This window comes from Arachis hypogaea, chromosome 14 (assembly GCF_003086295.3).
Source record: "Arachis hypogaea cultivar Tifrunner chromosome 14, arahy.Tifrunner.gnm2.J5K5, whole genome shotgun sequence".
NCBI classification, from domain to species: Eukaryota; Viridiplantae; Streptophyta; class Magnoliopsida; order Fabales; family Fabaceae; genus Arachis; species Arachis hypogaea.
Genome location: NC_092049.1, coordinates 28,341,374 through 28,413,462, shown reverse-complemented (window position 1 = coordinate 28,413,462; position 72,089 = coordinate 28,341,374). Strand labels below are relative to the sequence as shown.

The 72,089-nt window shown below is 33.3% G+C and overlaps 5 protein-coding genes across 5 annotated transcripts in view; 4 read left to right on the top strand and 1 right to left on the bottom strand.

Annotated features, from left to right (window-relative positions):
- Positions 1–864, top strand: part of LOC140178554 (uncharacterized) — a 4,262-nt gene extending 3,398 nt beyond the window's left edge. Inside the window, exon 4 of the mRNA XM_072215739.1 lies at positions 307–864. Within this exon, the coding sequence (XP_072071840.1) occupies positions 307–864 (558 nt within the window). The remainder of the gene's footprint in view (positions 1–306) is intronic.
- Positions 865–29,441: 28,577 nt separating this feature from the next.
- On the bottom strand, positions 29,442–31,119 carry LOC112742465 (protein FAR1-RELATED SEQUENCE 5-like). The gene is made up of 4 exons (XM_025791702.1): positions 30,814–31,119; positions 30,277–30,732; positions 29,714–30,213; positions 29,442–29,610 (listed from the first exon to the last, which is right to left on the bottom strand). The coding sequence occupies exons 1-4, from the start codon at positions 31,117–31,119 to the stop codon at positions 29,442–29,444; spliced, it is 1,431 nt and encodes a 476-aa protein (XP_025647487.1).
- Positions 31,120–43,997: 12,878 nt separating this feature from the next.
- On the top strand, positions 43,998–46,058 carry LOC112742464 (uncharacterized). The gene has a single exon (XM_025791700.1). The coding sequence runs from the start codon at positions 43,998–44,000 to the stop codon at positions 46,056–46,058; it is 2,061 nt and encodes a 686-aa protein (XP_025647485.1).
- A 78-nt stretch (positions 46,059–46,136) lies between these two features.
- Positions 46,137–46,709, top strand: LOC140178553 (uncharacterized mitochondrial protein AtMg00860-like). The gene has a single exon (XM_072215737.1). The coding sequence runs from the start codon at positions 46,137–46,139 to the stop codon at positions 46,707–46,709; it is 573 nt and encodes a 190-aa protein (XP_072071838.1).
- Positions 46,710–51,093: 4,384 nt separating this feature from the next.
- On the top strand, positions 51,094–52,053 carry LOC112742463 (uncharacterized). Its single transcript, XM_025791699.1, has 2 exons — positions 51,094–51,381; positions 51,892–52,053. Exons 1-2 carry the CDS (start codon positions 51,094–51,096, stop codon positions 52,051–52,053), a joined length of 450 nt encoding a protein of 149 aa, XP_025647484.1.
- Positions 52,054–72,089: the final 20,036 nt, after the last annotated feature.

Genomic DNA, 72,089 nt, shown 5'->3' with positions numbered 1-72,089 from the left:
ACTGTTTGGTGCCACAGTTTTTTCGAAGCTGGATTTACGGTCGGGTTATCACCAAATTCTGGTCAAGCCTAAGGATCGCTTCAAGACAGCTTTCTGAACTCATCAAGGTCTTTATGAATGGTTGGTCATGCCCTTCGGCTTAACCAATGCGTCGGCTACATTTCAAAGCTTCATGAATGATGTGTTTAGGCCATTTTTGTGAAAATTCGTATTGTTTTTTTTATGACATTTTGGTATATAGCTCATCTTGGAATCAGCATGCACTTGTAGCATCTTGAATTGGTCTTGAAGCTGTTGCATCAGTAGCAATTGTTTGCCAAGCTTTCTAAGTGCCTGTTTGGTACATCCGATGTTGATTATCTTGGACACACTATATCTGGCAATGGGGTTCACATGGAGCGTGCCAAAGTGGAGGCGGTTACTGAATGGAAGCCGCCACAAAACCTCAAGCAGTTGCGTGGGTTTTTGGGCTTAACTGGCTACTATCGCCGCTTTATCAAAGGATACGCGACCATTGCTGCACCACTCACAGACCTTCTAAAAAAGGAAGCGTTTGAGTGGAGCCATAGGACTGATTTAGCTTTCAACCAACTAAAACATGCTATTTCTTCTAAACTGGTGCTAGCATTACCGAACTTTGCCTTGCCTTTTGAGGTTGAGACTAACGCTTCCGGTTCAGGAATTGGAGCCATTCTGGCTCAAGGTAAGCACCCCATAGCTTACTTTTCTAAGAAGTTGTCTCCTAGTATGCAGCAACAATCTGCGTACACTAGAGAGTTCTATGCGATTACTGAGGCGATTGCCAAGTTTCGACACTATTTGTTGGGTAAGAAATTCGTGATCTGCACAGACCAGTCTGCTTGAACAAAATTTGTACACTCCTCGGGTATGACTTTGAAATCCACTATAAGCCTGGCTCCAAGAACGTCGCCGCAGATGCTTTATCACGCTCCTAGCTATCTCGCGGCATGGTCAATGCTTAAATCTGAATGGTTGCAGAGTCTTAAGGAAGAGATTGCGATGGACACCTTCCTTAAGGATCTTGTACACCAGTGCACCACTGGTACGGTATCAGACAAGAACTATACTTATCGTCATGGCATCTTATTGTGGCGGGACAAAGTGGTAGTTCTACAGAGCAGAAAGCTCATTGGTCTCATCATGAAAGAATTCCATGATAGTGCTGTGGGAGGGCATGCGGGCATTGCTAAAACAATGGAATGCATTTGCTCTACATTTTACTGGCCTAAGATGCAGTAGAAAATACGAGAATATGTCCTCTTTTATGGTACTTGTCAGCGAGCAAAAGTAGAGACAAGATTGCCAGCAGGTTTGTTGCAACCGCTGCCTATTCCTTCTAGAGTTTGGGAAGATATTTGCATGGATGTTATTATAGCTTTGCCTCTAATTCATAGTTTTTATGTGATCTTGGTAGTGATTGATCGTTTTACTAAATCAGCACATTTCATTGCACTTAAGAATGACTTTAATAGTAAGAGCGTTGCTGAGGCTTTTATTCAACATGTTGTGAAGCTGCATGGTTATCCCAAATCAATAGTCTCAGACAGCGACAAAGTCTTTGTTAGCAAATTCTGGCAGCACCTCTTTAAGCTACATGGGACCACCTTGGCCATGAGCTCCGCTTATCACCCGCAAACTGATGGTAAGAGTGAAGTGTTGAACAAAACGCTGGAAATGTACCTTCGGTGCTTTTGTTTTGATACCCCGAGACGATGGCTGGATATGCTCCCTTAGGCATAGCTTTGGTACAATACTTCTTGGCATAATAGCATTAAGATGTATCCCTTTAAGGCTCTATATGGTTGGGATCCGCCATCTCTGGTTCGGTATGAATTTTGCCATGCGGATGATCCTTCCTTACAAGAAATGTTAAATATACGGGACTAGACTCTGGAGCAGCTGAAGCACAATCTTACTCGTTCTCAACAGTTCATGAAGTACCATGCCGATAAGCACCGTCGTCAGGTTGAATTGGAGGAGGGTGACTTAGCTTTAGTAAAGCTCCAACCCTATCGATAACATTCGGTGGTTTTACGTAAGCAATTGGGCATGCATTATTTTGGACCATTTAAGATCCAGCAAAAGTTTAGTGCTGTAGCTTATAAGTTGGCACTTCCTCCGGAGGCAAAGATTCACAATGTCTTTCATATCTCTGCTCTGAAGAAATTCTGTGGTAACTAAGAGACTCACTACCTTCCTCTTCCTCTACGTACCACTGAAATGGGTCCAGTTTTAGAACCTCATGCAGTTCGAGCCAACCGAACGGTGATCAAAGATGAAAAAGAGATTCATCACCTCCAGGTCCAATGGGGCGAAGGTCCAGTGGTAGAATTGACATGCGAAGTTGCTGATAATTTCTGCCGTGCTTTTCCGGGTTTCAACCTTGAGGGCAAGGTTGATGTTGATCCGGGGGGTAATGTAACGAATATTAGTGGGCCTGGGCACGTAAAAGAAGGCCATGCTGCCCATTCATAGAGCATTCCTAATACTCACTCTGTAAATTCACAATTGTTGGAGGGAGAGTTACTTACAAATCAAGGATAGATGGCAAGCAATCCGATAAATCAGAGACCACGTAAGAGCACAAGAGTGAAAGCTACTAATAGGAGACTTGAGAACTATGTTCGTTAGGGTATTGTGGTATGAACTTGTTCTCTCTCGTAATTGTGGATTCAATCTCCTTCTATTTCCCCATTCTCTTCCCTCTGCTCTTGTACACAAAATTCCCCTGCTAATTTCTATTCTGACATTCTTGACAGGTTCAATTGATTGGAAGAATGTCGGGATGCAGGGTGTAAACTGACACATGAGCTCATGGCCTGCATAGGACAGACATGCATCATACTTGGTTGTGTATTTCCTCTGTTATGATTGTTGAATGAATGTATGCTTTGTTTGTTTGTATTCTATTCTTTGTATTTGCGTTTTATTTTCTTGTATTCTTTTGTTTGTGTTCTGCTTTCTGTTTTCTCTATTTTCTCTATTTATCTGTATCTTTGTTTACTCTTTCTCGGTATTCTGCTATTCATCAGCAAAACAACATAGAACTAATGAACTTAACTAATAACCCCCGGCCCTACTAAGAACTCCCTAGTTCTTATCCCTTCTCTCTCCCTTCCCCCTTCATATAGAAGCATGAGTACCCTTCCGTAGTTCACTGACGATCGTTCGCAAAAAGGATTCCGCTCTAGGTAGTCTTCTGAGTCTAGGGTGAATTTTGTTCTCTGTTTATATGTATATATTGTAAGACCATCCAACGTCTGCACCCCGTTTGTATGCACACTTTAGCCTAAATCCTGTGTACGAGACTCCTGTAGTGTGGCTACTTGATGGAGTACCAGTGGGACGTCATATGGCAATGTATGATCGTGCAGAGGAGTAGTAGACGAACTTCCACCTTTTGATGACATTCGACCTGACTTGAATTTTGAAAACTTAGAACGTACTTTCCGTCGCTTTAGTAGCCTGGGCGCCAGCTTAGGTACTTCTTGAATAGGTCAGGGCCTGGGATGTTGTATGTATATATAAGTATATAGTTATTATCTAGCTATATCTAGGGGTGTTCTAACTAAATGTCTATACTCTAATAAAGGCTAGATCACCGAATATTGTCAACTGCTTGTGATGTATTTATTTGTGGTTGTTTATAACTATTTTATCTATTATCAGTTGTGAATTGATTATGAATGATTCTGTTTGTTAATCCAAACGTTTAAAAAAAAAAGTACCTCGCAAAATAACTACGCTTTTAACAACGAATAAGGCTCATATAATAAATAATAGATAATAATTAGGAAGACAAGTTGGTAGCGCTCAGTTTCTAGTATGATCATGACGTACCAGAAATTAGGTCGTTACAATTTGGTATCAGAGCAGTTCGTTCCTAGTAGAGCCTGGGAAGTGGACTGACTATGCTTCATTGCATACTCTACTTGTGTGTCTCATGATGTTAGGGTATCTTCAAGATACATTTGGCATGAATGTCTATGAGTGCTCATTTTGGGAATGTTCATGCCTAGCTTGAGATATTAAGATTGATCACCTTAATGTTGATTGTTTGGTGCTGATAAGACCAAAATGACTGTGAATAGGCATGGTTTAATCGAGTTTCGAACGACGAATTGATGTGAGCAAAAACTATTCTTTAAATCTGTTATGATCTCCATGACTATGACTTTGTGAGATTTGGATGCTGTAATGGACGAACCGATCTCTTCGTCTGGATGGCTTGATGAAAGTAGACCGCTTGAAGATGGATTCTTGCACGTGGCTGAAATTTTGAGGGCAAAATTTTCTTTTAGGAGGGTAGAATGTAACAACCCTGATTTTTGAGTATGCGAGATCTTTTCTGAAGGTACTGATGCACGAAAAACTTGTCTCGTAACAAATTTCCTTCGGCAAGTGTACCGAATTTATCGTCAAGTAAAAACTCACAATAGAGTGAGGTCGAATCCCACAAGGATTGATTGATCAAGCAACTTTAATTAGAGGAATGTTCTAGTTGAGCGAATCAGAAATTGAGTTGAGAATTGCAGAAAATTAAATGGCGGAAAAGTAAATGGCAGAAAGTAAATTGCAGAATCTTAAATGGAAATGGGGGAATTGCTCATAAATGTAAATGACAGAAATTAAAGAGAATGGGTAAGATCAGAAATGGGGAGTTCATTGGGCTTAGGAGATGTTGCATTCTCCGAATCAATCTCATTTACATCTCTTCCTCAATCAATGCACTCATTGATCTCCTTGGCAATCTTAAGTGATTGAATTACAATTTCTTGTAATCCAATCTCTCAAATCTTGATCAATAGCCAATTCCTTAGTCAATTGCTCATGAGAAGAGATGAAGTATGGTCACTGATTATACCACATGCATTTCCCAAATCAAGCATTGAGAGGATTATAGTCACGTATCCATCCTAACCCAATTTGGTCCAACATGAGAAAGCATTTCTAGCTTGATCTCTTCATTCCTCTTCCAAGGTTCAGAAGAGATCCAAGTATGAATAGTTTCTTTTCCAAGATAACTACCCAATTGGATGAAGATCGAAAGCTTTCAAGTAAAATCAAGAGAAAAGATAGAAGAAGAATAATGAAAACTAGTATTGATCCATCAAATTACAACAGAGCTCCCTAACCCAATGAAGGGGGTTTAGTTGTTCATAGCTCTGGAAAATGAAAACAAAGATGGAGAATACATGATGAAAACTAAAAGAGCAAAGAAAGTAAAATACAGGAAGTAGTTCTATGCTATTTTCCAACTCCCAGGGACTCTCTAAATAATTCAAAGCTACTCCTATATATACTACTCTTCTCATCTTCTAGTTGGTTCTTCAAGTCTTGGGCCTTTGGATCTTGAGTTTGAAGCAGTTCTCTTCTTCATTTGAGCTTGGCTTTACCTGCAAAGAGAAAGTGTGAAGTGGGCAGAGACTTTTGCTCAGGACGTTAGGGGTGTTAACGTTTAGTGAAAATATGAGTTCGAGAACGTTAGTAACAATCAACTTTCTCACTAACGTTTCCTAAGTAAAAGCCACGTTAACTTCAACGTTAGTGGCACAAACGTTGCCACTAACGTTGCCTCTAGGTCCTTCGCACACGTTATTGGGACTCAACTTTTCCAATAACGTTGAAAAGCCCCATTTGCTCCTACGTTAGAGCCCAGGTTAACTTAGTTAACGTGGCTCTTTAACGTGGGCTTGCCATCCTTTGAGAATATTAGTGACACTCAACATTTTCACTAACATTCCAATGTGCCCCCATGTCTCACGTTAGAGTCTACGTTAACTAGGTTAATGTGGCTCTTTAACGTGGCCATGCTTAGCCATCCCCAACGTTAGTGACAATGTTGAGTGTCACTAACGTTGGCTCATTATTTACTCATCCACGTTAGCTTCCACGTTAACTAAGTTAACGTGGGAGTTAACGTGGCTCATGGTGGCTTGTGTGGTTCCTTCCAACGTTAGTGACAATGTTGAGTGTCACTAACGTTGGCCATCACCTTCTTCTTTCACGTTAGCCTCCACGTTAACTAAGTTAACGTGGAAGTTAACGTGGCTCCTTGGGGTTGTGTGGTTGCTTCCAACGTTAGTGACAATGTTGGGTGTCACTAATGTTGTCGACCATCCTTTCCTCTTCACGTTAGCTCCCACGTTAATCAAGTTAACGTGAGAGTTAATGTGGCATTGTGCACTTAGGCCAACGTTAGTGACAATGTTGAATGTCACTAACGTTTGCCTCCTTTCCCCCTTTTGACGTTAGAGGCCACGTTAACTAAGTTAACGTGGACTCTAACGTGGCCACTTATGAGCATTGGCCAACGTTAGTGATAATGTTAAGTGTCACTAACGTTGGCTCAAATTCCCTTCTTCACATTAGAGTTCACGTTAACTTAGTTAACGTGACTCTTAACGTGGGTAATGATGGCTTCGAGAGCGTTATTGGCAGTCACTTTTCTCATTAACTTTGCAAGTTACCTCCCATTCCTTGCTTCCTTTGGTCCTGAAATCAAGCAATAGAGTGCATCAAAGTTCTAGTCCAAGTCATGGGTAATGCAGCATACAATTTGTTACTAAATTCATGCAAAATCCTCATGAAATCATGTAAAATGCACAATGTATGCTTGAATCCAGGTGTAAGTGAATATCTACCCAAAACTAGCTTATTTCCTAAGAAAATGCATGAAACTACCCTAAAAACAGTAAAGAAAAGGTCAGTGAAACTGGCCAAAATGCCCTGGCATCACAACACCAAACTTAAAGCTTGCTTGTCCCTAAGCAAGTACTGGAACAAGAGAATGATGAATGGAATGCCAAGAGAAATGAGTCATTCTTGTGGAAGTCATGTCCCTGGTTTTATGGTGGTTTCATGCATAGCAACTTAGGTTCATTCCTGACTTTTAGACCTTTATCATGTCCTAGAATACTCACTGTGATTGCATCCCATGAGACTTTTATTCATTGATCCTTTTGTTGTCATTTCAGGGCTTATTTTTGTTCTTAAGCTAAGTGTTCTGTAAGGGGGCAACTCTTTAAAATAAGCTTTCAGCCAACACTCCCGAACCAGTTGGTTCAAGGTGCTAGGTGTTGAAGCACCCCTAAGGACTTACCTGCTCAAGTCTCTCCCCCATACATACACACCACAGACACATAGTTTATTTATTTTCTTTTCTTGAGACCTTGGTGTCCAGCACCTCTTTGGGTTACTAAATGCTCTGTAGTGAGGGTTACTCTTGATAGTGGACTTTCAGCTGATAATCCCGAGTTAGTTAACCCAAGTTACCAAGTGATAAGGCACCCCTAAGAGCTTATTCATCCAAGTAGATCCCTCATACAGGCACACCACAGACACATGCCTCAAGATTTAAAATCATTGGTGCCTAGCCTTATTGCTTACTATTTTTCTTTTATTCCTCAACCTTGATTATTCTTTTCCTTTTTCTTATTAGGATCTTCTTACTTAGCTAGTCTCATGGGGTGTGTCTCAAGCATAGTATTCATGACAGATAGTTGTCTTCCCACCTTGTGGTTGAACCAACTTAGCTAACTTATGATCACACTAAAAACTCATGAATGCACTTCCTAGTATGAACTCTTCTCTGGTCTTTTGAAAACAATCATTCTCTTTTCATTTGATTCAAAAGGGGACAAACATACAATTAAGTAAGGAGATGGTGTAGTAACATAAAGACTAGCACACAGAGACTTTCTTCAATACCAAACTAAAAAAACATAATTCAAAAAGGTTTAAACTAACATGGAAGAAAGTTCTATTTCATACAAGATCTTCCTTATTTAAAGCATAGAAAAAAAAATGGACCAAAGAAGGAACTCCACCACCTTTTACTCTAGTGGATGTCCATGCTCTCCTTCTTGATTGCTTGTGCTCCCACTTCCCTTGCCTTTTCCAAGAAGCTTCTTCCAGAAACCACCATCTTCCATCTTCTTCTTGAGTGTCTCCTTTTGCTGTTTCACTTTCCTCTCTTCTTGTTCTACAAAATCTTTTTGGACCTCATCATATGTAGGGATGGCATAGTGTAGCTGATGCATATTGCTGGACATGTAGTTCAACTTGGCTTGAGTGTTGATGTTGAACTCCTCCCGATGTAGTTGTCGTCCTTCATTAAGTACAGTGAACTCATTGAATGCTTTCATCTGGGCTAGTTGTCGCTGATTGAGTTCCTGCAAATGCTTATCTTGACGTTCTTGCCTCTCGGTAACTTGGTGGATGGTTTGAGTGAGCTGGGAGTATTGTTCTTGTTGCTGCTCCATTTGTTGTTTCTTCCACTCTTCTTGTTGACTCATCCAGTTCAATATTTGCTCTTGTCCTTCCATATGTCTCACCCCCAAGTCTTCAATAGCTCTTAGAAGGTGATTCATATTCAAATCGGCTGGGTAAGGATGCTCTCCCTGTTGATATTCTTCCTGATGAGACTCCTCTTGGTGAGCTGCTTCCTTTGCTTTTAGTTTCCCTATTTGTGGCCTTCTTTGTTACTGAGCAGGTGTGGTATAGGCCATACGCTGGGTTGTCATTAGCCTCCCTGGGTTAACCCAGTCTGGATTACTATCCTCAAAAACTACTTTGGCCTTTGTGCACAATCGGAGAATGGTGCTGGGGTACCAAAGCCTGGCACCTGATTCAAGCTTCTCAACTGAATCTTGAATTCCCTCAGCTATAAGTTTATGCACGTTGATTTCTCCACCTTGTACTAGGCAATGTACCATAGTTGCTCGATTAATATTTACCTCTGAATTATTAGCAGCTGGGAGAATAGACCTCCTCACGAGTTCAAACTACCCCTTGGCTTCTGGGCTAAGGTCTCCCCTCTTGATGAACCGGGGTCTTTGTTGGATAATCTTGATGAATGGTATGTTCACATGCAGAGATGCAAACACGTCCAGAAATCTTGAGTATATTCTCTTCTCCACAGCACCATTGAGCAGCTGGGGAAAAGGTGCATAAAGTCTCAGCAGCTCCTGTTTTGATATTTCTGGTTCTTGGTATTCTTTTCCCTCCTCCTCTGTTGGGGTATCTTCAGGTTGTTCTGACAGCTTGATTGGCTTGTCCTCAATCTCCTTATCACTTATAGTGACCATCTTGCAATCTTCCCATCTTACTTTCTTTGTTTCACCTCTAGGATTCTTCTCTGTGTCACTTGGGAATCCATCTGTGGCTTTGGGAATTTGCTCAGAGAGATATCCTACTTGAGATTCCAACCTCTTGATTGTGTCTCCCTAGTTCTTGAAACTGGCTCGCACTTCCTCCTTGAACACCTTGTTGTCTTGGATATCCTTGCATATGCCTTCAAGTAGATTTTCAATCCTTGAGATTCTTTCATCAAGTGATGATAAGTCAGGCTGAGGAGGGTTGTTCTGGCCTTGATATGAATGTGGAGAGGTATTGTTATGGTGGTGTTGATATGGTCTAGATGTGAAGTGTTGGGTGGCTGCATCGTTTGGATTTGGGCGTCTTTGATCACGGCTTTGGTCTTGTTGATTTCCCCACCCAAAGTTTGGGTGATTCCTCCATCCAGGGTTGTAGGTCTTGGAGTATGGATCATGGTTTTGCCTTGGTGAATTCCCAATGTAGTTGGCCTGCTCCTGGCTACCCTCTGCTTCTTCATTCACTCCTTCTTGGGTTGTTGACGAAGTGGAAATTGCTGCTACTTGGTTTCTCTCCATCTTCTTGGTGAGGTCAGCCAGCTGTTGGGTAATGAGCTTGTTTTGGGCTAACAGAGCATCTACATTGTTTAGCTCCATTACTCCTCTTATGTTCCCTCTTTCGGAAGCATAGAAGTAGTCGTTCTCTGCTACTGTTTCAATGACATCTATAGCCTCCTCAATGGTTTTCTTCTTGTTCAAAGATCCTCCGGATGAATGGTCTACGACCTTCTTTGACTCATAAGAGAGCCCTTCATAGAAAATGTGCAGCTGCACCCATTCATTGAACATATCTGGTGGGCACCTCCTTGTTAGGTCTTTAAACCTCTCCCATACTTCATATAGAGTCTCACCATCTTGTTGCCTGAAAGTTTGAACCTCAGCTCTCAGCCTATTGATTCTTTGAGGAGGGTAAAATCTTGCTAAGAATTTGTTCACCACGTCTTCCCAAGTTGTCAAGCTTTCCCTTGGGAAAGATTCCAGCCACTTGGCTGCCTTATCCCTGAGTGAGAATGGAAATAAGAGCAGTCTATAGGCGTCAGGATGAACACCATTAGACTTCACTGTGTCACATATTCTCAAGAAGGTGGTTAAATGTTGATTTGGGTCCTCTTGGACACTTCCTCCGAACGAACAGTTGTTCTGCACAAGGGTGATGAGCTGTGGCTTCAGTTCAAAATTGTTGGCATGGATGGTTGGCTTTTGAATGCTACTTCCACAGTTTCCTGGGTTTGGATTGATGTAAGAGCCTAAAACTCTTCTATCCTCCCCAGCATGATTTGCTCAACCTTTTTCGCCATGGTTGTGAGCCTCTTCTTCATGATGGTTTTCCATGTTTTCTTCCATGTTTGGTTCAAAGTATTCCTCAAAGTGTTCCTCCTCTTCTTCAGCACCAACTACACGTTTGTCTCTTGCCTCCCTCCTTAGTATAAGGAAGGTTCTCTCAGGTTCAGAATCAAAGGAAGTTGAAGCCCCGCTTCTTCTCCCTGTCATACAACCAACAAGTACAAGCAAAGAGAATAGGTGCAGAAAGTATATCTGTCAGAATTACTGTTAGTGTGAGTGATGCAATATATCAAACAGTTAGTGGGTTAGTGCGATGAAGTGTAAATAACAAATGAAAAGTAGGGGTAAGGGAAGAAATTAACTAAAATAGGAAGTAAATAACTCAAACAGAAATTTAAATCAAACAAAAATAAAATGCTCAATCTAGTTATCCTCCAATCTAATCATTGTTGATGCACAATCAATCCCCGGCAACGGCGCCATAAACTTGATGCACGAAAAACTTATCTCGTAACAAATTTCCTTCGGCAAGTGTACCGAATTTGTCGTCAAGTAAAAACTCACAATAGAGTGAGGTCGAATCCCACAAGGATTGATTGATCAAGCAACTTTAATTAGAAGAATGTTCTAGTTGAGCGAATCAGAAATTGAGTTGAGAATTGTAGAAAATTAAATGGCGGGAAAGTAAATGGCAGAAAGTAAATTGCAGAATCTTAAATGGGAATGGGAGAATTGCTCATAAATGTAAATGACAGAAATTAAAGAGAATGGGTAAGATCAGAAATGGGGAGTTCATTGGGCTTAGGAGATGTTGCATTCTCCGGATCAATCTCATTTACATCTCTTCCTCAATCAATGCACTCATTGATCTCCTTGGCAATCTTAAGTGATTGAATTACAATTTCTTGTAATCCAATCTCTCAAATCTTGATCAATAGCCAATTCCTTGGTCAATTTCTCATGAGAAGAGATGAAGTATGGTCACTGATTATACCACATGCATTTCCCAAATCAAGCATTGAGAGGATTATAGTCACGTATCCATCCTAACCCAATTTGGTCCAGCATGAGAAAGCATTTCTAGCTTGATCTCTTCATTCCTCTTCCAAGGTTCAGAAGAGATCCAAGTATGAATAGTTTCTTTCCCAAGATAACTCCCCAATTAGATGAAGATCGAAAGCTTTCAAGTAAAATCAAGAGAAAAGATAGAAGAAGAATAATGAAAACTAGTATTGATCCATCAAATTACAACAGAGCTCCCTAACCCAATGAAGGGGGTTTAGTTGTTCATAGCTCTAGAAAATGAAAACAAAGATGGAGAATACATGATGAAAACTAGAAGAGCAAAGAAAGTAAAATACAGGAAGTAGTTCTATGCTATTTTCCAACTCCCAGGGACTCTTTAAATAATTCAAAGCTACTCCTATATATACTACTCTTCTCATCTTCTAGTTGGTTCTTCAAGTCTTGGGCCTTTGGATCTTGAGTTTGAAGCAGTTCTCTTCTTCATTTGGGCTTGGCTTTACTTGCAGAGAGAAAGTGTGAAGTGGGCAGAGACTTTTGCTCAGGACGTTAGGGGTGTTAACGTTTAGTGAAAATATGAGTTCGAGAACGTTAGTGACAATCAACTTTCTCACTAACGTTTTCTAAGTAAAAGCCACGTTAACTTCAACGTTAGTGGCACAAACGTTGCCACTAACGTTGCCTCTAGGTCCTTCGCACACGTTATTGGGACTCAACTTTCCCAATAACGTTGAAAAGCCCCCTTTGCTCCTACGTTAGAGCCCACGTTAACTTAGTTAACGTGTCTCTTTAACGTGGGCTTGCCATCCTTCGAGAACGTTAGTGACACTCAACATTGTCACTAACGTTCCAATGTGTCCCCCATGTCTCACGTTAGAGTCCACGTTAACTAGGTTAATGTGGCTCTTTAACGTGGCCATGCTTAGCCATCCCCAACGTTAGTGACAATGTTGAGTGTCACTAACGTTGGCTCATTATTTACTCATCCACGTTAGCTTCCACGTTAACTAAGTTAACGTGGGAGTTAACGTGGCTCATGGTGGCTTGTGTGGTTCCTTCCAACGTTAGTGACAATGTTGAGTGTCACTAACGTTGGCCATCACCTTCTTCTTTCACATTAGCCTCCATGTTAACTAAGTTAACGTGGCTCCTTGGGATTGTGTGGTTGCTTCCAACGTTAGTGACAATGTTGGGTGTCACTAACGTTGTCGACCACCCTTTCCTCTTCACGTTAGCTCCCACGTTAATCAAGTTAACGTGAGAGTTAACGTGGCATTGTGCACTTAGGCCAACGTTAGTGACAATGTTGAATGTCACTAACGTTTGCCTCCTTTCCCCCTTTTGACGTTAGAGGCCACGTTAACTAAGTTAACGTGGACTCTAACGTGGCCACTTATGAGCATTGGCCAACGTTAGTGATAATGTTAAGTGTCACTAACGTTGGCTCAAATTCCCTTCTTCACATTAGAGTTCACTTTAACTTAGTTAACGTGACTCTTAACGTGGGTAATGATGGCTTCGAGAGCGTTATTGGTAGTCACTTTTCTCATTAACTTTGCAAGTTACCTCCCATTCCTTGCTTCCTTTGGTCCTGAAATCAAGCAATAGAGTGCATCAAAGTTCTAGTCCAAGTCATGGGTAATGCAGCATACAATTTGTTACTAAATTCATGCAAAATTCTCATGAAATCATGTAAAATGCACAATGTATGCTTGAATCCAGGTGTAAGTGAATATCTACCCAAAACTAGCGTATTTCCTAAGAAAATGCATGAAACTACCCTAAAAACAGTAAAGAAAAGGTCAGTGAAACTGGCCAAAATGCCCTGGCATCAGGTACGGATTTCTCCGGAAGATCAGTAAAGGAAACACCTCTGATATATCATCAAGCATCTCAATCCTCATTGTCATTATGTCATCTTTAAGCTAGGACCTTTTCTGAGGCAAGCTCGATAACGCAGTCACGAAGAACCTAGTTTTTGAACCGTATCGGTTAGGAGTTTTGATTCTCTTTTCCGTAAATAGTCTCAGTTTGATGAACCAGACTCGATTCATGAGAGAAGAGAGATAATAGTATAATATTATCATTATATTAGTATTAGAAGCTGCTTGAATGATATTATAAGGTTACCTGGTCAGTTTTAGTTAAAAACAGGAAATCGGTTTAACCGAATTCACAGTTTACTGGTGCAGCTTAACACCAGCAATCTTTGATGACTTTAGCAATGTTAAGAACTCATCATACATGTTTTATTCTCATAATAAATATGTTACTAGTGTTATTTATGCTAGTAGCTCAGAAAATAATTTTTAGAGATGTTTTTACAAGTGTTCCGATACATCTAGTTTTAGTAGTTACACACCTGAGATATTTTAATATTATTTTAACCCACCTCCAATTCAACCAATCACAACTCACCCTACACCCCCCAAAACCCCCAAGGCTGCCTCATTTGCTTATTGTGGCCGAAAATCATCAAGAGAAAAAGGAGAGAAAGTTCTTGGTCCATAAATCTTCAAAGCTTGATTTCTTCTGAACTAAAACTCAAATCAAAACTCCGATTTTACCAAAATGATCCTCTCTTCTTCCTCTACATAACCATGTAACTTATCGAGGCTGGAAATAAGGTGAGATGGATGTTCCTTTCCCTTTTGAATTCAGTTTTCAAGGAAACATGCTTAACTTGACTTGAGGGCCAAGAAACGTTAATTTCCAGCAAGTCTAAGGTGAGATATCCCTTCCTAACATGCTGAGAGAGATTTGATCAGTTGAGGGTTTGTGGATTTAAAGTTGTTCTTGTTGTGATTTAGGAGGAAAAAGTGCTTAAGGACTACCTGAAAGTATAACTGAATTTGGAGCAGCAAAACCAGGTAGGGTTTGATGAAATTAATCTTGATTGATTATGTTTGAGTTGTGTGATTATGTTATGGTTTGGCTGTGCTAGAAATTGATGATTTATATGAGTGATTCTTGTTGAAAATTTGGTGAAATTTTGATGAAATTTGATGATATTCAAGCTTTGAGTTCATGTTCTTGGAGCTGCTGGAAAAACGAAACCCTAGGCCTAAATTGGGGTTCAATTTGTGTTAAAATCATATGGAAAAGATGGGATTTTAGTGGCTGAAAATTTATTATGAATTTTGGTGAAAATCGGTTGTTGAAAAGATTGAAAAACGGGTAAAAACAGAGAAAGAATCTGAAGAATTTACGAAGAACACTTTGAGTATGGTGAAGAACATTGAAGAACACCTTTTATATCTTAAAAAGGGCAAGGTTGTAATTATTTTGGTGTTTGAGGGGTTATTTGGTAATTTCTGAAAGTTAGGGTGGTTAAAGTAGAAATATTAAAAGTTACGGGTGGTAAAAAGTAACTTTTAAAGGTTAAAAGTTAAAGTGGGGTAATTTTCAAAAATTTAATGATAAAATAACAAATAATAATAAAATAATAAATAATAATATTTAATTAAAAATAATATTTTAATAAAAATAATAAAATAATGCAAAAAATGCAGTTTTCTGTAAAAACATTTAGAAAGACAACTTTAAGCGTAGAATCTCATAATTACCTTCATAAAACACTTAGGGAGTGGTAATAACATATTATTGAGGCAAAGATAAAGGAAAGATAAAAAGTTAAAGAAGAGATGAAAATCGGAGAAAAAGTCCGTAAAGTTTTAAGGACAGAAAACAACAGAGATTAGTGAACAAACTAGGAGCAACATAGTTAGTTCTTAAGTTGCGCCTAGGGTTAGATATAATATGAAAAGTTAAACTGTTTTAGTATAGACTTAATGAACCTACACGTGGGGCAGGCTAACTATTCATACCGAAATTTACATAAGCTTTAAATACATACATTAAGCAGAGAAATCAGAGCAGAATAGAGAAACACGAAAAATAGAGTAACTAGACCAGAGTAAAGAGGTAAAGAGAAAAAGAGTAATATAGATACAAAGAAAAGAGTAATCATATCAGAGCAGAGTAAAGAGACAGAGAGAGAAGAGCAGTAAAACACACGAACTGATAATGTTAAATACAGGAAGTACCCACGAACTATTAACTATTTCGTGTGCGGGAAAAACCCATGAATTGATAATCATTGATTACGGAAATAACCCTTGAACTGTTGATAATCTTTGATCTCGGGGAAACCCACGAATTGAGGATCTCTGTTTTGTTTATGTGTTGATCTCGGGGACGCCCACGAACTGAGGATCACTGTTTCCCCTTGTGCGTATATTATGGGGTCGAGCTTTGTGTAGACTACCGGTAGTCACGAAGGAGTGGTATTCTTACCACCGACACGTATGCACGAAGGACACAATGGGAAGCCATATCTAGGACTAGTTCCTAGGTAATGTCGGGATGCAAGGTGTAAACCAACACATGAGCTCATGGCCTGCATAGGACAGACATGCATCATACTTGGTTGTGCATTTCCTCTGTTATGATTGTTGAATGAATGTATGCTTTGTTTGTTTGTATTCTATTCTTTGTATTTGCGTTTTATTTTCTTGTATTCTTTTGTTTGTGTTCTTCTTTCTGTTTTCTCTATTTTCTCTATTTATCTGTATCTTTGTTTACTACTTCTCTGTATTCTGCTATTCGTCAGTGAAACAACATAGAACTAATGAACTTAACTAATAACCCCAGCCCTACTAAGAACTCCACAGTTCTTACCCCTTCTCTCTCCCTTCCCCCTTCACATGGAAGCATGAGTACCCTTCCGTAGTTCACTAACGATCGTTCGCAAAAATGATTCTGCTCTAGGTAGTCTTCTGAGTCTAGGGTGAATCTTATTCTCTATTTATATGTATATATTGTGAGACCAGCCAACGTCTGCACCCCGTTTGTATGCACACTTTAGCCTAAATCCTGTGTACGAGACTCTTGTAGTGTGGCTACTTGATGGAGTACCAGTGGGACGTCATATGGCAATGTATGATCGTGTAGAGGAGTAGTAGACGACCTTCCACCTTTTGATGACATTCTAACTAAATGTCTATACTCTAATAAAGGCTGGATCACCGAATATTGTCAACTGCTTGTGATGTATTTATGTGTGGTTGTTTATAACTGTTTTATCTATTATCAGTTGTGAATTGATTATGAATGATTCTGTTTGTTAAACCAAACGTTTTTAAAAAAAAGTACCTCGCAAAATAACTATGCTTTTAACAACGAATAAGGCTCATATAATAAATAATAGATAATAATTAGGAAGACAAGTTGGTAGCGCTCAGTTTCTAGTATGATCATGACGTACTAGACATTGGGTCGTTACAATTTATTTCAAGATGGAATGGTTAACATTCTTTGACATTCTACTAAACTTTTTAAGTCACTTATTTCTAGCCCTCGTCTTTATTCGGGTATTAGTGCTCTTAATGTACTCAATGGCTTATTCTTTGTTTTCAAATATTTTAATAACGAAAAACAAATGACATTAGTTTATGGGAGTCATGGAAATTTTTCACCCACCCCAACATAAGGGTAATGGTACTTTACGAGGTTGTAGTAACATTTGATTAGACAACAAATCACTGCCTAAAAAATGAGCAATTTGGAATTTTTTATTTTTTAAATCATCATGTCATATCCAATTTAAAATGGGTGCACAAAAGGTCCCATGTGGCAACTGACCTGTTACTATTGTCAAAAAGTCTAAAAAAGTGTTCACTTACCACTGACCTGTTACGACGTCGCCTTTCTAGAGGATTCAACTGAGGTTTCTCGCTTTACTCCACTACAATTTTTGTTGCTAATGTTCTTTGTGCCTGAAAAATGAGTCCTCGTTGACTTCCTGCAAGGTCGATGACATTGGAGTACAAATTAAAGAATAAAAACTACTAGCTATGCATGAGTAGCCAAAGTATCTATTCAAATCAAATATTGATTGCGATTGAAATAGCCATAGGTGTTTAAATTACACTACACAATGTAGTAAGAAGTCTTAAATTTAATTATGTAGTTTTTATTAAATTTCTTACGAAGATTTGTCACCATTAGCCGTGAAAAGAGCCTTTTGTTGGGCATATTGACACGATACCATACCTATTGCACTAAGGCTACAATTGAAGCATCAATTATAATCATCATAAACATATATTTGAGTTACCTGGCTTAGTCTGAGTGATTCTAGTTGTACTCGTTGATGAACCGAGAATTTGTAAATCCAAGTAATTTATACATAACTTTAACTCAAAGTTGTAGACTAACATTGCAATAAGAAAGATAAGCTTAAAATCTAAAATCACAATGAAGTAAATAAAATCTAACTATGCAATAATAATTAATACAAGCAGAAGAAGTTAGATTTTTTTTTATAAATTTTATCATCTTAGAAAACTTTCATTCAAATAAATTTTTTTCCCAACTGTTATATATAGATAAGAGGTCATCAACATATGACATTACTGTTAAAATATGTTGCACAATATAATATCTGGTATTAATATCCAAAAAAAGTTATCATATTTTAAGTTTATCATTTTATATTTCTTTATTGATCTTAACTTTTCTTAAAAAACCATTGATTTCAATATATATATATATAGTTGTTTTTTTTTTTGAATTATAGCCTCCTTGTTGTAATAATTTATTCCCATGGTTATAAATTTATGATGACCCAAAAAATAGAAAATTACTATATTTAACTTGAACATAAGAAATCTTACACAATATAAACAATGAATCTTAAATTTTAGTATCCTAAAATCTTTTTTCAAGAATAGCAACTAAGCTCATCAGTGAAGAGTTACACTAAAATTCATTTTCAACAGCATGCAGAGAAAATATATCAGCACCATGGCAACCTAATTTGTTAGGAAAAGAATGGGTCCAACAAATAACAACCTGAGTTTTGGTACTAAGTGAAAGCTGGGACGAAGATGTGAAGGCAGGACACCTAGGAGGGGAAGTCGCGACTTTGGGAAGACGAGGACAAGATGATAGCGGAGCTTCGAAGAGAAGAAAAAGGGGAAAGGTAATGTGGTGCCTTGAAACGTGTGAGGAAGGATGCCAATGGCGAGTAAGATGTCAACTTTGAGAGATTGATGAGATCCTCGGAGAAAAGAAAATACAAAAGTCACGAATAGGGTAGTTGGTTCTACCAAGATTAGGGCTTTTGCTTGATGTGGAGGTGAATTTGGGCCTTCAGAGTTTACCCTAACCCAAGTCGTTATATTTGGTTGTTTAGGGCCACGGCTTATCACAGGTATTGTTTCATAGTTTACGAACATCCAGATTGAGCAACGACGAGCCAGTGGAGGTAGCCATGGATTTTGGCGATGAAGAGCAACGGAGGCCTACGACAAGAACTCCAGTGAAGAAGCGGGTTTGGGGTATGGCCGAGTTTGATGACGGTCTGGGTTTGGATTTAGTTATTTGGCTTATTTCAAAAGAAAAAAAAAAGATTGGGCTGAAACAAAATTAATGGATATCGGGCGAACACTCATTTTATGTTGTTGTTACTTTTTAGTGATGATATATTTGGGGCGTCTGATGAGATGTCTCATTTGGGTTGTTGTTACTTTGTGGCCCATTTTTGTAGGCCCAACATAGTTTTGTTGGTAATGGGTAGGAAGGACCAAACCCTGTCGTGAACTATGCAGCGTGCTCTGCAACACCCTGCCGCTGTTAGGGTTTACGATCACGCACCCATCACTCGAGCATCGGCGGGTCACTAACACTGAGACGGAGACCGTTTGTAGACATTATTTTTGCAACGCAAAGGGGTGTTGATACGTTGAGTGACCAAAACATTAACGGCCCAGTCATCGCTATTCATCCAATTCTCATAGCTATAAACAGGCACTCACATGGATGATAGTAAACCAGAATAAAGTAGCGATGCATACAAAGTAGAAAAGACAAGTCAGGTACACTCACATGATTCGCAATGCATGAAAAGATCTCGAGTAATAGTGCACATTAACGTGCTCTCCAACTTTATGTCCAATGTCCTTTTCTTCTCTGTATATTCACTCATGCGATGGTTGCAGAGATTCTCAAGTGCAAATATTCGTTCAACCTTGCCTTGTATGGGTCATGGGATTGAAAATCAATGCAAATCTTCACCTTGAAATCTTCGTTGAACCCCCACTCTCACACAGAAAGAAAAGACTATAGGTGAATGGATGGGTGTTCACGAGAAGTCTGTGAGTAAGAGGCAACCCAGTTGAGTACTTATCTTTCTTTTCCTTAAAATAACCTTTACTGAGTTGTTTCAGGGATAGAAAAGGGTGGCACAAGATAAAGTTGAGGGCAGTTTCGGAAATTACCAAAAATCACGCTTCCTGGTGCATGTCTTCTCATGTGTTCCATCTATGCTTCCTCAATCAAATTTCTAATTCCCACCAGTTACTCAGTTAGGGTGGGAAAAAATTGGACCTTGGCGCCAAATTATTTGCTTATGGATAAGGTGGGCTTATAATTTTGCGAGGTCTAATTATAGGAGTAATACACAAGGGTTTGACACAGTTGAATATAACCACATTTATAGTTGGGTTTATATTTGGTCTTTTTAATCTTTAATTATATTTTTGCAATGTCTATAGTTATATCAAATTAAAAAATTTTTCTAAAAGTATGTGACATTAAAATTTATAGAATACAATCTCTTTAAAAATATTTAAATTTACTAAAATACAATTTTAAACAGATTATGAATACTCTTTTGTCAAGATTTTTATACCAATTAAAGCCATGTTAAAAAAATACATCATTATACCTTTAAAAACAAAATATAATAATCCTTATAAAGTTTATTTTATTCTTATATCAGTAACTCAAGTAAATATAGATAAATACTTTGTTATGAAGACTGATTTAATTAAGGAAATAAAAGTTTGAAGACTAATTCAATTTGGTTATTAAAATTTGTCGAGAACTAAAGCATTCAACTAAATTTTTTTATGAATTAGCTTTGGGGTATTATTCATTAATTTAACTAAAAGAGGACTGGGCTTATCGGGACAAGTTCAATTAATTATACTCTGTAACATAAATAAAAAATATTATATTTCTTAGGAATTCGGTGAATAACTTGTAAATTAATGTTAAACTTATAAAGCTCATTTATTAAAAATATTGTACATTCACATCAATTTGATCTTTTGGATATAATTCATCATAATTACTGAACAAAGATAAAAGCACGAGTAATTATACAATAACTACAATAAAAAAGCCTTGTGAAATTGATATCTTTCTTAAAATATTGATTTGTTTGTTTTTCTACTATCTTTATATAATAGATAATAAAATTTAAAATTTAGTACATTTAATTCTAAACAGATAAATTTATTCATATTTGTTGGTGTAAATGTTTATCTAAGATAATATATACTGTATAGTGTAATTTTGAATTGTAACTATAAAATTCATAATTTATGTTTGAAAATAACTAAATAAGAGTTAAGAAAAAGGAACTGGGAATAAAAATACAAAACATATAATATATAACATAAAATTATAAATGAACTTTGTTAATCATAATATATTGGAATGTATACCTAGTAATAAGTAGTAGTTGTGTCAAAGCTAAATGTATTTAGAGATAATGTTTTCGACCACTCATTTGATCTACAAAATATAAAATGGAGTAACAATCACAAGAGTGTTATTGAACATATTTTTGTTAAATCTTCTGTACTCTAAATATTTGTAATTAAAAATTGGCATCATAATAAATATAATGTAGATATTAATTATATTTAACCGTTATATTTTAATTCAATGAGAATTTGAGATTATCACTAACAAATTTAATTGATTAATCGTATATTAACACTGATTTAACTTTTGAAACGGTTGATGATAAACGATACACTTAAATACAGACAACTATTTTTAACATTAGACTTTATATTCTTTAAATCATTATTATCGATTTATGGTACACAATTATATTAACTTATTATCTTAAAAAATTCCATTGTTACTATCAATGGAAAAATTGTTGATAACTACTATACGATGAATATGTACGTGTTTTAATAAAAAACAAATAATAAGATACTTGCATGGGATTTTGACTATAATATTGAAATGCAAGATATTATGGATTTTTGAAAAAGTTACTAAACGACAAACTCACAAAAGCAACTTGGGTTCTATAAATACCATTAAAAATTTAGAATGAGATCTCTGTCTACACCTCAAACACAAAAGTTTCTCAGTAGTCTATCTATATGGTGGCATCGTATCCATCCCAGCCACTCTGAGTTTTAAAATAAAAAGAGTGATAATGCAATATTATTCTTTCAAAAGTCTTTGAGGTGTAGTTAATATTGCATCATCACTATTTTTATTTTAAAATTCGGAGTTGCTGGAATGGATACGATGCCACCATATAAATAGACTACTGAAAAACTTTTATGTGTTTGAGGTGTAACAGAGATCTCATTCTAATGGTATTTATAGAACCCAAGTTGCTTTTGTGAGTTTGTCATTTAGCAACTTTTTCAAAAATTCATAATATGCATTTCAATATTATAGTCAAAATTCCATGCAAGTATCCTATTATTTGTTTTTTATTAAAACACATACATATTCATCATATAGTAGTTATCAATAATTTTTTCATTGATAGTAACAATGGAATTTTTTAAGATAATAAGTTAATATATTGTGTACAATAAATCAATAATAATGATTTAAAGAATATAAAGTCTAATATTAAAAATAGTTGTCTGTATTTAAGTGTATCGTTTATCATCAACCGTTTCAAAAGTTAAATCAGTGTTAATATACAACTAATCAATTAAATTTGTTATTGATAATCTCAATTGAATTAAAATATAACGGTTAAATATAATTAATATCTAAATTATATTTATTATGATGCCAATTTTTAATTACAAATATTTAGAGTACAGAAGATTTAACAAAAATATGTTAAATAACACTTTTGTGATTATTACTCCATTTTATATTTTGTAGATCAAACGAGTGGTCAAAAACATTATCTCTAAATACATTTAGCTTTGACACAACTACTACTTATTATTAGGTATACATTCCAATATATTATGATTAACAAAGTTCATTTATAATTTTATGTTATATATTATATGTTTGTATTTTTATTCCCAGTTCCTTTTTCTTAACTCTTGTTTAGTTATTTTCAAACATAAATTATGAATTTTATAATTAAAATTCAAAATTACACTATACAGTATTATCTTAGATAAACATTCATACCAATAAATATGAATAAATTTATCTATTTAGAATTGAATGTACTAAATTTTAAACTTTATTATCTATTATACAATGATAGTAGAAAAACAAACAAATCAATATTTTAAGAAAGATATCAAATTCACAAGGCTTCTTTATTGTAGTTATTGTATAATTGCTCGTGCTTTTATCTTTGTCCAGTAATTATGATGAATTACATCCAAAAGATCAAATTGATGTAAATGTACAATATTTTTAATAAATGAGCTTTATAAGTTTAACATTAATTTACAAGTTATTCACTGAATTCTTAAGAAATATAATATTTTTTTATTTATGTTACAGAGTATAATTAATTAAACTTGTCCCGATAAGCCCAGTCTTCTTATAGTTAAATTAATGAATAATACCCTAAAGCTGATTCATAAAAAAAATTTAGTTGAATGGTTTAGTTCTCGACAAATTTTAATAACCAAATTGAATTAGCTTTCAAACTTTTATTTCCTTAATTAAATCAGTCTTCATAACAAAGTATTTATCTATATTCACTTGAGTTACTGGTATAAGAATAAAAACTTTATAAGGATTATTATGTTATGTTTTTAAAGGTATAATGATTTATTTTTTTTTAACATGGCTTTAATTGGTATAAAAATATTGACAAAAGAGTACTCATAATCTGTTTAAAATTGTGTTATAGTAAATTTAAATATTTTTAAAGAGATTATATTCTATAAATTTTAATGTCACATATTCTTAGTAAAAATTTTTTATTTGATATAACTATAGACATTGAAAAAATATAATTAAAGATTAAAAAGACCAAACAGAAACCCAACTATAGATGTGGTTATATTCAACTGTGGCAAACCCTTGTGTATTACTCCTATAATTAGACCTCGCAGAATTATAAGCCCACCTTCTCCATAAGCAAATAATTTGACGCCAAGGTCCAATTTTTTCCCACCCTAACTAAGTAACTGGTGGGAATCATAAATTTGATTGAGGAAGCGTAGATGGAACACATGAGAAGACATGCACCAGGAAGCGTGATTTTTGGTAATTTCTAAAACTGCCCTCAACTTTATCTTGTGCCACCATTTTCTATCCCTGAAACAACTTAGTAAAGGTTATTTAAGGAAAAGAAAGATAAGTACTCAACTCGGTTGCCTCTTACTCACAGACTTTCTCGTGAACACTCATCCATTCACCTCTAGTCTTTTCTTTCTGTGTGAGAGTGGGGTTTCAATGAAGATCTCAAGGTGAAGATTTGCATTGATTTTCAATTCCATGACCCATACAAGGCAAGGTTGAACGAATATTTGCACTTGAGAATCTCTGCAACCATGGCATGCGTGAATATACAGAGAAGAAAAGGACATTGGACATAAAGCTGAAGGGCGCGTTGATGCGCACTATTACTCGAGATCTAGAATCATGTGAGCGTACCTGAGTTATCTTTTCTACTTTGTATGCATCGCTACTTTATTCTGGTTTACTATCATCCATGTGAGTGCCTGTTTATAGCTATGAGAATTGGATGAATAGCAATGACAGGGCCGTTAATGTTGTGGTCACTCTACGTATTGACACCCCCTTCGCGTTGCAAAAATAATGTCTACAAACAGTCTCCGTCTCAGTGTTAGTGACCCGCCGATGCTCGAGTCATGGGTGCATGATCGTAAACCCTAACAGCGGCAGGGTATTGCAGAGCACGCTGCATAGTTCACGACAAGGTTTGGTCCTTCCTACCCGTTACCGACAAAACTATGTTGGGCCTACAAAAATGGGCCACAAAGTAACAACAACCCAAACGAGACATCTCATCAGATGCCCCAAATGTATCATCACCAAAAAGTAACAACAACATAAATTGAGTGTTGGCCCGATATCCGTTAATTTTGTTTCAGCCCAATTTTTTTTTTCCTTTTGGGCTAAGCCAAATAACTAAATCGTCATCAAACTCGGCCATACCCCAAACCCGCTTCTACACTAGAGTTCTTGTCGTAGGCCTCCGTTGCTCTTCATCACCAAAATCCATGGCTACCTCCACTGGCTTGTCGTTGCTAAATCTGGCTGTTCCTAAACTATGAAACAATACCTGTGATAAGCCGTGGCCCTAAACAACCCAATATAACGACTTGGGTCAGGGTATGCTCTGAAGGCCCAAATTCACTCCACATCAAGCAAAAGCCCCAATCTTGGTAGAACCAACTACCCTAATCGTGACTTTGGTTTCTCTTCTCCGAGGATCTCATCAATCTCTCATAGCTGACATGTTACTCGCCATCGGTGGCCCTCCTCACACGTCTCAAGGCACCGCCGTTACCTTTCCCCTTTTTCTTCTCTTCGAAGCTCCGCCATCATGTTGTCCTTGTCCTCCCAAAGTCGCGGCTTCCCTTCCTTGGTGTTCCGCCTTCACATCTTCGTCTCAGCTTTCTCTTGGTACCAAAACTCAGGTTGTTATTTTTTGGACCCATTCTTTTCCTAACAAATTAGGTTACCATGGTGCTGATATATTTTCTCTCTATGCTGTTGAAAATGAATCTTAGTGTAACTCTTCGCTGATGAGCTTAGTTGCTATTCTTGAAAAAAGATTTTAGGATACTAAAATTTAAGATTCATTGTTTATATTATGTAAGATTTTTTATGTTCAAGTTAAATATAGTAATTTTTTATTTTTTGGGTCATCATAAATTTATAACCATGGGAATAAATTATTACAACAAGGAGGCTATAATTCAGAAAAAAATAACTAAAAATATGATATATATATATATATATATATATATATATATATTGAAATTAATGGTTTTTTAAGAAAAGTTAAGATCAATAAAAAATATAAAACGATAAACTTAAAAGATGATAACTTTTTTTTGGATATTAATACCAGATATTATATTGTGCAACATATTTTAATAGTAGTGGCTTATGTTGATGACCTCTTATCTATATATAACAGTTGGGAAAAAAATTATTTGAATAAAAATTTTTAAGATGATAAAATTTATAAAAAACAAAATCTAACTTCTTCTGCTTGTATTAATTATTATTGCATCGTTAGATTTTATTTACTTCATTGTGATTTTAGATTTTAAGCTTATCTTTCTTATTGCAATGGAAGTCTACAACTTTGAGTTAGAGTTATGTATAAATTACTTGGATTTACAAATTCTCTCTTGATCAATGAGTACGACCAGGATCACTCAAACTAAGCCAGCATAGTTACCTGTAACTCAAATATACGTTTATGATGATTATAATTGATGCTTCAATTGTAGCTTTAGTGCAATAGGTATGGTATCGTGTCAATATGCCCAACGAAAGGCTCTTTTCATGGCTAATGGTGACAAATCTTTGTAAGGAATTTAATAAAAACTACATAATTAAATTTAAGACTTCTTACTACATTGTGTAGTGTAATTTAAACACCTATAGCTATTTCAATCGCAATTAATGTTTGATTTGAATACATACTTTGCTTACTCATGCATAGCAAGCAGTTTTTATTCTTTAATTTGTACTCCAATGTCATCGACCTTGCAGGAAGTCAACGAGGACTCATTTTTCGGGCACAAAGAACACTAGCAACAAAAATCGTAGTGGACTGAAGCGAGCAACTCCAGTTGAATCCTTTGGAAAGGCGACGTCATTATGCGCAAGATGGGAGACACTCCCGCGCAAACGGTGGTAAGTGAACACTTTTTACAACTTGTTAACAATAGTAACAGGTCAGTTGACGCATGGGACCCTTTGTGCACCCATTTTAAATTGATATGACATGATGATTTAAAAAAGAAAAAATTCCAAATTGTTCATTTTTTAGGCAATGATTTGTTGTCTAATCAAATGTTACTACAACCTCGTAGAGTACCAATACCCTTATGTTGTGGTGGGTGAAAAATTTCCATGCCTCCCATAAACTAATGTCATTTGTTTTTCATTATTAAAATATTTGAAAATAAAGAATAAGACATTGAGTACGTTAAGAGCACCAATACCCGAATAAAGACGAGGGTTACAAATAACTGACTTAAAAAGTTTAGCAGAATGTCAAAGAATGTTAACCATTCCATCTTAAAATAAATTGTCTTAGGTTTATCTACTCGTGAATACTGCTTACGTAACGGATAATTCAAAATGGTTTTTCTTTTAAGAGACCTTTTATGCACATGCAAATTTCAAGTTTAAAGCCTATGTTACCTGTCTTGATTTAGTTTGTTTCTCTGTATGCAATCAGATTATCTGTATTTTCTATTTGGTTTGGACCTCTTTTTTAATATTTTCTTTTTTTAATTAATTTTAACCTCTATAATAATACAAAAAGTACTCTAATATTATTTGTAATAACATCGTTTATTCTCTAATTATATTTAGTTGTTTTTTTTTTCCTTATTTTTGTCATAATTTTTGTCCATGTTATTATATCAAAATACTTTAATAAATTTTAAATCCATATAACAAAATAAATAGTGCAATTAATTACTTTTAATTCATGCGATACTTTATACTAAAATCAAGCATAAAAATATAATTTGTTGTTATATAGATACTTAACAAAGTAAATTAATTAACATAATATTTAAAAATAGCTACTTCTATATTTTGTTACATTTGAAACGGTAAAAAAATTATAAACACGGAAATAATTCTTGTATTTGACAAGGACTTGTTAATTTTTTGAAATAAATAACTAATTTTGATAATTTCTAATATCAAATATATGACACTATAGTTGAATATATAAAATTTTAATTTTTGGCCACTCTACTCTTTGATTCCCGGTTCTGTTGCTGTGACTCTGAGGTTATATGCTTTACTCAAGTAGTCCGTTGTATACTTCAGGTCAACAGCGACTGCTAGCGAGTGGGATGATGCGTATGCTGTCAACAGCCGGCTTCCATTGTGGCTCGTAGCCAGGTAAGACGTAACCTAACTTTTTGATATAATAAGCATTCGGTTTTTACACAACATGGTGTGTGATGCTCATACGACTTTTCAACCTCTACAAATATTTATGCATTTTGAATCGTGGCTGCAAGAGTGTAGTCGTATCACCAGGAGTGTAGTCACAACCGTCTCGAGTTTGCAGTCCGACATAAGACACCTGACTGACGCTTTTGATCGGCAGAATGAGATGCTGGCAGATCTACGACGAACTATCGTTAGCCTTATCTGCCAAAATAATCAGGATTTTAATTCGAATGGTATCACGAATGTGTCATCCGGCTGTGTGTGCAGTGGAATGAAAAGGCTCAAAGAGCAGCATTTAGACATATATAAGGATAAAAAACATGTGATAGCGACCCCCATATGTAGCATGGATGGTGCAGACGACCCTACATATATACCACCGACAAAGACAGAGTTCAGCATGGATCACATGCCGTTCAGGAGCACAAAGGCAAAGAAGAATATAAAGCAGCTGAGACGAGGTCCAAAGACACAAGACAGAACAAAAAAAAACCCGAACTGGTAACGTATTTGAAGTTGAATACTTTAAATCTTTTATTGCAGATTTTCTTTTGTTGGAAATATTTTTCTGCCAACCACTATTCACTCTCTTCTTTCATTTAAGAGGTTATGTTGGTTGGGAAATTCTTTGGTACATACAACTGAGAAAAGCTACTATGCTGACTATATGTGTCAAGAGAAGAAGATTGGTATAAGATTTTGTGTGCTTGTCTCTACTTCACACTGTTATACACAGAGTCATCGTCACACATGTAGTTTTTTGTTTCTCATTATGAACTAAATTATAGCTTAACATTTTGATTAAATTTTAAGAAGCTGGAGTTCATTTTTGGTAGTGGACTGAATTTATTTAATTTTTAGACAACTAGACTCATAATAGTTAATATTTTTTGGACCAAATCTTGGCTGAAATCATTTATAATAAATACATACAAAAAAAATATATATAACCCCTTACGTACAGAAAAAAAGAAGACGTACGACCCTTTTTAATGTAGTTTTTTATAATTAATATCCCATGACATCAAAATAGAAAAAAAATAAATATTTTTAAGAAACTAACAATGATTTTATAAATCCCGTAACATTAGTTATTATAAAAACTTCATTTTATGATATTCGTAAAAGCTACTAATCAGTTTATTTGAGATTTCAATATAATTTAATATTTTATCTCTATTTTCATTCTTAATTATTTATATAGTTTATTTTCTAAGTTAATAATTATAATTGTAGATGTCTTGTAATGATTGCAGTTTTAGTTAGCTAGAAACATGAATTAGGTTTGTCATCTAGGTTGGTGGAGTTGATACATAAATAAGTTTTTAAATTAAGAAAAATAAAACAAATAATTAAAAATTGAGAAAAAAACTTATTACTAATAGTAATGCATAGAATGAACTAAGTGTGAGTAACAGTGACTTTATTTCCAATGAAATCAAAAGTTATGAGAATATGATATCTTGCCTTTAAAAATTTGAGTGAAAATTTATATTCAGTATATAAAAAATGTTGTGTATATATTAAAATTTATATTCAGGTTTGATATAGCATCCTGTGCAAGCGCAAAATCTTCAACCTCTTCGCAACCAAGTGTAACAACATGGGTCAAAGCTAAGTATAGTGCACTGTGTCAAAGCAGTCTTGCCTGTTCCCTTGAATCATTCCCCATTTTCAACATTGTACAGTCTTTTGCAATCTTACACTAGCGCCTAAGGATAAGTGTTTCAGGAATTTCCTCCATACCCTCGTACTTCATGACACAAATATATGGGAACACGGTACGCCATCACTGTCTCACATCTTACACTCACACTCAATCTTTCGGTCATTAGGATCATACAAAACCTTGAATACCCGATCCGGTCTACCCATTTTACTAAAGCTATACACAATGGTCATGCTGATGCTCTCCCTTCCCTGAAACAATAGCGTTGCAACACCCTTGATTTGCTTCTTAACCTCCCTAAAAACAACTCTTGTATACAGCTTCGACGCAGACAACTCTATTGCATTTAATCCAGTATTTAAAACGGGTGTGTAATAAGTGAGTAAAATTGTGCAGTAACCTCATTGTTCCGAAATCTTTCACAACCCTATCCAAGCTGTGAACCAGTTCAAGAATGCTATCCGTTGACTTTAGGAACGCTTTAATGAAAGAATTGATTCCTTCACATCTTGACGTTGTCCTATATCCGGCGCAAAAGGTCCCCCTCAGATAGGCCGTTGCCCAACTCTCTTTAATGTCATATGTCGCTTGCACCCATGTATTTTGGCCTAGGCTGAGAGACTCGATTGAGGTCCTCCAATATCTCTCGAACTCGTCAACATGAAAGTTTACATAGATAGCCTTTTTGAATACTTTCCGAAATTCAGCTTCCTTTACCCGTTGGACACAATTTTTCTCCAGATGCCATGCACATAGTCTGTGCTTGGCTGAAGGCATCACCTCCGCAATGGTAGCGCGCATTGCCTTATCCCCATCCGTCACAACAAGGTTCATTGTTCTTTGACCCATAACATCCAAAAGGTTCGTCAGAACCCATCTGTAAGTGCAGACCTCCTCATCCTGAAGCAAGGCAAATCCGAAAATGCAAGTTTGCCTGTGATGATTTGTCTACGAGAACACCACCAGAGGTTTCTTGTACTTGTTCCCACGGTACATCGCGTCAAATGCAACGACATCACCAAACAACTCATAATCGGATTTCATGAAACCGTCCACCCAAAATAAGTTACCCAACCGATTATCTACAGTCGTTGTGTATCTAGCGACTGACATAAGGTCCGCATTTTCCTTCCCCTCCAAGTAGCTTATAGTTGCAGCCGCATCCCCATCCAAGATTCGTGCTCGCCGTTGACTGTCAACATAGTTGTACAAATCCCTTTTTGTAAATCGAAGCATGTTGTAGCCACCCGATTGGCCTGCCATGTAAGCCATTATCTTCGAGGTAGGGATTCCGAATTGCTTCATGCTATTCACTTGAGCCTTATCCCCGTCGCTCATTTTTCGGTGACTTGGCAACAAGTTGCAAAACGCAGCCGGGGCCATGTCGTGGTTGTGTTTATCAATAATCTTTTGCACTCTCTACACATTATCATGGACATCATAGTATATTTTCAATTTCTCCTTGCAGTCTGTGCGACTCTCTAGCCGCTCCTCCCTTACTCGTTCTGGCTGATCATAATGCTTGTCACTCCTCGTGCCCTGACGATGACAGAAGAAGTCCTGCCTCACCAAAACACCGTCAACCCATCCCACATCCCCCTTGCGAACACCAAACCCCCATGTCCAGGCAAACTCCTTGTAAGCATTGTAGGCCTCCTCCTCAGAAGTGAAAACTGTATGCAAGAAGTCCTCAGCGATAACTAACACAGGCATATTGCCGTGAACATCCCCCTGTGAGCGATGCGATTCTTTGTTCGATTCCGAGTGACTTGTTCCCATGCCAAAAAAAGCCAGTATTGTCGTCATCATCAGAGGGCCCTAAAGAACCACACACACCCAATGACATCTCAGATGACTCTTCGTCATTATCGCTTGAGTAAAGGTCAAAATCCATTTGGCTTGAAACTGCAAAACCAGCATATATAAAAGGAAATAAACAAAGCTGAGCAGCAATGACGAACTTACAAATAAAATTAGAATTAATAGAAACAGTGAAAACATAGAGAAAACATTAAATATGCACTAATGAATGGGAGGTCAAACGCTACTCAAAGTCTTCTGCTCATACGATTAAGAATTCTAGATTAAAAATATCGTCCTAAGATATGAGGAAATGGTTTTCACGAACTCCAATTTAATAATATGAGTCATAGCCATCAATATCCATGTCAATCGAAGTTAATTTCACACAACTGAATCTCTCAAAATTAATCTACCGTTGGTTATCATGTGTGGCATCCTCATAAAATTTTTGTCTGAAAAATTAAAATGGTAACTTACAATTTTTTTTCTCAGTTTACACGAATATAGTATAACTTACAATTTTTTTTCTCAGTTTACACGAATACAATTATATCAATATATTTATACATATATTTAAACTTTTTAACATAACAGCTTAAATTAAAGCACTAATAATTTATGAAATATCTTTAAATTAAATAAACAAATATACCTAATTCTTCTTCCGAGTTTTGTAATGTTTTCACCTTTGCTTCCAAAAGGTTTCAACTGCTTTCAGTACAACGTTTGCTTGTTCCTTAACTTTAGGGTATAAACATTAATTATTACAATGATACTGTGTTTTATTATGTTTAAATTTGTCAAAATTCTATTCCAACCGTTATATTTAAAGTAAAACATTTGAAGTAATTGTGAGGTAGAGTTATTATTTTTTTTGTTGGTCAAGAGATAGAGTTATTAGGTTAAGTGAGGGAGATGACAGATAGTAATTATGGGAGACGGAAGAATTCAAATGTTTAATTAAAGAATACAACAAGAGAGATTCATACCAGTGTTCACGAGTTTCGCAGTTCGTACAATTGCTAATTACCTCCCAAAAACTGACATCACCACAAATATCACAAGGTTGAATCTGCATAGAGATAATGAATGCAAACATATCAACAATGAATGAATAACAATTAATATTATAACTTAGAGAAGTAAGAAGCAAGGATAACTGCAGAAGGCAAAAGTTGAGTATTGTTAAATTCAGTTTTAACAGCTTGCGCTTAATACTAAAAATTGTAACTTCCAGCAACCAATTTATTTTAAAGAAAAGAATATCATTAACTAACAGAGAAGTACAAATCAAGAAAATTTAAAAAACAATTACGGTGAAGAAACACAAAAAAATAAGAGGTCATTGAGGTGTAACTTTTATGGGCAGCCAATGCATGAGCCTCCCACTTGGCACACATCTACAGTTTTATTGGAGAGACACAATTTTTTGAAGGAAATGGTGGTACACAGTTGCACATAATATACACATATTTTGTGTCTCTTCAGGAAGTTCAAACATGAATTTTTTATGTTGCATTGGACATAAATTTTTAATCTATTTTTACCTTTAATATTTTGTCAATTTCCCAAATCTACCCTCCTTCCCCTAACCGTTCCCTTTTTCTCCTTCATTCTCACCAAGAGGCTGTCTTTTGCTTCTCTCCCATGACAACAATTCTCTCTCTTCCTCCCTCCATCCCTCCCTCCTAGTGACGGACTCAGAAAATTTATGTTAGGGGGCAAAAATAATATACATTACTATTAAAAGATATATTAATTCAAATTTTAAAAAAATAAAAGTGCACATTAATTATTTATATACAAAAAAAATCAAAAATTACATATAATAAAATATAACAAAAAATATTATTTGAAATATTTTTCTATTACAATTTCTATCTAAATTAGTAAATTGATCAATTGACTTTAGAAATTTGTATGCAACATAATTACATATAATAAAATAGAACAAAAGATAAATAAATAAATAATAAGGATTACTAAATTAAGAATAAAATAAAATATATAAATTCATGAAGAGAATAAAAAATTAGATTAATACCAAAATTATAATTGCTTGAATTAAAATTTACAATTAAAAATATCAAAAAGAGAAACAATAAAATTGAAAGATACATAGAATTACAGAGAGTTATATTAAAATATAGAAAATTTAAAATTTAGTTTTTAATGAAGATCAGAGAAGATGACCACTAAAAAATAAATAGAAAAAAAAGATTGAAAATATGAAACTAAAAAGAGGGTTTAAGAGAATAAAGAAGTGGTGATGGCTGAAATTTGAAAATGAAAAAATACTAAATTTAATTAGGTTAACTAATAGTTAAAATAATAAAAAGATAAAGTAGATATGAGACTTTACATAATTAGACTTAATTTATTTGTAGTAAAATTATTTAAAATTTAAAATAAGACATATATATATATATATATTAAAAGAAAATTGAAATAAGAGTGGGGCAAGTGCCCCCTTATCACATTAGATAGGTCCGTCCCTGCTCTCTTCCCATTTTTTTTATAATAATCTATATCTGGGTTATGTTACTTCTATATTTGAGTTATTAAAAATATCAGTAGTGACTGTGTCAATCTTAAAAGAAAAGTAACAAATTGAAGTGGGGATAATGCATGTGGTGTTACTATAATATGGTATTTATGATGGAAAAAGAAGAATGATATTCATATTTTAATTTATGTGTGATTTGTGTCTTGTGTTATGTATTATTACCAAACAAACCAAAAAAAAATTATATGTATTCAAATGTCTATGTCTATTTAAATATAATGTCTATGTCTTATTTTCTTCTACCCATTAACTAAACACAGTCATATGGAACCCAAGTTCTTGGGTTGCGTGCCAAGAGATGCCAGAACCTTAGAATCTTGTAACAAAAAAATAACTATATACTAATATTTAGTACTAGTAAAAGCCATCTAATAATCATGGGGTTTTAAAGGACAAGAAGAACACGTATATACTATGAATTATAGAACAGTAATTTCCACTTAGAACAATTGAAATGGAACTCAAGATACAAGATAATTGGTGGAGCTTTTCTTGTTCAGTGAAGCCAAAACACAAACAGAAGATTGGCATGGAATATGTTATCATGACATGAAATCAAACTGGTGGTTGATATTGTTATGGGAAGTTTTTTCTGAGAAGAATTATTAAATAGCACACAAGCAAAATATAATAGGGACAATGTTGTTTCTGATAAGATTATATGTTTGCAAGTAATTAGTGGCAACAAGACACTCGTGATTTTTTAGAATATGATTTTTTTATGAAACGGGAAGAAGATAGTGTGGAAAAGCGGCCAAATGCAATGAAAATGGGAACACTTTAATATAAAGCAAGTACATTTTACTCCGTTAGATTTCTACTTATTTAACTTTAGTCCCTAACCATATAGTTCAAAGAGGGCAAGATGCATTTTTCTAAAGTCCAGTTAATTTGAGATGTGCTCTAGTGAGCTCGATAGAGTGCCAGGTAAAATCCATCAATTTGTATAGTTCAAATTGCATGTTTTTTAAATTCTAACCGAAAGTGCAAAAGTTCAACAATTCAACAGGAGATCAAAAAGCATATTTCTAAATAATGTTCCAGTTATGTTAAGTAAAAAAAATCAGCAAAACTTCAGCTACACATATCCAATAATTTTCCTTTCACATCACGCCTGTTCTACCAAAGAATATTAATGAATTTCTGTATAAGAATTCCATACCAATAGCTAATCTATTTCAGCAAAAATGGTTTGTAGTTAATTTATAATGCAAACACGAAAAACATAATTATGGCATCATGCCTTATGCAATAGATAACAGTGCACTATCTTATGTGAATTTGCAATGCAATGAAAAATAAGAAAAATACCAGTGATTGTGGACTGCCGATGAGAAATCGAAGCAGAAGGAGATGATGACTCCGAGTTCCGATCAGGCCTCTGGAGCCAAGAGCTCGATTACAATTTCGCTGCTGCTTTGGGATGACGCAGTTACGGCAAAGAAGCTTCTACTCACCGCGTCTCAACGCAATCCAGCCCACCTCTACCTGTTCTGCTTAGAGAAGCCTCCTGTGTCCACTGCCATCGAGTACACTCCTATGGTTATCCGTTGAACTGGTTGTGGTGGTGCAAAATCCTCTCACCGTTACTCACACTCTCACAGGTAGGTTGAAGATTCGGTGCTAGTAGCTCAATTACAGTTGTTCCAAGTCTTCTTTCCTAACACTATCAATAGATTTTTTAACCCTATCCAGCCCCAACACCCACCCAGTCCGAAACCAGATCCACTACTGATACTATCCTTCAAAAAAGTCTTGCCAGCCCATAAATATAAACAGAGTTTCTTCCCTAAAAATTGTTAAGCCGAACTGCAATAGAAGGTGTAAGCACCGCTGTCCGTAAGCCTCAGCCTGTATCTAGAAAAATATTCCACACGAAACACGCGTCGCTAGATTTCTAATAATAAAAAATTTTCTGTAAAACAACATCTATACCATAGTGTGCACCATATATTAATCTCGAATGGTGTTCCTTTATGTTAGTTGGGATTTGTGTAACAAGATTTTTATAACATTCACTTTAAAAGTACTCTACATGAGTATATGACCGACCCATCTCCTCGGTGTTTCTTATTCGAAATTGAAATGTCAGAAATGTAAACTTATTTTAGCGGAAGCATTAATTAGGATCTTAAAAGTTATGATTTTCATACCTGGATTGGTTGCCATAACAAGTCCTGATTACGGTAGAGTTGAACTTTAAGGCTGATTTTGTTGAGTTTTGGTTACAGTAGAGTTGATCTCCAACACTGGTTTCTCTCCCCTTCCTTTCCTTCAGACGTTCATCAGGATGGCAGTTTCACGCTCTTTTCAGTGAGTGAAAACTGTAAAACGTCGTGTGTATTGAGGCAGAGGGAGGACCATTTTTATATGTGATATAATCTTTAAATCTAATGCGTCCATCAAACATTAGCATTAACGGATGAGATTAAGTCATTAATGATTTATAAATAATTACAATTAGGCCACAATAGAAGTTTAAATTACAATAAACTTTCAACATTCTCCCACTTGGCCTAAGTGTAATCATATTCTCACACATTACATAATTGCTTTAATATAGTAAAATACTTTGTGTGAGTTATGGCAGTCATGCATTTAATATGAAATACATTTCTTTCCATATACTACAACCACTAGCATCTTACTACACAAGCTACATAAATAACACAATTTTATATCGGTCCCATAAAGTTTCTAGATCATTATGTTATAACTCATACAATAATATTACTTTAACTAGAAACAACAAACTATCAATGTTCAGAAAACACATAAATAAACATAGTGAGCTCAGAGTGTTAGCATCATTCAGAAGAACCAAGACCCATTCTATGTACATGTTCCTTAAATGTCTTTGGTTGCAATCCTTTAGTCAATGGATCAGCAATCATAAGTTCTGTTCTAACATGTTCTATGGACACTCTTTGTTTTCAAACTTCCTCCTTAACGCCAAAGTACTTTATTTCCATATGCTTGGCACCTTTAGAATATCTATCATTTTTTGAGAAAAATACTGCTGCAGAATTATCACAATAAATTTTCAATGGCCTAGCAATTGAGTCAACAATGCCAAGTCCTGAAATGAAATTCCGCAGCCATAAAGCTTGATTTGTAGCTTCAAAACATGCTACAAATTCTACCTCCATAGTAGATGTTGCTATAACACTTTGTTTGGAACTTTTCCATGATATGGCAGCTTCTTCAAATAAGAATAAGTAGCCAAATGTAGACTTTCTTGTGTCAGCACATCCACCAAAATCTGAATCTGAGTAACCAATTACTTCTAATTGGCTAGACCTTTTGTACATGAGCATATACTTCTTTGTACCTTGAAGATATCTTAAAACCTTCTTTGCAGCTTTCCAATGATCCATTCCAGGATTACTTTGATACCTTCCAAGCATTCCTACTGCAAAGCTAATGTCCGGTCTTGTGCAAGTTTGCACATACATAAGACTTCCCACTACAGAACTATATGGAATTCCTTCCATTCGCTTCCGTTCTATGTCATTTTTTGGGCATTGCATAAGACTAAATTTTTCCCCTTTTTGAATTGGTGCAATTCCTGCGGAACACTTTTCCATGTTGAACCTCTCTAGAACTTTATTTATATAGGCCTTCTGAGACAATCCTAACAATCCTTGTGATTTATCATGAAAAATTTCAATTCCTATCACATAGGATGCCTCTCCCATATCTTTCATTTCAAAGTTTCTAGAAAGATATTCTTTAGTCTCACGCAACATTCCCAAATTATTTGTTGCAAGCAAAATATCATCAACATATAAGACTAGAAAAATAAACTTACTCCCACTGACCTTTCGGTATATGCATACATCAACAACATTTTCTTCAAAACCGAAAGAAAGAATGGTATTATTAAACTTAATATACCATTGTCGTGAGGCTTGTTTTAGTCCATATATTGATTTCTTAAGTTTACACACCATACGACCTTTTCCTTCAGTTGGAAAACCTTCAGGTTGATCCATATAAACTTCTTCATCAAGATTACCATTAAGAAAGGCAGTTTTTACATCCATTTGATGTAACTCTAAGTCATAATGAGCCACAAGTGCCATAATGATACGCAATGAATCTTTCTTAGAAACAGGTGAAAATGTTTCTTTATAATCAACACCATTCTTTTGAGTAAATCCTTTAGCAACAAGTCTAGCTTTATATCGTTCAACATTGCCCTTTGAGTCTCGCTTAACTTTGAAGACCCATTTACAACCAATACATTTAGCACCTTCTGGCAATGCAACAATATCCCAAACTTTGTTATCTTCCATGGATTTTAACTCTTCTTTCATGGCATCAATCCATTTTTCTGAATCATCACTATTTATGGCTTGTGTAAATGAAACTGGATCTTTAGATATTCCAATATCTTCTTCTTGTAAATAAGTCTCATAATAGCTTGGAATAGCTGACTTTCTTTCCCTTTGAAATCTCCTCAATGGTATTTCTTGAGACTCATTTCTTTCTGATATTTGTGAGCTAGTTTCTTTATTGGGAGCATTATCATGCAAATCTTGTTCATCACTATTAATGTGTTCAACAATAGTTGGAACAAATCCTTGAGTAGGTGTGGATAAAGGAACACTAACATGTATAGGAACATTAACTTTAATTTCCTTTATTTCTACATTTTGATGATTTTCACTCCCACTAACTTCACCATTTTCAAAGAATTTTGCATTACCAGTTTCTACAATTCTTGGACTATGGTTTGGACAATAAAAAATATACCCTTTAGACTTCTCTGAATAGCCAATAAAATAGCCACTCACTGTTCGAGAATCTAATTTCTTTTCTTGTGGATTAAATATTCTTGCTTCTGTTGGGCAACCCCAAACATGTAAATGCCGTAAACTGGGTTTCCTATTAGTCCATAACTCAAAAGGAGTTTTTGGAACAGCTTTACTAGGAATTCTATTTAGCAAATACATGGCAGTCTTTAATGCATACATCCACAAGAATTTGGGTAAAGAAGGATTGCTCATCATACTTCTAACCATATCCATTAACGTTCGATTACGCCTTTCTGCCACACCATTTTGTTGTGGTGTGTATGGCATTGTATATTATGCACATATGCCATGTCTTTCTAGAAGTTTTGCAAATGGACCTGGACATTGTCCTGTTTCATTATGTTTTCCATAATATTCACCACCTCTATCTGACCTAACAACTTTTATCTTTTTGTCTAATTGCCTTTCAACTTCTTTAATATAAATCTCAATAGCATCAACTGCTTGAGACTTTTCTTTAAGCAAATAGACATATCCATAACATGAAAAGTCATCAATAAAAGTGATGAAATATTTTTCTCCACCAATAGATGGAGCATCAAAAGGTCCACATACATCAGTGTGTATAATTTCAAGAAGCTGACTACTTCTTGTGGCACCTTTCTTATTTTGTTTGGTTTGTTTTCCCTTAATACAATCCACACATAAACCAAGATCAGTAAAATTTAGATTTTGTAAAATCTCATTCTTTACTAATCTTTCTATTCTTTCCTTGGATATGTGACCCAAGCGTTTATGCCACAAGAATGCAGAACTTTCTCTAGGCATATTTGGCCTAGCTACATCATTCTGATACTCAATAAGCAAGGATTCAGAAAATTGATCAAAAAGTTTTAATCTATACAAGCCATCAATTAAAACACCATAACCAACAATATTAGAATTTTTGAATAAATTAAAACAACCATGTCCACCATTAAAAGAAAAACCACAATTGTCCAACTTTGAAACAGAAATTAAATTCCTAGACATTGAAGGTACATAAAGAGTCTTAGGTAAATCTAAATGAAAGCTTGTATCCAACACCAAACGATAAGTTCATATTCCTTCAATTGGCGCTTTCACACGGTTTTCCATGTAGAGGAACATCTTACTTTGGTTTGTGGTTTGGATCGTAAGGAATCCCTGCATTACATTAGATACATGAGTTGTAGCACCATAATCAAGCCACCAAGAATTATGAGGAATATCAATTAAATTTGATTCATAAGTACATACATATGTTTCAAATATACCTTTCTTTTCGAACCATGCCTTACGTTTAGGACAATCCTTTTGGAAATGTCCTTCCTTCTTACAGAAATGACACTGTTTTGTATTGGCATGTCCTTTCTTCTTAAAATTCTTGGGCTTTGTCTTTAATTTTTTTCTGATTTGCCAGCTCCTTGAACCAAGTTGACAGAATGACCACCACAATTCTTAAGTCTATTTTCTTCCTGTATGAGCTTTCCAATTAATTCATTAACATCCCATTTTTCCTTCATGACATTATAATTAATTTGAAAATCTCCATACTCAGAAGGTAATGAGTTCAGAATGAATTGCATCATAAAGGAGTCATCAACTGTCATACCCAGTGACTTTAATTTTGCAGCAATATTAGTCATCTCAATAGTATGCTCTTGCATGCTCTTAGACCCATCAAACTTCATGGCCGTGAGCTGTGACATTAATGTACTAGCAAGTGACTTATCAGCAGAACGGAAGCGGTATTCCACAAACGCAAGATATTCTTTAGCACTTTCTGTTTGTGGAAGGGTAGTCTTAATATTGCTTGCAGTAGTCATTCGCATAAACATAAGGCTTAATCTGTTAGAACGTTCCCATGTCTTAAGTGCATACTTTTCATCCTCATCATTGTCATCAGTGACAATGGGTTTCTCTTCTAAAAGTGACAAGTCAAGATCCAAAAGACCTAAATGGAACTTCACTTGTTCACTCCATTTAGAAAAGTTTAAGCCATTAAACATGGTAACAGATGAAGCTTGCGAATGAATTGAAATACCTGTCATTTAATCATACAATGCTCATATTAATTTTAATTTTATCATCTATTCAGATTACAGAACATAACAAGCATATTACAGTTCACCTTTGGGTAAAATTCTATAATATACTAACATATTAACATACAAATAAATGCCATATTTATCATACTTGAAAATTAAAATTCTCTGCCAAATACATATACCATCTTTGGACAATACATATATCTGACCCAAGAATAATAATTTTTTTTTCTCGTTCAAGTCTATTAATAATAGAAGAGATTTCCTTTGGGTAAATCTAATTCTAAAATTAATTAACACATTATTAAATATACTGGCATTTTACGTTATAATTTGGTCACTTTGGTGTACACAAGCAGTAAATAATCTAAATAAATTTAATACTATAAATAAAATATTTATAGACTTTTCATAAAATTAGAGTACATTACGTACTCAAAATAATTTCATAATTGTCATCAATACTAAACTTAAACTCAAGATTAAATTCATACATGAGTATAATTTATGATCAAATTAAAATATTCAGAAGAAAACATATAGAACATATACAACTACAAATATGCAGTTTTGATGGCATGAAATTTGAAACCCACTTAATTAAAATCCAATTATAAATAATTAATCAGAAACATGCAACACCGTGGATATCATAATTAGATCAGAGAAAATCACATACTTTCAAAACACATGCTCTGATAGGGGTGCACATGGGCCAGGTAAAGCCGGGTTTGATGTGACCCAGACCCGACCCGAAATATACACCGGGTCTATTTATTAGACCCGAATTCGGCCCTAGACCCGATGAAACCAATACACTTTTGGGCCACAATTATACCGGGTGAAAACCGGACCGTTAACATTACATTACGTTGATACCTTCTTGTAAGCTAGCATGTAAAAATATTCAAATTTCTAAGACTCCAACCATTAGTTAACATGGTAAAATTCACTTAGAAAAATATAACAAGAACCAACCCTTCTTCAAAATTAAAGCATAACCACAATCAATACTAAAGCATAACCACAATCAATACTAATATTGTCTAATAATACCAAATATTTAAATCAATACAAATAACACAATCTTATGTATTAGTCTAAAGTCTTATGCATTCTAAACATAAAACATTAATTTATACTTTATAGTCTTATAATGACTAATAACACAAAATATTAAGGTTTACAATACTTAAATTCCACATAAGAATAGTCATGATCCATCACTAATAACACAAAATATTAATTGTGTATGATGACCGGGCCACCGGGCCGACTTCGGGTGACCCGAGCTATGGCCCGGACCCGACCCGAAATAATGACCGGGTCTATTTTTTAAACCCGTACCCGACCCTAAACCCGATGAAATCACACTAAATTAGTCCTTAAAGTGTTCGGGACCGGGCCGGACCTTCGGGCCGGGCCGGGTCTGTGCACCCCTATGCTCTGATACCACATGTAAACTTATTTTAGCGGAAGCATTAATTAGAATCTTAAAAGTTATGATTTTCATACCTGGATTGGTTGCCATAACAAGTCCTGATTACGGTAGAGTTGAACTTTAAGACTGATTTTGTTGAGTTTTGGTTATAGTAGAGTTGATCTCCAATACTGGTTTCTCTCCCCTTCCTTTCCTTCAGTTTCACGCTCTTTTCAGTGAGTGAAAACTGTAAAACGTCGTGTGTATTGAGGCAGAGAGAGGACCATTTTTATATGTGATATAATCTTTAAATCTAATGCGTCCATCAAATATTAGCATTAACGGATGAGATTAAGTCATTAATGATTTATAAATAATTACAATTAGACCACAATAGAAGTTTAAATTACAATAAACTTCCAACAAAAAACTTTTTTTTTTCTAGTGATGACTTGAATGTCAATATCAATTATTGCACCTTTTTTCTCTCGTCTGTTCCTAACTTTCCATTAACCTTCCAATTTGTTTGTTAGTTTATGGCTTTGTGTTCCATAATATAGAAATTTATTATTTTACTTGTGAGTTTAATACAACAAAAAGTTTATATAGTTTGCACATTAATTATTCTATTAAAGTTAACGAGAATATTATCATAAAAAAAAGTTAACGTGAATATTTATATTTACTATTAGATACTATTAACAAGTGTCTTAAAACTAAGTTAAAAGTAGTAATTAAAGTGCTTTGTAGAGAAAAATTTTTATGAGAAAGTTAAATAATTGAAATGATAAGGGTTATTAACAATGTCAAGGGCACTTTACTTATCTTAAACAGTTTTCTAACTTCTATACTTTTTTCATACAATAAATATTTTTGAAAACTTAAATTTTTTAGTTTTCTAATAGAAAGTGTTTACGTTTTACTCCTTAACAAGAGTCTTTAGTTAAATTCTAGTGATGGTCATTACTCTCTCCTTTTCAAATCATCTGTCTCTTTCACTTTTTTATTAATTGAAATATTAATGTATTTAGCCAAAAGTGTGTTCAAGTACTTTAAATTTTTTTTTTAATATGCTCAAAAGGTGAAAGAGACAATTAATTTAAGAAATGAATATTGTGATATTTTTTTCACATAATTAAACTTACGTTCCCGCTTTAACGGTTCATTCTAAAGGAAAATCAATCAGTGTTGTTGCAATACAAAATGGTTTTTCTTACATAATGGTCCAATACATCACTAGTCATAGAATTACATGAAAATATCATGTGCCTATGAACATATAGAAGGGAGACTCCCACTACATCTTGGCAATTTTGCTTGTGACCACAATCTTATCACTGTTTTGGACGAGAGAGATCTTATGCATTATTTAGATTATTTTATGTTATACTAATTTACTTGTATAAACTTGAACTTGTTCTTGAGGATTATACATATTTTGTTATTTTGAACAATTCCACAAAAAAATTCTTTAGCAAAAATTTTATTTTTTGTGATTAAATTTTGTTTATCAAAATATCCTTCAAAATATTTTTAATAATTAAATTATTTTTTTGCTAAGATATTCTGTAAGGAATAAAAATGAAAAAGAGTACGTGAAGGAAGGTCATGCAGAATCAGTACCAAGGAGTGAGAGGAAAAAAAAGTTAGTTATTGGAAACGGACAGCTGTCAAACGATCCTTCAATTGAAGAAATCAGGAGAAGCACGAGGGGGAGGGTCATTAATAGAAGGCTGGACGACTTTGAGTGGTAGCTATGCAGTGGTAACCTCATTCCCTTCTGAAATTTCTCCTCTGCTCTCTTTTCTTCTCAAATTCTTCCCCTTCTCTAGTCTAATTCTCTCTTTCTGTTCTTGTTCAGGTGCTAATTGTTGTGGCTAAACCTTAGCAATTTTCCATCATTTACTGGGATTGCATTCTGCTGCTCCCTTCTTATTTGTATGAGACAGTGTTACTGTTACATTGAAATTGTTTTTTTTCTTGAATTACCACTGTACTCCTTGTTAATATTACTTAATATCACGTACTCCTATTAGTTCACCCTTACATTGGTGCTCTCGTTGGCCATGGCGGTGGCTGATAACACTCGAATGAAAGGGATGGAAGCAGATATTAAGCGATTGTTCCAGATGATTGAGACGGTCTCCGAGGAGAACAGAACGGAGCGAGCTCGAGCTTCCGAGGCAGCAGATCTCAAGCTAAATGCGATCCAGTCCTCTCTTGCTCAGCTTCTCAACGAGCGTCCTCACGATCGCTCCCCTTCCGGTGATTCCCGGCATGGTTCGAACTCAGGCTACGATCCTTTCACACGCAATGGTCCTCATCTTCGAAGGGTGAACTTTGATCTGCCTAAGTTTAATGGTTCCGACGCCCTTGGTTGGATTTTTTCTCTCGATCAGTATTTTGAGTTCTTTCGGGTCCCAGAGGAGGAACAACTTGCAATTGCTGCAATTCATATGACAGGTATGGTCATTCCGTGGTACCAAATGTCGCAACGCTCTGCTCCTTTTCGATCATGGGCACAGTTGAAACGCGAGATTGAACTTGAGTTTGGCCCTTCGTTGTTTGAATCCCCACAAGAATTGTTGTTTAAGTTACAACAACAAGGGTCGGTGGGAGATTATTATGCAGAATTTGTTGCCTTAGCCAATCGCACCAATCTTGAACCGCATGAGGCCTTGCGAGATTGCTTCGTGAGTGGTCTTCGGCTTGATATTCGCCGAGAGGTGAAGGCACAATGCCCTCCATCGCTAATGCGGGCCGTCACACTCGCTCGGCTCTATGAAGACAAATTTGCCACCGTCCCTCGCACTACCTACGGCCCCAACAATTTCAGTGCTCAGCAAGCTTCCCAAAACCCCAGCACTCCACAGCGGCCCACTAGCCGCAATAGCCTTCCTCCACTCTTACCCACACCTAACCAGCGACCTTCCACCAGCAATTCCAAGAACTTTGTCAAGCGACTTTCCCCTGCCAAAATTCAGATTCGTCGAGAAAAGGGCCTTTGCTTTTGGTGCGATGAAAAATTTTCGGCATCGCATAAATGTGCTAACAAACACTTGATGTTGCTACAATTGGCGGGAGAAGATGACCCTGCATTAGACGACCTTGGAGAGCTTGTGCAATCTGAGAGTGCCATTTTAGAGCAATTAGAGCAGGACGTCGTAGCACATCATCTTTCATACAATGCCATGCATGGCACTAAAGGACCTTCCACCATTCGACTCAAAGCTATGCTAAACGGGTTGGAGGTGCAAGTTCTTATCGATGGGGGTAGTTCAGACAGCTTCATTCAACCAAGGATTGCAAAGTTTTTAAACCTGCCAGTTGAACCTTGCCTTGGGTTCAAGGTTGTTGTAGGGGACTTCGATGTTCTCACAGTGGAGGGATGCATTTCCAAGATCGATATTCATGTACAAGGCTGCAAAATAACAATTCCTAAGGTGTATGTCCTTCATGTAGCAGGTGGTGATATGGTAATTGGCACTACTTGGCTCGAAACCCTCAAGACCCACATTGTTGATTATGACAGTTCTTTTCTGCGCTTTCTGCATCAAGGTAAATTTGTCACTATTCGTGGTGACAAGACCTTAGCTCCAGCACAAGCACAATTTCACCATATTAGAAGACTTGCTCAGACTGATTCTATAGCCGAAGCCTTCACTCTTCAAGTCCACAAAGCCGACAACAAGTCTATCAACTCTTTAGAGCTGCCTGAGAACATGGACCCTGCCCTGATGTTATTGCTTCATAAATATGCGACGGTGTTTGATCAACCAGTTGGCCTACCTCCGCAGCGAGCTCAAGATCACAGCATTCCTCTCATCCAAGGAGCGGAACCTGTGAAAGTTAGGCCGTATAGAGTCCCGCATAGCCAGAAAGAACAGATTGAAGTCATGGTCCAGCAGATGCTTCATGAAGGTATTATCCAACCTAGTAATAGCCCATTTTCCTCCCCTATTCTGTTAGTTAAGAAGAAAGATGGGACTTGGCGTTTTTGCACCGATTATAGAGCCTTGAACAAAATTACAGTAAAGGATAGTTTTCCGATCCCGACAGTTGAGGAACTACTCGATGAACTATTTGGTGCAACTTTTTTTTCGAAATTGGACCTTCGATCCGGTTAACACCAAATCTTGGTTAAACCAGAGGACCGATTCAAGACGGCGTTTCGCACGCACCAAGGTCACTATGAATGGCTTGTGATGCCTTTCGGCTTGACTAATGCGCCGGCCACCTTCCAAAGCTTGATGAATGATGTATTTCGACCATATTTAAGGAAGTTTGTCTTAGTCTTCTTTGATGATATTCTAGTATATAGTCCTTCTTGGCAGCATCACTTGAATCATTTGGAGATTGTCCTGAAGCTACTGCAACAAGAGACCCTGTATGCTAAGTTCACTAAGTGCCTTTTTGGTGTATCTGAGGTGGATTATTTGGGTCATACAATCTCATCTAATGGTGTCCACATGGATAAAGCAAAGGTTCAGGCTGTGCTGGATTGGAAGCAACCAAAAAACCTCAAGCAGCTTAGGGGTTTTTTGGGTTTAACAGGATACTATAGGCGGTTTATTAAAGGGTATGCAGCCATAGCTTCCCCGCTCACGGATTTACTAAAAAAAGATTCCTTCAATTGGAACGACAAAGCTGAATTGGCTTTCAACCAACTCAAGTCTGCAATCACATCCCAACCTGTACTTGCCTTGCCTAACTTTGCACTACCCTTTGAAGTGGAAACGGATGCCTCGGGCAATGGTATAGGAGCAGTTTTAACATAAGGCAGGCACCCCATTGCATATTTTTCTAAGAAATTGGCTCCTGCTATGCAGCGCCAGTCGGCATATATTAGGGAATTTCATGCTATTACTGAAGCCATTGCAAAATTCAGGCACTACCTCCTTGGACAAAAATTCATTATTCGCACCGATCAACAAAGTCTTAAAGCCTTATTGGAGCAGAATCTTCACACGCCAGAGCAGCACAAATGGCTGCACAAATTGCTGGGCTATGACTTCGAGATTCAGTATAAACCGGGAGCGGAAAATGTACCAGCCGATGCCTTGTCCCGATGCTTCTTGGCAGCCTGGTCAGGGCCTAAATTAGAATGGATTCAAACCTTAAAGGGGGATATTGAAAAGGATTCCACTTTGAAGGACATCCTACAACGCTGCAGCAGCAATACCAATGATGACTTGAACTATACTTGTAGGAATGGCTTGCTATTATGGCGAGGGCGTGTTGTGATTCCTATGCACAGTAGTTTAATTAAACTCATTTTGCATGAATATCATGACAGTAGCATTGGTGGGCACTCAGGAATCGCAAAGACAGTGGAAAGGATTTGCTCTCATTTTTATTGGCCTAATATGCAACGGGATATTCGACGCTATGTCCTTTTGTGTGGCACTTGCCAACAGGCCAAGATGGAAACAAAATCACCAGCCGGCCTCCTGCAACCTTTACCCATTCCGGCTCAAGTATGGGAGGACATATGCATGGACTTTATAACTGCCCTGCCTCCAGTTAATGGTTATTCAGTGATCATGGTCGTCATCGATAGACTCACGAAGTTTGCTCACTTTATTGCGCTCAAACACGACTTTAACAGCAAATCGGTGGCTGAGGCGTTTATTAAAAACATAGTGAAACTTCATGGCTTCCCCAGATCAATTGTCTCGGATAGGGACATGGTATTTGTGAGTAAATTCTGGCAACAATTATTCCAGCTACAAGGTACTAACTTGGCCATGAGTTCGGCATACCATCCGGAAACCGATGGTCAAAGTGAGGTGCTTAACAAGACGTTGGAAATGTACTTACGATGCTTCTGCTACGACACTCCCAAAAAGTGGCTGGACATGCTTCCTTGGGCACAATATTGGTATAATACCTCTGCCCATAGAAGTATAAAAATGTCTCCTTATAAGGCCCTATATGGCAGAGAACCTCCTTCGTTAGTTAAATACGAATGGTGCCAAGAAGATGCAGCCTCCCTACAAGAGATGTTGTTAGCAAGGGATCATCTCTTGGAGCAGCTCAAGGCCAATCTGTCCAGATCTCAGCAATATATGAAGCATTTCGCTGATAGAACCAGAAGACATGTAGAGTTTGAGGTCGGTGACTGGGTCCTTGTGAAGTTGCAACCTTATCGGCAGCATTCAGTTGCCTTAAGGAAGAACCAGAAACTTGGTATGCGCTATTTCGGCCCCTTTAGGATCGACAAGAAACTTAGCGCGGTTGCTTATCGGTTGGTCCTGCCTGCAGAAGCTAAGATCCACAATGTTTTTCACATTTCCACTCTCAAACAATTTCGCGGGGAGCATGATAAATACTACTTACCTCTCCCTCTTCAAACCACCGAATCGGGCCCGATCCTGGAACCATACAAGGTGGTGGGGCAAAGATCCATATTACAAGATGGACAGGAAGTGCCTCAATTGCAGGTGCAGTGGGGACCGACTCCTGAGGCGGACACGACCTGGGAAAATGCTTATCACCTTCGGAAGGCTTACCCGCATCTCAACCTTGAGGGCAAGGTTGAAGTTAATGGGGGGAGTAATGTAAGGAATAAAAATGAAAAAGAGTACGTGAAGGAAGGTCATGCAGAATCAGTACCAAGGAATGAGAGGGAAAAAAAGTTAGTTATTGGAAACGGACAGCTGTCAAACGATCCTTCAATTGAAGAAATCAGGAGAAGCACGAGGGGGAGGGTCATTAATAGAAGGCTGGACGACTTTGAGTGGTAGCTATGCAGTGGTAACCTCATTCCCTTCTGAAATTTCTCCTCTGCTCTCTTTTCTTCTCAAATTCTTCCCCTTCTCTAGTCTAATTCTCTCTTTCTGTTCTTGTTCAGGTGCTAATTGTTGTGGCTAAACCTTAGCAATTTTCCATCATTTACTGGGATTGCATTCTGCTGCTCCCTTCTTATTTGTATGAGACAGTGTTACTATTACATTGAAATTGTTTTTTTTCTTGAATTACCACTGTACTCCTTGTTAATATTACTTAATATCACGTACTCCTATTAGTTCACCCTTACATATTCTTTAATAATTTTTTAATGACTAAATTGTAATTTTACCAAAGTTTTCTTTAACATTTTTTTTTTCATATATCTTACTATTAATCACAATATCAATGCGTGTTATCCTTTGTGCAACCTTTATAACTTTTATAATTTTTTAACCTATTTTATCTATGAAATACAATTATATATCATTGGTTTGATAGCAACTGCAAAAACTACTATGATATAAGAAATCATACTCAGCTTGCTAATTTAAACTTTTAGAATTGAAATATTGGTAATTAGTTAAACAAGTGATGCCATAGTAATAACTAGTAATTACTAACTAATTAACCTATTCTAAAGACCAATTCTGTGGGCACTTTACCGCTGTTCTATATATATAAAGTAGAATACATACTGATTTATTTGCAACTTCAAAATTTATTAGAATATTAAGAAAAGAATATCTGGTGTTTGTTTGATGACAAAGCAGAAAGTGTTGTAATGAGTAATGACAGAAATATTTAATGTGTGAAATATCCAAAAGTGTTACTTACTTGTATGTATTATTAATTTTATTTGTAAATAATGCTTCTATCTTTTATGACGTCAAGCAAACACCACAAATAATAATTAGTAATTATTATAGTCTAAGTGGTGGAAAGTATATATTCATATAATATTGATATAAGAATTGATTAATTAATGAATAATATTAGGAAGACAAAAAATTAGTCAAAATTTATCTTATTTAATATTTATTAATTATCATAATAATTAATAAATACTAAATAAAATAAATTATGTTGTTTTTGATTGATTTTTTTTAGTTATTAAATATTTTTATAATTAATAACTATTTTATAATAATAAGAACGGTACCACAAGTCCACACTAGTCAGAGAAAACACATTAATCAAGGTGCATATAAATTTGTGTCACTAGGTATGAAAGTGATTTCAAAGGAATTCATCACTTCTTTGTTGGTTTGACATATCTAGTAAATGTACTAGAGTTAATAGTCAAAAACGTTCCTGAAAAATACCTCGATTTCCATTTTCGTCCCCAAAAGATAAAATTAATCAAATTTGTCCCCCAAAGATATCCTACTTGGTCACGTTCGTCCTTCCATCATCTCCGTAGCTGAGTTGGCAAACGGCCACTGACGTAGGCCGTTAACTGCCAACGTGGCAGACAACCAAAACGACGCCGTTTTGGTAGAAGGCTCTCCTAGCCTTGAAACGTCGCCGTTCTTCTCTTCTTCTTCACAGTTTGCTTCTTATTCTTCTTTGCATCATCTTCAATTCCCAAGCCTTGCAATTCATCAATGCAAGGTTCTTCTTCACCTTCCCCCAATTTAGCTCCTTCTCCAACCACAATTTCGTCCACAACCTCCTCCACTTCGCAGCTGCTAGCCTGCTACCACCAGAGACCTTCACCTCATCGCCGCCTTCTTCGCACCCTTTCTCGACGGCACATGCTCCGAACAGCTCGTTCTCCGGCTCGATCCCAATCACAGCATCGAAGGTTCCCTTGGCTGCGGCTGGCCATGGGCCGTTGACGCAATCTCCGGCAGTCTCGTCATCGTCATCGGAGAAAATCACGGCGGCGGACTTCACGGCAGCGGCTGCTTTGAGGAATGCAGTAACCCGTATTGTTCTTTGGTTGACTCCATTGGAAAATCATGTTCCAATTCCCAATTAGATTTTTTGTGATTTTTAAATTTTGTGAAATGAAACCCTATTTGCTAAATCTCAGGGAGGAAGCTATGCTATATTAGGCTCCGGAATGTGGCGGTGACTTGAACATCACTGTCTTTGGTCTAATGGCAGAAACTGTTGCCTGAGAAGATTCAATTTGGGGTGATGAGGCATTAATGGCACCTGCAAGAAGCTTAGAGAAAGATCTGAAAGTAGAACAATTAGGCCTTGAAGCAACTGATTTTGCCACAACTACTCTCTCAGCTTCATCAATATCCATTTTCAGTCAGTACTTTTTACAAATAGATGGTCTGTAACTTCCACTCTTCCTCAGAAATAGCAGGAATTCCTGTTGAAATGTAATGATGTATTGATTTGGATTGATTGAATGAGTAGATATTATTGTATAGTAGTGTTTCGGCTCGGAGTTCAATTTTTTAACTTCACCTTTTGATGGCTAATGCTGCTATTGATACTAAATTTTCAGAAGAAGAACCTCCAGAATCGTTGTTTATGAAGGAATTGAAGAGGAGGGGCATGACTCCTACATCATTGCTTGAGGATTACAAGCAGGGCAACTCTGGAGTTGACGAAGAGGTGGTTGTAAATGAACAAGATAGAGGTCTCCCGAGGAGAAATGTTGTCTCAACCGATGTAGAGAGGAGTCTGGAAAATCAGAGGGAGCAATCCATGGCGTTGAACAGTGAAGGTCTTGAGATTGATTCATTGTTAACATTTATCGTTCTTCAATACCATATTATATATATATATATATGAGATTTTGCTGCAATGATTTCATTGTTTGCCAGTAGTTAGTTTATATTTGTCGGTCATGTGTTCCATTGTTTGCACTGCCCCAAGGGTGTCTCATTTTTTAAAGAAAATAGTATTTCAATTTTTTTGTTGGGACATTTTTAATGAGTAACAAGAAACAAGAGAACAAATTATGAATAGGGGAAGAGGAATACAGAAACTCGTTTATAACTTTAACTTGGAGGAACATTTTTCTTGGGATTCAGACCGTTGATCCTCATGATCGTCGCATTCTTTTCAGCTCTTTACTTGGTAAGATCTTTTCCTTTCAACTTCTGCATGACTCTTTTATGCAGCTATTTGCATGTTCATTAATGCATATATTATCTTGGCCATTATGATTTTTCTTTCAGCTATTGACTGGTTAGTTATGACATGTTGGTCTTACACTAACCTATAATTTTGTAATATTGAATGTTGATGCATATAATCTTTTAGAGAATAGGATTTGATGATTTGGTGTGTACTGTGTTGCAGTATTTTGGATCAACTTTTGTCCATGATACAAGCAAGATGTCACTATCACCTCCCCAGTATGTGGATCCTTATGCACTCTTAGAAGATGAAAGGATATCTCAAATAGCACTTCAGCTAAAATAAAAAGCAGCATTTCACATATTTAGGTTAGAAATCCCGTTACAGATATCAAATTTCTGTGTACTTTAGCCTTTGCTGATTAGTTTCTTTGTAAAATATCACCCTGGAACTTGTTACTTCTTGTGTATTGTGCATTCATCGCTGACTCCATTTTTTACAGTTACATTTTTCTTTTTGCATATATGAATAATATATGATATGTAAATTTGAAATTTAAATGAAAGCTCATCAGGTGAAGCATTGCTAAATATTCTTTAATTTTTCTTGAAATGTCTGGAACCTGACAAACAACGAAGGATTGACTAATTTCTAGGGATTTAATATGGTGTCTTAAGCAGGAATTTCTCTCAACATTACTTTTTGGACAAGCATATGAATAGTGCTCTTAAGAGGATCATATTAAGGACTAGTTTGACTAATTTTTAAAATTTGAGGGATGAAAATGATTTATGACTGAACTTTCAAGGACTATTTTGATTATAAAAAACTTTTTTACATGTCAAGTGACACGTGGCATGCCAGGTGTCATTGACCTGCCACGTGGCGTGCCATGTGTCACAGATCTGCCATGTGGCGTGACACGTCATCATGCCACGTGGCATTTAACGTGACACGTCATCGTCCAACTGACGGAAGGACTAACGTGACCAAGTCGTGTATCTTTCGAGGACGATTTTGATTAATTTTATCTTTCGAGAACCAAAATAGAGATCGGAGTATCTTTCAGGGACGATTTTGACTATTAACTCAAATGTACTATTAAATTATTTGAATCACACTTAGGAGTACTAAATCTTTCTCAAACATAATCAGTGATCTTTAATTAGATGAAAAGTACGGAAACTTATAAACATATATAGTAGTATACAAAAATTTGGAGTCAAGATACAACGTTGAATTCATTTGTTTAAATTTCATTAAACATTTATGTACTTTTTATTCTCATTAAATAAGATTGTTATGAAATTATTTTTTTTAAAAATTTAATTTTTTTGAGAAATAATTTTATGATAAAAATTATTTTTATTTTATAATAATTAAGGGTGAACGCGGATCGGATCGGATCGGATGTGACCAAAATTTCGAATTCGTCCGCACTAAAATCATCGGATCGGATCCAATATCCGCATTTTTTAAGCTTGGATCTGATCCGCACAAATATCGAATATATCCGCAAAACACAAAAATATTTTTAAAAACTTATTTTTATTAAAAAAATATCAATAAAATTAATTTTTTCTATTCTTTTAAATATGTTTACTCTTAAAATAATATTAAACATACTTTTCTTAAATAATAAATTAAAATAATACAACATATATGATTATTATTAGTTAAAATAGAACATAAAAAGAATATTTACTTATTTATTTCTTTATTTTTGCAGATACGCGGATATGCGGATATCTACACAGAATACGCAATATGATCATATTAGTGTGCAAATAGGATCCAATATGATCCGATAACCTTACAAATTGGATCCATATCTATAATTTCCGGATCAGATTCAGGTAAATATTGTGGATATGCGGATCAAATCCGATCCACAAACACCCTAATAATAATCCAAGACTATATATTATAGTTAATAATAAATCTTGAACTTCATATCCCCTTCAAATGTTACTATGGATAGTTTGCTATTTTTTTATTTTGAAAGAAGTTGGATGGTTTCAACTAATATTCAACTAGTTTTATTCGATTTTTTTTTTGTTTTCGGTTTTTTTTTTTTCTCTTTCATAGCCGAGGACGGTGTATATTCTTGTTGTATCTTCCTTTTATCTTTTTCTTATTTCTTATATTAATGATAAATGTTTAAATAAAAAATTTTATAAATACTAGTAAATTAATGGTTTAATTTCTCTGTTAGTTCTTATAATTTCGCAAAATTTTCAATTAAGTCCCTATACTTTTTTTTTCTTTTAATTAGGTCCCTGCACCAAAATTTTTTTTAATTAAGTCATTCTTGGTAGTAATTGGCATAATTGTATAGGGATTCAACTTATAAAAAAAATTGGTACAGAACTTAAATAAAAAGAAAAAAAAGTGTAAGAACTCAACTAAAAAAATTGATACAAGAACTCAATTAAAAAAAAAAAAGTATAAGGATCTAATTAAAAATTTTACGAAACTATAAAAATTAATAGAATAATTAAACCTAAATTAATATACACACAATAATAGTCTTAAACCATAAAATCTAATAATAATAAGATAGTTAAAATGACAAGTACTATCGTTTTAATAAGAGATTTTGGATTAAATTCTAAGAATCATAAAGTTTTTATATATATATATGATTAACGAAAAAAAGAACATTTTGACCAACTTATTTACTAATCTCCTTTATATATAATAGATAAATATATTGATAAAAATCCATGTTACATATATGTATCTATTATCTAATTATCTATTACATGATAAAGGGGATATAAGAGAAATTTAACCAGATAGCAAGAATTGAATCGATCAATAAATCAGTGAAATTATTAATTTAATGGTTAAATAATCTAATTGAAATTGAACTGTAGTTGAATCTTTTTTTTTTTTTGTTAATTTTTTAGTTGAACTTTTAATTAAATAAAAAATTATTAAAAATTTAATATATAATTTTAAATATTTAAATTTAATCATTTTTAGATTAATAAAATTTAAAATTTCATAATTTTTACATAATAATTTTTTTGTTGCATCAAAAGATTTGCAAAATGACGATTAACAATGCAATTGATTTTTAATAATAATAATAATAATAATAATAATAATAATAATAATAATAATAATAATAATAATAATATTATTATTATTATTATTATTATTATTATTATTATACAAAAAAATTAAGAAACACATTAATATCTACTAATGCAATATTAGTAGAAGAGAAATTTTTGGAATGTAATAATTTTTAATATTTTTAGTCATCATTTTTAATTATTATAAATATTAAAATATTTTTAATAAATAAATTTTATTAATTTATGTGTATAAATTTTAAAAAATATATATAAAATATATTTTTTATATATAAATTTTAATAAATATAAATATAAGTTATATATTTTTTGTTATTACTGACTAAATATTAAACAAAAATAATAATTTTTTATTGATCATGTACTATTAGTCTTAATATAAAATGAATGAAGAAAAAATCACCAAAAAATAAATAAATAAATAAATGAAGAGAACGTGGATGTGCCTAAAGCGATAAGCGTGGCAGTTTCCTTATGTGGCTTGCAAGTTGCAAAGCACCGATCACCCTTATTTTGGAGGGGGAGTCTATGGTGTGAATGTATAAATATCTACATGTATGGATTTTACGTGGAATAAATGACATTAAGATACGTGTGCAGGGACTTAAGTGTAACAAGATGCTATTGTATCATTTTTGTTGATAGCCACAGAGAGATTCTAGAGGTTGTCGTTGAATTATGTGTGGTTAGGGTGTTAATGAAATAGTCTGCCATTTTATTATTATGATTACTTTTTTTTGGAGCTTTTGGGCTTATAAAATAGTTTTGTTTGTAACGGGATTAACAGGTTTGGATGGATTATTTTTTATTTTGTTTTTCATATAAGTTTTATAGTAGTTTACCAAAATCATCTATACTTAACCCAAATTATCCATAAGAAATGCTTTGAAAGAACAAAAAAGAATTGTAATAAAAATTTAGTATGTAGTGGAAGAAAAAAAAAGTTAATGCTGAAAAAATTTCAGAAAACCAAAATAAAAAAAATATAGTGTCTCTCACCTCGTATACAGGAAAAAGGAACATTCTGTCACCTCTCATAAAAAATTATTTGATTTATTTCAATTACTACTAAGACAAATATTTAATTTTTTTTATAATTGTTAGTGCTCTCTGAAATTTATATTTTGTTAATTTTAATTAAAAATATATTTTGCCAATTTTTATATATTATTTTTATTTTAGAATATAAATATTAATTTCATTATAAAATTAATTAATAAGATCTATTCAAATATCTAAATTTAATATGATCAGATAATATACAAAATTAATTTAAGTTGAGGTTTATTTTAGTAATTTTTTATTTAAAAGTGATTTTTAGTAGCGTAATCTAAACAACATTTTTTTACTATAATCTATTTTTATATAAAGATAGCCAAACGTAAATCACCTTAAGATAAACTTTCCATCAAAATCATGTTTGCAAAATTAATTTTATGCCAATTTATATACCATAATGCAAGCACACACCTAAAGATCTCAAGTCACCACAATTATTTGAAAAAAATTAATATTAAATTTATTTCTACATATCTTGCATTAATTTAAGAGACTTTTTTTGGTTCTTCACAACAAGAGGATTTAACTACTTCAATTTTAATTTTATAATTTTTTTTGGTTTAGCATATAGTCAGTAGTAATTAACTTCATAATTTTTTTTTTCATCTACATGCAACTTCAATACTAGTTATCCCACTTTAATAAAATTTATATTCTTTTCTTTATGTAACTGAAAATACAGATATATTTATTTGTCGATTTTTTTCTTTTAAAGTTAACTTCACTTTTCACATTAAGTTCATTTAAAATTATTTTCTAATATGAATATGATCATAATAAAAAACCCGTTTCGTTATTATAACATAGGTCAATAATTAAAAAGTTCTGCTCAATTGGTTCATTGTTAATGTAGGCACTGATCATTCTTTAATATAATAAACGAAGGACAATGCTACGTAACCAAAATATTATAGATAATAAATAAAGATATATGACTAATAGTATTTGCGTTTATAAGAGAGTGTGAATCACTCTCCTAATTTAATTGGCGTAATTAATTTCTTTCAATCATTAATTATCTTTCCTTATTTAATTAAACTAAAAGTTAATTCTAAATTTAATGTGAATCAAATTGCAAAAATTTCTCCTTCATTATTATTACATGTATTTATAATTGTATAATTTTTTTCTTCCAAATAAAAATTTCAAATTCTTATATTTTTAATTAAAAAAAACTCAAACCACCTCAACACATTTTATAAAAAATAAACTATTTTAAATTTGATCAATTTTTATTTATTGAAAATTAAAATTATCTAAAATTATTGGTTCATGACCTGCAAAATAAAATAATAAATAATAATAAATTAGCACCAATTTATTGATTATGAATATTATATATATAAAATTATAAATATTATATGTATAAAAATATGGATGTTAAATTAGAGAATTTAACAACTTCTGGTATACAACTCATATTTTACATATAGGCTATTATAAAATAAAAAAAAATTAAAATTAAAAAATAAAATTTAAAAAATAATTATTAACTCGTCGTATTAAAATCAATAAATAAGTATACATATGAATAGTAAATAAAAAATATTAAAATTATGACTCTTTAGTGTACATGTAAGATAATTTGAAATATATAACAAGACACATAGTTTAAAATTTAGTAATATTAATTGTAAAAATTTGTTAATTATAAATATTATATGTATGAAATTATGAATGTTATGAGTATGAAATTATGGATGTTATTAATATAAAATTTTAGATGTTATGTGTATCTTACTTAATTATGGATGTTATGTGTATGAACTTGTGGATGTTATGAATAAATTTGTCAATTAAATAAATTAATTTAAGTATTTGACATTTTTTTTCAAATCTAATTAGAGTAAAATTTAGAAATATATGTGAATTAAAATAAATCATTTTCACTTTGAAAAACATGAAATAAATTTTTAAATTATCAAAGACGGTGATTTAAAAAATCATACGTTGATTTAAATGTATAATGTCTTCAAAAATAAAATATTAAAATATTTTGAATCATGATTTATTAGTATATATGTAAAATAATTTGAACTACATAATAAAATATAGTTTAAAATTGAATAATATTAATCTTAAATATAATTATTATTAATTTTTATTGTATTTTTATATATAAAAATCAAATTATAAAAATGAATATTAAGTATTGATTATAATAGTGCCTAATAAAAATGATATAATTTTCTAATTAATATCATTAATTAGCAGATTTGATAAGAACGGTGATAAGTAGAATAAACGGTGATAAGTAGAATGATAAGAGAGTGAAGTAAAAAATAAAACTATTATTAAATGATATAAATGAAGTAAAATATGAAAAGTTTTAGCTGATTATGACTGAAAAAGTTACCAAACTTTTTCCTAAACGAATCCTACTTATTCCACAAATTTTTTTCCACTTGCCAAAAAACTTCACTTTTAACCCATTCACTACTAATAGTCCTATCCTGTTAGTTCAATACTCCAAGAAAGATTACATCTCAGCCCATTAACATTTAATTCACATGGTCCATTACTCTATTTTATCAAAAAAATTAGGCCTCTTCTCTCCATTAATTAATCTACGTAACTGAAATTATTACCGTCCACTAAATAAACTAACACTGCAAGAAATAGTACATACCAGTATTTTAGAGCAATGGTCACATCAAATTTCCTTCCACATGTAAGACATTATAAAAAAACACGTCAAATTCACATGTATGGATGGTCAGTATAACCACACCATAGAATTTTCCTATTTTGGAAAGGAGAATCGAAGAAAGTAGAGTGATGACTAATGAGTGTAAGTGTGGTGACAAAATAATGCAACTTGCTATGAGAATATTATTATTAATTTATTATGGCTCTATATAGGAGCATTATGTCCCTCCCTTTGTTTATATAATAATACAGTAGGACGAATATTATGAGGAGTATTATCTTTATCTTCATATTTATCTTCATCTTCATCTAATTGTCATGCTTAATTTGGCGTCATAATGGGTTATGCATGGAATAGTGGTTTAATTTATGCTCTCAGCTCACACAAGAGGCACAAAGTAGAATGCAGCCAAGGGTAATTTGTCGGTAATTAAATATTATTTATCAATGAAGATTAGTATTTTTTTTTCTTATTTTTTAAATTTTACTCTAAATCAGATGAATTAAGACTATATCTAAATGTATTGATTTAATAATAAATTAAAAAAATAATGGTAGATATTAAAAGAGAATAGGGGTTTTATAGAGAATGAATTTTCTCAATTTTTTTTTTACAATTAAAAGAATAAAATATGATCATAAGTAGAACCAAAAATAAATATGATAAAAAAATAATAAAAAATTAAAAATTACATTTTACACTTTCACTTATTTTTAATAATTGAAAAGATTCATTTCCATTTTTATATATGTGTCGAATGATGATTTAATTAATAATTCATTTTATTTTGCTGGCGAATTATCCTTGGCTATATTTGACTTTCTTCTTCTCCTGTAATGCTTTATGCAGAACTCTCATTTGTTATGCCAAATTTTAAGTGAAATACTCAAATTAGTGCCTCATTATTACAAGTGAGTAGTCATCTCTCGTCTCATCTCGTCTCACCATGGTACATCAACCATAAATATAATTGACCCCTTTCTATTTTTAACCTGAAAAAGCTAATTAATATATAGTTCTATTTAATTATCATGTAATTTATTATTGATTTGTTGCGTTAATTACCCTACTTTTCCCATTTAATCAATAATTTATTTCAAGAAATATAATTTGAAAAGTGCTTCAGGGAGGAGTGATATAATAGTACACAAAATTTTATATTATAGTCGTAAATCAGAGATAGTAAAATATTATGACACCTAAAAATAAAATACGTATGTATATTCGAAGAAATATTAATACAACTAGGAACCTACAAAAAGAGGTAAACAAAAACAACAATTACATCGCACTCGAAACGTTAAAAGTAATGAACGTCGGTAAAAAGAGATACGGAGCAAGTATTAGTCTCGACCTGCGAAAAAAAGACCGACTAAAAGGTATAATACAATCCTGGAATAAATAAAATATAACCTGTTTCACCATAAATCAACCTCTAAAAGAGATATATACAAATATGTGTTCAAAAGTGAAGAATATAAATAAACTTAGTACAAGAATACAAAATATAAGAGGAGTCTTGGCTGTCTAAGTCTAGCACGCTCAGCAAGGTGCGTCATGTTCTGTATCTGTAAAATAAATAATTTGACAACGGGGTGAGAACTCGAAGGTTTCCAATAGGATAATAGTTCCAAATAGAGACTATGTAAAAAGATATGAACGCGCTAGACAATCTTAAACTCCGATCATTCAAAGTTCAAATTTAGGGTCCTTTCTAATCCAAACAGAGTAAACAGACTAAGTCTCAGTCATACTCATGATATCAAATTCTCAACTCTTTTCAGTTCAAGTCATCATTTCTCCCGAATATCACAACTGGCCAATTTCAGTAATGTAGTATCCAATAGTTTATTTCAGTAGTAGCAACAAACACAAGTAATAAGATTCAACAACAATCAAAGGCAATTACAACAAGTAGTGTAAATAGGAGTTAAACAGGAATAATCACATAGGCAAACTATATAAAATAAGCACACTCAAACAATGTCACATAGATGCACATGATACATGCTTGTCCTACTGGCCATGAGCTCACGTGTCGGTTATACCGCCAAATCCGACACAAAATTTGGTTGACATCCCGAATTGGTCTCTCGGTGCGCATCCCTAAGAGGCATAATATAAATCATGGTACTATTATCTCAATGAAGAATGCCGTCTCACCTTCTCTTGGAGGTATAAACATGCCAAGCAACGGAGAGTAAGGTCTCACATCAATGGAGTGTGCTATCTCACCTTTCATCCGAAAGAATATGGGCATTACGTATCGCCGTTCCCACATCACACTACAACCACAGAACAAGTGGGATGAAATATCCATCCTTACCCGATACAGGTGCCAAATCAAAGATCAAGTTATGACGTAGCGGGATAACACCTAGACCTTGCCACGGCCATCCATTCAGGACACAATTAATCAATATCAAAGTCTTTTAGACATTTCATAAGTGATTAAACTTACCAACCCTAAATCCGTTATCTATTTTATCAATTTGAATTCATTAACTCACAATCATTTATCAATTTGTCAATTTCATTAACACATGAATGGAGTGAAACCTTCGTCCTCACCACGGGTGGGATAAAATCACCATCCCCGCAACATTTCATCCGATTAACCAAGCGTTAAATTCGGGAGTAGTTTAACTCAATTCATTATGATCTTTTCGATGTATTTAATGCTTAATGATTAGTTGTTCAACTTCAAATAGGGTTAAACAGCGGTTATAAACAGGTTGGGAAAGTTAAGTAATTCAAAAACAACAATTTAGTCAAAACAGGGTAGTTGTGCATACGCATACCTCGTGCATACGTGCAGAACTTGACTCGGATAAATGGGATTTCGCAAGTCATGCGTACGCACAAACCTCAAGTCATGCATACACACACATGGTGTGTTCGTGCAGAACTTCCCACTGCCCCAATTGAATTTTCAACTCATGAGTACGCATAGAAGCTGGGTCTATCCAATTCTGCATAATTTGCTGCATTTCAGTTTTAAATCCCAATTTTTCAACATTCATAATTTTTTTCTATAAACTGTGTTTTCCTCCGTTCTTAGACCGTCTTAAAGATCTTTTCACTTGTTTCAATTTAAGATAAATTTTATACAGATCCAAGTTTCAAACGTCAAGTTATGACCCATCAAAGTTAGTCAAAATTCTGTTTTTACCAAATTTACCCAATTGTCAATTTTTACCAAATATCAAACCAATTCAGTTTCAAACCACTCCAAAACCATTTCTAAGCATCTCAAAATTCATTTATCAATTTCTATTCATTCAATACCTAATCAAATAAGTTCCAACATAATTAATCCAACTTTCTAAGTTTTCATCAATAACCAATCATAACAATTTAATTACTCAACTAACCCACATCATTCCACAACCAATTATAACAAGGCAATTATCCAACTTACCCTGACTTACCAATAGGGAATACCACACCTGATCATGGTCTCCAGCTCAATTTTCACACTAATTAACATAACAACTATACCGCAATATTCATACCCAAATTCATTCATGCCATCGATCATATATTACTTGCCAAACACCCAATTCACGAAATCATGCTAAAACATAATCCATCATCTAAAATTTACACTAAATTATCATTCAAGCACATCATCAATCATTTTCATTCCACACTAACTTAGGGATAATTAACTTAGGTTTTTACATAGTTTTACAGAATGTCTATCCGAAATTAAGACCCATACCTTTGTTAATAGTAGTCTCAACCTCGGAAAGTCTTTTCAATTCCAACCTCAACCGGTCTAAGCCCCACCAAATTTCTCACCAATGTGATCTTTGAAATCAACCCTCACCGAATTTATACCAAGCTAATCTATTACGAATCAATGCAAGCCAACCCAATCCTATTCAATCTAATCACATACAAATTCTACAATGTTTCACACTAGGTTCTTAACGTAAATTTGGAAAAGACAGGAAAAAAAGTTCTCTTACCTTATTTCACGTAGTCTGATATTGGGTCAAAACACCGCTAGAACTCAAAATTGAGTTTTTCCTAAACAACAAAATTACAATCATCTCAATACCATATACCCAAACCACGAATTTGGAAAACATTTTGAATATGGTTCAAGATTTTTAGGAGTGCTTACTGTAAAAGTGGTATAGAATCGAAGAGCACGATGAGAACGACGCGTGGCCGTAAATGGATTTTCGATTGGAGCTATGGTTTAGAAGTTATGTAGATTTAAAGTTAGTACGTAAATAGTGTTTGGGCATCCTCTCATTCTCTTCTCTCTATTTCGTGGATTTCTCAAAGAAGGGAGTGGAAATGGCTGAATTTGCTAAGTATTGTGGGTTCATAAACCCTGAGCCTTAGGTCCAAATGAGGCCCAATTCAATTTTTTGTTCGTTTAGTCCAACCTTAAGCCACAATTTTTAAGATAATTGTTTCAATTTGTATTTTAAATATTTTCATTTTTTTTCGATTATAAAATTTAAATTCTTAACCAATTTTACTCCTAACTAATTTATTATTCATTATTTAACTGGGTTTTACCGTTTACAATGTGTACTTGTTTATATACTCTCTCTATTTTATTTTTTAGATAAATTAATTCAAATGTAACTAAGTAAAATGGGGAAAAAATTATTAGTATTTTAAACGCATTGATTAAGATTTAAGAACGTGAAAGAAAAAGTTTTGATTTTTGCAGTACATCAAATGCATAACAATTTAAAATTTTAATATTTATTTTGTATTGTTTTGAATAAAAACTCTTACAAAAAGCGACTTATATTTCGAAATTATGAATACTAGTGGTAGGATTTGGAGCTCAAAAATTGGTTTTGTCCAAGTCCATATTTGTTTCGGTTAATTCCTTGTATACTAAATCACTAATAGTGTTTTTTATTTTATTTTATTTTATTTTTTTATGTCTCTTAAAAGTTAAAAAATAGGATAAACACCAACATCTATGAATGTGGGATGAGGACGTTTGAGGAACTGATGAAAATAAAGCATAAAGTTGGAGAGACTTGGTGGAGGATATAAAATGTTATTGATGTTTTATTGACGTTGAATGGTTGCGAGTTGATTATTAGGACCGAGAGAAGAAATGTTTAGCTGCTTAATAGTTTTTTATAAGTTCTCTTAGATTTATATGAACGTTGTGCTTTGTTTTCTCATGAATTAGATTACTATGTACTCGCAGTTGATTATTGTGGTGTGACTCCTCTCAACCAAAGACATTTTTTTTTTTTATAATTTTTTCAGTGAATACTCGATTTGGCTCCTGTTTTTTTATTATAAAAGAGAAAATGATCATTCATCATAAAAAAAGATCAAATTAGTCTGTCTCTAAATATCTTTAGACAGTATGATTCTTTTATCTTATATTCTGGTATTTAACACCTAACTGTATCTGTCGATGTGAAAAGTTAAGTTAGTTTATTGGCCATTAAATAGTTTGCTGTTACTCTTGAATTGGTAAGAGATTGACACAAGGTACTGTTATTAATTAATCTCAATCGGGGAAAAAAAAAAGGACGCATAATCTCTTCACAAATCTTTTTTTGGACATTCAATGCCTTATCAATCTTAAAATTGGGGCATATTGATCTCCATGGTGATGAAAATAGCCATATAGAATTCATATCTTCTTTGTCTCGTGATTCTCTTTCATCTTTGTTCTTTTTTTTTTTTTTTTTTCTTTTTTGTCATTTAGTATCTCATCAAGTAAGGCAAATAGACAACACATAAACATGAGCTTTTTTATTTAAATAAAATAAAGAGAAATTAATATTATCTGATTTTTTTAAATTAATTTTTAAAATATAAATTTTCTATTGTTAATAATATATAAATTGCTTTAAGACTGTATGTTTTAAATTATATGTTAACCGTTATATTTTAAGATGATTTATACTTTAAAATGTTCTTAAAAGATACACATAAATCGTCTTAGGATAATAAACTTTTAAAATCAACTTAAATCATTTTAGAAAGTGATGATTTACACATTTTACACCTAAAACACGTTGAGGTAGGACGATTTATGTGTAAAAGTAACTCTCACTAATTTAGAACGATTTATGTACAACTTTTAAATACACAATAAAGTGTGACAATTTACGTTAATAACAATAATAATTTTTTTAATAAACTAACAATTATTTTTTTTCCATCTTTATAATAAATTAGAGTTAGAATTAGAAAATAAACATGCAACATTCAAAAAAAGAAAAATATAGTTTTATTTAAATAAGAATTTAATAACTCATAACATATATTTTTAATAACCAATAAATGAAGGCACTTAAAAAAATGCATTGTAAATATATTAATTAAAATTTGATGTATAAATTATAAAAGATAAAAGATATATAAAAATAATTACATGACCTGAAACAAAAAATATTACCTTAAAAAATAATAATCTAACAATATATAGCAACAAAAATTACTACAAAATAATTTAAAAAATAACAACAAAGAAGAAAAAAATTTATTTTTTCAACAAAATATAATAAGTTTAACTATTTTAGAAAAATAACATTAGATGAATACTTTCAAGAGGTATGAATTTATCTTTTTATCATCATCATCATCATCATCATCATCATCATCATCATCATCATCATCATCATCATCATCAAAAAGAAAATATTAATCTATAAATATAAAAAATAAAAGAGACCATAATACAAATTTTAAAATCATCGTTCTCTAATTTATTTAAATAGGAACAATAATTATTCAAGAAATACAATCTACTTTTTTAAATGATATTTTTTTTTAAAGTGTGCACAATTTTTATTTCTAAAACATAGTGGAAGTTGTTCCAAAATATTTTCATATACATTAAACATAACTTATACTCTTAAAACAGATTTTAATTTACCGAACAAAAAATTTTGTTCAATAATCCATTTATCAAATTATAATTTTTTAAAATTATTTTATAAACAATATTAGATGTAGAGTTTCAATCATCATCATCTTTATTAGCCAATAATATTTTTAATTCTAATCTTGTTGTCACTCTAAATTTAAAAATATTTAGAAATTATATGTACATAGATCACTCTAAACTAGTGAGAGTTAACTTTTGCACATAAATCATTCTATTCCAATATATTTTAGATATAAAACGTATAAATCATCACACCCTGAAATAATTTACGTTAATTTTAAAAATTCAGTACTTTAGGACAATTTAATTTATATATATTTCTTGAGAGCATTTCAAAATATAAATTGTCCTAAAGTGTAACAGTTATCATATAATTTAAAACATAGTTTTGTAACGATTTATATATTATTAAAAATAAAAAATTCACATTTTAAAAATTAGTTTACAAAAATCAAGTAATATTGATTTTTTTATTTTATTTAAATAAAAAAAGCTTAAACATTAATCAACTGCACAAATCTAAAAAATATCAAACAGCTATTTTAATAACATGGACAATTTAAATTTTAAAATATCTTATTATTGATGAAACTAGAGAATTTGAGCTGTTTTACATCTATAACCACTGTTAATTAGCTATAGATTATAAGAAGAATTCGTCAGCATAAACACAAGTACACATTATAGATATACGTCACAATCAAACATATTCCATAACATATGGCTGAAACTTTTTCACCAATATTAATGTTAATAGTATAGGAAAATTATCACGTATGCTATAGTACTTTTATGGAACTTCAATGTTTTTTATACGATCAAGTTGTAGGTAAATTTATTTGTCTTATAATTTTTCATAAAATGACGAATATAATCCTTTAATAAAAAAAAAAACAAAAATAGTAACTTTAAAAATGACTCTACGAATAAGTGTTGAAATAAAAAACTACAGTAAATTTAAGAGACCATTTGATACGTAGTTTTTTTTAAGATGATTGAAAAAAATACTGTATAAAAATTTTAGGAGTTAATATTTTTTTTTATTTTTTGTCTAATTTTTAAATTAATATTATCTAATATTTTTCTCTTTTATAAGGTATTAATGGATCAAACTTTTGTTAGTGGGCGGACTAGGTGTAAAATATTTTTTATTATATATTTGAAAAATTAAAAAAAAAAACTCTTATTCGTTGGAATATTGTTTTTTATTTTTTGGTATGTGCAAAAAAAGTAAAAATATATATGACGGTTTGAATATTAATTTTTAATGTTTTAAGTCAACTATTAATTTATACTTTGATAAATATATATATACATATATATCAATTAATATAAAAAATTTCACATTTTTAACAATGTCATAGTAACATTGGCAAGAAAATCCCTTATTTTTTTTATGTATTTCTCTTGTACATAATATATTTATTATATTATTTTTATTATATATTTTATATTTTAATATATATTTTATATAAATAGTTAATTTAGTAAATAATTTTTAATATACATATAGTATAAGTATACATTTAATTTTGATTGTTATTAATATAGTTTTGATACATTACCTAGAAATAATAATTCATTAGGAGGTATATATTGTTGCTATATGGTAAAAATATTTGTTTACAAATATTAATTCATACGATGATACATAAATATTATTCAAGTGCTATTAGTTTAAAATTGTAATGGGATACATTTACTAAATTTATATATTATGCTCTTATATACTATGCTCTTGTGTGAATGATGTTAAATTTTATAATTTATTTTATTGTATAATTATCTGTTAAATTCTATAAATAAGAGTCTAATCAAGACACACACACAAAATACACTTTAATAATTAATTTTTAATATAACCTACTTAATAAAAATAATTCAAACAAAGTATTTTTGTCATTTTATATATTTTCACAATTTCAATTTATATAAAAGTAGTTTAGCTACAATTCAAGATTTATATACGGTGATGATCAGATGTTAGTTATTATATTGTAATTTTTTATTTTTGTACAAATAGTACATAAATAAATAGTTAGTTAATTTTGATAATTTTAAATTGATAATGTCTCTCTTTTAAAAAAAATTGATAATATCTCTCTCAAATTCATATATATAAGTATATTACTTTTAATGTAAAATACATTGTTATTGAATTTTCATCAAATTAGACTAACATTATAATTTTAAAGATAATTCTTAAATATTTTTTTATTAAGTAAGGAATGTTATATTTTTTGTCAATTAAATAAATTTTAGTTTTTTATTATTATATTTTATAGTAATGCTTTAAATTTAGAGTTTAAACTTTACTAAGATTTAGGGTTTAAAATTTAGGATTGAAAATTTAGGAGTTAGAATTCAAAAATTAAGATTTATGGTTTATAGCATTTAAAGAGCATTGCACTATTTTTTTTTTTCAGAGCACAATAACATTATTTTAGAATATTCTAAATATTTTTTTCAAAAAAATAATCTAATAGATATACATCACAAACTAAATTCAAGTACGTATGAAATTATTACTCAGTTATTTTTATCTATTTTCATTCATATATATTTGTGTCATTTATAATATTTACACAATATTAATTTCCTATTCAAATTTTTTAATGATAATATAATTTTAATCTTATTAACATATATTTTAATTATTATACTATTAAATGTGTTTTTAAAACACAAGAGAATTAAATCAGTCATATAAAATACATATTAAAATATAAAATATGGATTAAAAATATATAAAAAAATATTATGTATTTTTATACAAATACATAGTAGTTAATTTTTAATATATATATATATATATATATTTAAAAAAGAATTAAATTAAATAATCCACTCCTACAGATATAAAAGTGTTAAATTTTTTAATAATATTAAAATTTTGTAAAGTTTCTTTTGCAACTAACACAGAAATTTTATCACAAAAAAATTATTTCCTTATACATGTATAAAAAAAGTGATATAAAAATTATTTTTACTAAAACATTTTGTCATAATTCATTATCTTTTTCAAACACAAAAAAACCATATATTTTTATGGTTGCATCTAAAATATTTCGGTAAAAATAAAATTTGAATATTGGTCTTTCGGTGAATATTATTTATTGAGATTATTAGATTATGATAAATATAAAAGTTCATATTAAAATGAATGTTATAAAATAAATTTATAAAGATAATATTTTAAAATATAAAGATATAATAAATATCTAAATTAAATATTTATTTATTGTAAAAAAATTGTATATATATTAAAAAAGCTTAAATAATATGTGTGTGTAACATTTTATTAAATAAAAATATTTCATTAAATACTATTTCAATTATATTAAAAATCTAAATAAAATAATAATTATTTTGTAACAAAAATGCTAGTGGAAAAGAGACCCACTCATATTAATCCATCACAACGTTCAGCTCTTTCCAACACGGTTAAAGCATTAAAGGACAAGACAGTAACTTTATTTCTCATTATGTGGGTGAAGGAAAGTGCAAGTTGCTTCTCTATTATGCTCTTCAAACAAACAATTTCACCTACAAAATTCTCCCTTTCATCTCATCCTTCGTTATATTTTATTACAAATCTTATTGGTTGAAATGATGGGAACAACAATGTTCTATTAAAGTACAACGGTATAAGTGAACCGCTTCCAATAGTATAATCGAAATTTTTTTCACAAAAAACACTAACATAGTGAAATACTAAAATCCAAGGTCACAAAAAAAAAATAGAAATCAAGAAAAAGCAAATGATGAAATCATAATATAATTCACATTAAATATTAGACATTTTAGTGAGATGTGAATGTTAAGCAAATAAAAGATTGACGGAACTATTAGAATTTAAAAAAGAGAATTGAATCAAGTTGAATTTAGAGGTGAACTTTTTTGGTCCTATTTTTTTCGAAAGTTAATTATGTAAAAAAAATTTTTTTGTTTCTAAAATAAAAAATAAACAAAAAAGAGAAGAACTGAGTGAGGCTAACATATATTCTGGTTTGATTTTTTAGTGCCATAAAATTTACATTCAGTCTCCACCACAATTATGGTGGAATTTCCACTATACTCAACCATATTACATACACCAATACTAATGAATTACAGTCCTAGTTCATCTAATATTAAACTTTAAGCTTATACCCAAGCCTAACTACCACCAAGCGCTATTCCAACTTGGCAAATAAAAACTCACTAGCAAGTGCTATTCCAACTTGGCAAGAAAAACTAAACCTTAGTTCAACAAAACTAAATTATACAGAAATTGTATTGGCTTTTTCATGCATCTCTCTTGCCTTTTCTCTCATGACTTTTTCATATTTTTCTACTCACAATAACAAACCTTTTTCTCAATTACAGAAAGATAAAATTAGATAGTCATAACAGTAAAATTTCGAATGAAGCTCAAGATTGAAGAAAAATTATTTCTGCTCAAGTGTGAGAAAGGATGCTCAAATGCTACCCTCTTTTCCTTGCCTTCAAATGATGTTGTGAGCCCAACTTTATAGGATGCAGTTTACTTTTCAAATTTTCTTCACTGCCTCTTCCAATAATTCCTGGTGTATTCTTCCCATTGCAGCTGTCTTCTTTAGCATGTAATACTTTTTCACTTTGCTCTACTACCCCTATTGTCTGAGGAGCTGCTCCACCACTTCTGCTCTCTTGCATGTTGTGTTTTGCTCTCCTACTTTTTGAATATTGCTTTACTGATGTCCTTCGAGTAATGTTACTGTCCTTGTGCCCCAGCTGTCCCATAATAATGCCAAATGTCCCACTTTCTTTTTTTTCTTCATGAATTTTTGAAACCTTCTTTCTCGGCTTTAGGTTTCTGATTGTTGCTTATTAAGTTTAATGAGCTGAAGCCTTGAAGTTGTGATATTTGAAGTTGCTGAAGCAACTTGAGTGTTGGGCTGAGATATGAAGCAATGAGCCTGCATTACTAATATACACACATTAAATCAACTTTAGACTTTTACCCAATAAATGTTTGTCATCATATTTATAAACCCCAAAACCAATCTTAACTTTACAATCTCCTCCTCGATGACAAATATGATACAAGAGGATAATTAAATTTAAAATTTTAATTTAAATGAGTTGAAAACATTTTCCTTTGATGATCATCTAAAATGTATAGTGCTCCTCCTCAACGTCAGCAGTGCTCCCCCTTATTATGGCTTACTCTTGAAATAGATATAACTTAAAGCAGCAAAAAATAAACACCAAAAAAATATAACACAACAACAATAACATAAAGCAAGTACAGTTATAGATTCATTAAGCAAGCGACAATAACATAGCAACCAATTAACAAGTGACATACAAGGCAGTAGATATCGTTAAGTATCATAAAGCTAACTTTTCTCTTCTTTTTTTTTTCTTTCCTTTTTGTCATCAAGGAGGGAAATAAAATATCCTGCACAAAATTTGTTAGTGGCTTAACACAGGCAGTCTTAAGTACAAAATATTTAAGTGTCTACAATTATCCAAGATAAAACAAACATAGTCTGAAAAATAGTCTTTAAACGAAGTTAGAGATAGTTCGCTAGAGCAGAGATGAGATAATTTAGGCATCGGAATTGGAGTCATCCGAGGCATCATCATTATCCTCATTGTCAGTGGTGGTGCAATTGGCTTCAATTTCCTCTACATAGTTTTTGAGAATGCGAATGCGGCCTTTGATCTTCTTAAGTGCAGTTTCCTCCATACCTTTGACTCTTTTCCTTTCAGCCCCAAAATTGATGAGAAGATCCGTTAGATTCACGAATTCTTGGAGCACATCCTTCATGATATGAGTTAGGATCCGAATTTTGGCAGAGTTTGATTTTGAAATGAGGGGAACATTGCTTCGTTCTAGATCTTTAGTCTCCTCATCAGTGCTTCGACGCTTAGTCATTGTTCTTTTTACTGCATGACGAGCGGATATTTTATACGCTTTTTGACATCATTTTTATATAGTTTTTAGCATGTTTTGTTTAAGTTTTATTATGTTTTCATAGGTTTTGGTGTAAAATTCACATTTTTAGATTATACTATGAGTTGTTGTGTTTTATGGTGATTTCAGATATTTTCTGGCTGAAATCTAAGAGTTTTAACAAAGTCTGATTCATAAGCAAGGAAAGCATAGCAGGTGCTGTCAAGATCTGACCTCCGTGCATTCAAGCAAGCATTTCTGGAGCTACAGATATCCAAATGGAGCGTTTTCAATGGCTATGAAAAGCTAACATCTAGGGCTTTCCAAAAATATATAATAGTTTATACTTGTCTTTAAAGATGAAGGCCCAAAACTGGCATTCAACGCCAGCCATCTACCCCTTTTCTGGCATTGGACGCCCAAAAGGGAGCAGCTGGCGTCCAACGCCCAAAGAGGTGTCCCAAGCAGGCGTTCAACACCCATGGAGCCTACTAGCATGTGGAGACACCCTTAGCTCATCCCAAATACTCACCAAGTGGGCTCCGGAAATGGATTTTCGCACTAGAAGCCTAAGCCTATCATATTTCTGTAATCCTTAGTTATTAGATTAGTATATATAGGAGAAGATCACTCTTGTTTTAGGATCTTCAACCACCTCTGAACATTATTTCATATTTTCGAGTTCTTTTGTACAGTATGAGCCACTAAACCTCCTAGGTTAAGGTTAAGAGCTCTGCTGAGTTTTATGGA

Coding starts and splice junctions, on each gene's coding strand:
- LOC112742464 (XM_025791700.1), top strand. CDS start 43,998: ATGGCGGTGGCTGATAACACTCGAATGAAAGGGATGGAAGCAGATATT.
- LOC112742465 (XM_025791702.1), bottom strand. CDS start 31,119: ATGACGACAATACTGGCTTTTTTTGGCATGGGAACAAGTCACTCGGAA. Junction 30,214..30,276: donor ACAAGTACAAGAAACCTCTG/GTGGTGTTCTCG, acceptor GCCTTGCTTCAG/GATGAGGAGGTCTGCACTTA. Junction 29,611..29,713: donor AAAGATTTCGGAACAATGAG/GTTACTGCACAA, acceptor AGTTGTTTTTAG/GGAGGTTAAGAAGCAAATCA.
- LOC140178553 (XM_072215737.1), top strand. CDS start 46,137: ATGCCTTTCGGCTTGACTAATGCGCCGGCCACCTTCCAAAGCTTGATG.
- LOC112742463 (XM_025791699.1), top strand. CDS start 51,094: ATGGCTAATGCTGCTATTGATACTAAATTTTCAGAAGAAGAACCTCCA. Junction 51,382..51,891: donor ATTCATTGTTAACATTTATC/GTTCTTCAATAC, acceptor ATAATCTTTTAG/AGAATAGGATTTGATGATTT.